Below are 67,916 nucleotides of genomic sequence, written 5' to 3' on the forward strand. Positions count from 1 at the left end.
CGGAGTGTGTGGACATCCCTTTTCCCAGCCCGTTTCTACCTGGGCAGTTTCTCTTCCCACAACGCGCTCATCCTCATGACCCCATGAAGGGCAACTTGTCCTCCAAGCCCGTGGACACAGAGCTATGACCACCTCAGCCCCAAGAGGCTGACCTCCTGCTTTCACCAGCTAGGCCCTCCCTCCCATCTCCCCGGGAAAGGTACGAGAAAGGACACACACGCTGGGAAATGCAGCTCTGAGTTTACTACGGGTGTTTGAAGCGCGGCAAGGTTCAAGCGGGAACGGGGTCGCCTCTGAAGGAAACGGAGCTCAGCAGAATGGAAAGAGGGGGACCCTTGCGTGCACCGGCGCAGCCGCTCATGTTCCCGAGGAGAGAGGAGGGATTCAAGCCTTCAGCAGGGGCGGGGAGGAAACCGGTGCAGTCTCCAGGGCCGCTGCCGCTACTTCCTCAGGGTTCTTCTGATCCAGAACAGGTAGTTGGCAATGCGGGCGTAGACCCCGGGTGGGTGGTTATACCCGAAGGAAACGATGCCTTGTGCCACGTTATTGCACACCAGGGGCCCGCCGGAATCTCCCTGCAGACAGATGGGAGACTGGTTTTAGAGGCTCGTTCCCTGTGGGAACAGGTTTCACCTCGGTCCCTCCCTGCCCAGGCACTGCCAGCGGGGCCGTGTCCCCGCTCCGCTCTGCCGTTCTGCTCCTGCCCCACGCGCCCTCCGTGCTGGAGCAGCCGTCCAGAGCAAAGGAGTCGGGGCTGTACCCCGGGGATTGCGCATGGATCATGGCGTCACGGCATCCGGAGAGCTACAAATCACACGCTTGTCACCTCTCCCGGGAACCGGCTAAGCCTGGGCCAGCAGCAGCCTCCACTACCAGAGAGCCCGCCTGCCCCGCGGCCGAGCCCCTGCGCTGTCGGCAGCCCGTACCTGGCTGGAATCACTGAGCTCGTGGAAGTCGCCAGCACAGATCATGCCAGTGTTGAGACGCGGATAGAAGTAGGTGCATTTCCTGCGGCTGAGGATGGAGACTTTGGTTTCAAAGAGCTTGTTGGTCGCCTGGTCGTTATCGATCCTGCCCCAGCCGGCTACGCTGCACTTGGTGCCTGTGCAGAGGTCGCTGCTGGTCTTGGGCAGTGGAATGGTCTTGACGTAGCCATTGAGAGTGGCCTTTGCTGTCAGCTGGGAGAAAGCAAGGTTTTTGGAGAAGGCTATGAGCAGAACAGTGGAAGGACTCTGTGTGTGCAGAGGTAGGGCAGGTCTAGCAGGACATATGGCACGGCAAGCTCCGGTGAGCTGCTGCGGACAGGGCACGCAGCTCCAAGCCCTGGCCATGGCTCCCTCCACCGTCCCTCCCATTCCTCCCTGCCTCCGGTGCTCACAGGCAGAAGCAGCTGATGGTTTGCAGAAGGAGCAAACAGCAAGAACGTGCTCTGCCCAGACCCCACGAGACCCACGGCCGCACCCTACCCTCCAACCCGCCGCCAGCCGCAGGAGCGCCTTACCTTGAGCAGCATGATGTCGTTAGACCAGGTGTTGGGATTGTAGTCGGGGTGCGGGTAGTATCTGAGAACTCCCCGGACCTGCTGGGTTGTTTCTGGTTCGAGGATGTTGTGAGCCCCTAGGATGACCGTGGTGTTCCTGGCCGTGGGAGCAGAGGGGACAGGGGACAAAACAGGGTGAGTTTCACCTGCTTCTCTCCTTTTGCAGGCAGGTGGAGAGAGCGGCTCAGGGCAAAAGGAAGAAGAACCTACTCCAAAATTACTCCAGTGATGGACCTCATAGGTAAGGGGAGGAAGAAGGGGATGAAGCCCCTGCGTTAAGCACTCACCCCATGCAGTGCGCGGCCGTCATCACCCAGTCAGGGGCCACCAGGAAGCCTCCACAGTAGAAGTCGTCTACCTTCAGGTACGCCATGTAAGGGTGGGAGTGGGGCTGAGCCTCATGGCCCCCTACAATCTGACCCCGTAGAGCACCTGCAAGACACCCCACCGCAGGATGAGCCAGTGGCTGCCGAGGCCGGAGCCCGGACCAGCAGTGTCCCAACAGCGGCACCCCAACTTACTGGCGTTGGCCCATGGGCAGGAAAGCAGGAGCAGCAGGGCCAGCAGCGGCTGGGGCTGAGGCCGGGGCATCTCTTCCCACAGCGGGACGCTCTCTCCAAGATGTGTGGAAGTCCGAGTCTCCTGGTGCCCAAGGGCTGGTTTTATACCCTGGGGCCAGCTGTACCCAGCAGCCAGGAAACCATGTGCAATGGGCTGATTGCGCTAATGGCAGCCGCGCAGCATCTCTGCAGAGCTATCTGCATCTCCGCTGCCCCACGTGCCCCGTGGCTGTGATTGATGGGCGATAGAGCAGCACAGAGAGGCCAGGGCAGAGAGGACGCGGTACGCCGCGGTCCCAAAGCCTCAGGGGTGCGGCCCGGGAGAGGGGGCCTGGGGTGCTGTTGAGGTGTGATTTGGCATTTCTCCCACAGCTTGGCTGCAGGACAAATCCCGTCCATCTGCTTCAAAGCATGGTGGTCTGTCCTGTGCTGTACCTTCAGCAGCCCACGCCATTTGCTCCTGGGGGTGATCCGGTCACTTCACGCTTCGTTGCCAGACTGCAGATGCTTTTCCCCTCCACGCTTTCCCCTCTGCAGCCGGTCTGGCCACGAGCACCTCTGTTCCAATGGGACCAGGGCCTTCACCCACCTCGCTCTGAATTCTCTGCACTCTCCCTTCCCTGGGAGGCTCACAACATCCTCAAACCAGAAACAACCCAGCAGGTCCAGGGAGTTCTCAGATACTACCCGCACCCTGACTACGATCCCAACACCGTGTCTAATGACATCATGCTGCTCAAGGCAAGGCGCTCCTGCGGCCGGCGGCGGGTTGGAGGGTAGAGTCCCTTTCCACCCAAACCATTCTACGATTCTGTGACTCAGGAGTTTGCATTTGTGGCACGCTCACTTCGGAGGGATACTGAGGGATGAGCACCTCCAAAGCTCCCATCCCATCCCGTCCCATCCCACCCCATCCCATCCCATCCCATCCCATCCCATCCCATCCCATCCCATCCCATCCCATCCCATCCCATCCCATCCCGTCCCATCCCATCCCTCCCACGCCTTTCACTGCGGATCAGCCAAAAAAGTCAAAACCTCAAACCTGTCACAAAGGAGGGAAAGGTGGGACACCACGGGGGACAGGGTTAGGGATGGCCCACTGGTGATGTGTTTTGGTGGGATGACTTCCAAGTAATCACCTTTTTTTTTTCCTGAGGGGTGGGGAGGTGCTTTTTATAAAGCCGTTTACTTTCTGCTAAATGTTTTTGCATTAAGGAAACGCAAGTTTCTAAAGAAAAGCCACTTAAAGAAAAAAAATCAACAAAACTTTGCCATTTGAGGTCACTGATGTGGTCTAATGGAGGTGATCCTGACACTTTCTCTTTCATGTTTTTGTTTTCTGGCAAATCCAAAGATGCACTGCAGAGACCCTTTTCCTACAGAGACCCACCAACACCACCCCCCAATTTCAATGAACTGACACCCTGGCACAACAACTGTGCCTGGGACTACTCTGTGAAGTGCCAGCTCTCCAGGGTTTGGTGTCAGCCCAAGTCAGAGGGGCCTTGCTGGCTCTTCCCGGCTCCTCCAGGGCCAGTTGGTGACTGGGATGCGTCACTGGAAAGATCATCGCTTGCTGCTGCAGGGTAGAAATAATCAAAGCTAGGAAATGCAACCAACCGACGGCCAGGAGCGATCAGTCATTTTTAAACCAGCGCAACTCCACCCTTCCTGGAGCAGAAAAACACCTGTGGGCAACTGGGTGCCTTGGCCGATGCTGGGCTGGGGCCACGCGACGGGGACACGGCGGGTGGGGAGGTGGGGAAGGGGCCTTGTGGGACGGAGATGGGGATGCTAGCTGTCCATGAGCCAGCCTGGCCAGCCCCACCAGGCAGAGCTCTTCACGGGGCTTCCCCCCGGGGACGTTTTTAATCGGAATGTCAGAAAAGACAAGTTTTCATCAGAACTGTGCAGCAGCACAGCAGGAAAACCTCAACAGAAATCATTGATATTTTATCTTGCGTTTGTAGCTTGCTGCCTTTCCCCCGCGGCTGCTCGTGGCAGCCTCATCCCAGGATCCGTGAGCGCCCCGCCACAGCCACGGCTTGGGCAGAGGGTTCAGGGGGGGCTGCAGCTGCCGCCCACACCTCCCCTGGTCCTTCGAAGCTCAGCACTCAGCAACCATCAGGCAGCTTTGAGTAGATCGTGGAATTGATCTGAAGGAAAGAGATGAGAAACGTTGCAGGATGGGGGTGTGTCGTCCCCCCCCCCCGCCCCTCTTCGTTTCAAAGAAAGAACATCTGAACTGAAACGGTGGCAAAGGAGAAGTACCAAGATAAAGCTCAGCCTGCGTCTGTGCAGATAGCGGTGGGCAGCCGCTGCAGGACAAGAGCGCTCCGTCGTGCGGGTGCCCACGAGGCAGGGAGCTGGGCGGGCTGGCAGAGGGGCAGAAGCGAGAGAGCGCGGGCAGGGCAGCAGCAAGGGCTGGGACACAGCTGAGGCGGCTTCCCAGAGCCGGTCCCTGTCACGATGCACGGTGACACCGCGGCGTGCCTCACAGGTACTCAGTTCCGTCCGCTACGGAAAGGCCAAACAAGCCACGTGCTGGGATAGAGCAAGGAGCAAAGGTTTGCATCACCGGAACGGCTCTTGACAAAATAATCAGTCCTGCATTTTAGGCAGCACCTGATGTGCTTGTGGAAGGGGCGTTAGGAAGACCCTATGATGCTTTGCTGGTCCAGAGGACCTGGCACCCCATGGGTGAGTGTGTTAAGCTCCGGCCATCAAAAGCATTCGCCTCCCACCTGCCCCACGCTCCCCGCAGCTCTCCCTGACAAAGAGCTCGCTCCTCCAGAGGCGGCTCACGTGCTGCCAGCTGTTTGAGAAGCTACTTAGGGCCTCTGACAAGGCAAGTTCCTCCATCCTCCGGTCTTCTAGGGATGCCCCACCAGTTCTGTCCTGAGCAGACCCATCAGCTGGAGGCTCAGCCTGAAGCAAGAATAAAGCAGGGGTGATGTGCAAGAATCACATTGACCCTTTTGATTCCAGTGTTGCATTTGCACAACCCGTTTCGGGGGTGCGCTCTTTGTGCTGAATGCGCAACCTCGCACTGCTCTTCTCTGGATCGCAGAGAAAGGCCCAGCCTTCCTGCTGATTTCCACTTCTTCAATCTTCGGGTCATCTGCTGACTTTATCAGCATGAGTTTCTTTCCACGTTGCTGATAGAAAAGACCAAAACACCAGCTGAAAGGGTAAATGTGGAGGATGGACCCATCGGCTTTTGATGAGAACCCCTCTTGCTTGCACATGACTTCCTACAGCAGGAAATTCCTTTGCATTTTCTGCTTGTCTGCGCTGCGATCCAGACTGGGATCTCTCCGCTCATCAAGCAGTGGGTGGACCCCTAGGACCACTCCTTGCTTGCCATGCTGAGGTAAGAAATGTCCCCTCATGTCCCCCCTCCCCGGGGCCCTCTCCATGGCTTTGTCCCAGTCTGGAGGGACTCCACACAGGTGGAAGCAGAAAGCAGGGCACGGCTTCTGCTGTCTTCCTGAGTTAAAAGATGCTCTGTCTTCCTCTTCTCTATCCCTCTTCACAGCTGTTTTGGGTGGGGTCCACCCTGCACAGAAATGTGGTTGATGTTGTAACTTCCCTTTTCCCACTTTGGTAGGTACGAGTCTCACTTGTTTTGCACAAGGAGCCCTCCCCACTCGCTGCTCCGCGCTGGGCCTCAGAGGAGCAGCTGGAGAGCACGACTGGCTGCTGAACCTCTCTCCGGCAGCAGGAGCCTCCGGCCAGTCATGACAGGTAAGTCACACAGCGAATTCAGCAGCCGCGGTTGGGAAGAGACTTTATCTCCAGTCAGGTTTTGCAGATGCAGGGTCAATGACAGACACGAGCATCACAAGCACGTCAGGACTCCTGGGGTCCCGTCCCAGTGCAGCCCCTTGCTCCTCCTGCAACGCCAGGCGAGAGGCAGCAGCTTTGCGCCCCTCCTTCCCTGTCTGTGACCTCGACAACGGGAAAATCCTGACCCATCTCTGGCCAGTGCTCGGAGAGATGGAGGGGCGCACGCAGGGCTTTGACCGGCCGGTTTCCTTGGAGCTGGGTGCAGCTGAGCCCTAGCTTCAGGCACGCGGGTGCCCGGACCCGCTGCACGGCCAGGGCAGGACCTGGACGGACGTGTCCTGAGAGACTGGCAGGGGCTGGGCCCACAGGGGAGCCCAGAGGGATGAGAGCACGGAGCTTCCTCCCGGAGAAGGGTGGATGGGGGCGCACGGGGCAGCCGATGGAGAGGCAGTTGCTCTCCGCCAGGCACAGGGGTGGATTTAATGCCACAGAAGGCAAAGGACCCAGCGTCTCAGGTGGTCTGGGTGCTCTTCCTAGCACTTGGCTCGGTTCAGCCTAACAGACGCTACCCATCGAGGTGGGAGGTGTTACCCTATTCGCCACAGCCTGCCCTGACTCAAAGAGGGACCTGACACGTTATTTCATCCATATCCCACCTTCAGAGCTGCAGCAGAGCTGAGAACAGGCAGACCCTTACTGAGAAACCACGGCAGCTGTCAGAAACAATGTCAATGCTCCAGCTCACAACAGGAAACTTTATTAAAAACAGGAAGGCCATGCTCATGTATGGACTTACAAAACACCTCACCCTCTTCTCCCCTTGCTCTTTCAGCGCTGCGGGGCTGGCAGACGGGGCTCTAACGCTCACCTCCACGCTGGGTGGGGCTGCTGGGCTCAGAACCCGTCCTGTGTGGCAGAGCCCCACAGCTGTCATCAGCCCTCAGACAGAGGGTCCGCTCTGCTCCAAACCCCACCTCAGCCCGTGCTCCGCTGCTCACCTACACGCAGAAGATGGATGGTCCAGAGCTGAGCTGGCTGGTGAATCGCTCCCGTTCCCTTCCACTGGGCTCTGCTCAATATCCTGAGCTCAGACTTGACCTGCTCGACACGAAAGCTTCCTGCCTGCAGCTGGCTGCCATGAGGAACGTCAACATCATCCTGCAGCACTATAACTTCACAGGCAAGCTGACCAACCGGCACTCTGGGGATGAAGGCATGGGTTTAATCCGCACAACCTTTGCCATCATCAGCTGCATCATCATCCTGGAGAACCTGATTGTGCTGCTGGCCATCCTGCGCTGTCTGCGAGCCCGCCGCTGGGTCTACTCCTGCATCGCCAGCATCACCGTGAGCGACCTGCTTGCAGGCATTGCCTACCTTTCTAACCTCTGCCTGTCGGGCAAGAAGACCTTCCAGCTTTCACCTCAGCTCTGGTTCCTGCGGGAAGGCATCCTCTTCATTGCACTGGCTGCCTCCACCTTCAGCTTGCTCGTGACCGCCATCGAGCGCTACAGTGCCATGGTAAGGCCGATTGCCGAGAACGAAGCCACCAAGACCCTGCGCTTACGCACCCTGATCATTTCTTGCTGGCTGCTGGCCTTTATCATTGGACTGCTTCCGCTGCTGGGCTGGAACTGCCTGTGCAACTTCAACGCTTGCTCTGTCCTCCTGCCTCTCTACTCCAAGAACTACATCCTCTTCTCCGTAGTCATGTTCAGCATCATCCTCCTGGGGATCATCATCCTCTACATCTCCATTTTCCAGCTGGTCCAGACCAGTTCTAACCAAACCAGTTCTCGGCACAGCCGCAAACGCTCCCTGCGCTTGCTCAAGACTGTGCTGATGATCCTGGGCGCCTTCATCATCTGCTGGAGCCCCCTCTTCATCCTGTTGCTCTTCGATGTCTTCTGTGAGACCCAGACCTGCATGCACCTCCACAGGCTGGACTGGACCTTGGCTCTGGCCATGCTTAACTCGGGCATTAACCCCATCATTTACTCCCTCCGGAGCGTGGAGGTGCGCCGCGCTGTAGGAAGCCTGCTGTGCTGCTGCTGCGTCAGGGTTGGGCTTTGCAAGCCCGGGAACTGCTTGGTCATCACAGACATCAACTCTGGCTCATCCACAGAGAGCTCCCTGCGCCACTGGGAGAGCTTCCGCAACTCCGCAGCGCTGAATGCCCGGCCCAGAGCGCCTCTCTCCAGCAACTCCAGCATGATGAGCAACGTCCCCAGCTTTTGAGAGGAGGCCGCGGGGAGAGCAAGGGGTGCCAGACAGCCCACCAAGACCTCACGCTGCTGCTCCTGACCTGGCAGACCTGTAGCCTACACGCAGCTTGGGCTGAGTAGGCGCAGCCCCACCCTAGCTGTTAACCGTGGCCAGGCTTTCCAGCCCCTTCAGACCAGGATGTTGCTTCTGCGCGGGCGCAGCGTAGGGACAGGCGTTGCTCCTAGGACGGGACAGAAGGACACAGGCACGGTTTGGGATAGATGCTCCGCTGAGATGCTGTGCCTGGGTTGTGAGCGGACCCTGCTCTGCGTGTGTATGTGTATAGATGCTCTACCCGCCCTGATGAGGGTATTTTCCCCCAGGACACAGCGAGGAACTGGGTGGGTTTGCCCAGCCAGGCTGCCCCCCGACCCCTTGGGATCAGGCTGGGCTGGCAGCGCTGCCGTTGCACGTCACGCAGGGCTGAAGGTGATGCCTTAGTCTTCTCCTGCAGTTAGCAGCCTTCTGGAACTGCTGCGACGGGCACAGCTGCAGGTTTGGTGTCTCGCCAGGGAGTAAAGAACAACTGGGTTTGCAAGTGTGTGCAGCTGTGGGGCACCAGGAACCAAGGGCCCACTTGTAGGACAGCACAAACCAGCCACAGGATGGCGGAGGGCTGCAGCAACAGCCCAGTCCCTCGCCAGCGTGCGGAGGCTGGGCACTGTGCCTGTAACAGCGCTCGCAGCCTGGCAGCGAGAAGTAAGAGTCCTGCCGAGCCTCTGGGCACGGGGCTGCACCTGCAGCGGCAGCCCTGGCACCACCACGGGCGGAAGGAGGTGCCCACAGCGAGCGGGCAGTGTGGTGCCATCCCTGGCAGCGCTGCCTGCTCCCACCTGGCCGAACCTCTCAGGCACCACGTGCCTACACGGCAGAGGGTTCGCGGTGCTGTGGCCTCCCAGAGAGGTGAATCGCGCTGCGGCAAATCTGCCAAGTTCTAAGGTCCCCGCGCAGGGGAGGCGCCCGCTCTGTTGGCAGCGGGAGTTTGAGCAGCAGCTTCTAGATGGCTTTGCATTCTGTTGTCTCCCGTGGGGTTTGGCTCACATCTGAACAGAGGGAGCAGGAATTGTTTCCTCTTCCTTTTTCGGGCCAAAAAGAGTGCATCCTTCCAGAAACCTTTTTGAAATCAGCGCTTGCAACAGAACAGATTTGCGAGAATCAGCCTGGAACAGAGTCATCACCCGGCAAGAGTGGGGTGGAGCCTGCCCCAAGTTCTTCTGAAGTTCAGAGCAACTAGGGAAAGGAACGGAGGGGTCTGATCCCGGCATGACTTCTCTGAGTGCTACCACTTTCGGAGAAGGGGAAACTGCGCCAGGACAAGGCAGGCTGGGGCCGGCAGAGGCTTCTGCTGAGCTTGAAGACCTTTGCAGCAGGGCTGGGGCAGTGACGGGGCTCGAGCAGCACCAGCAGCTCCCGAGGAGCCAACAGAACATGCAGAATGTCCTCTGGCACGGGGTGGAGGGGGCACGATGACACCCAGGTGCCAGGCCTGCAGGTTTCATGCAGAAGTTCACTGTAGCCAGGTGTCACCACCGGTACCGAGAGGACTGTGCTGTGCTGCAGAAAACGGCCGTCTCCAAAACAGCCCCGCTCCTGCCTAGCTCTGACAGGGACCCCGCCGGGGCCCAGAAGGCATCGCCAGCTTGTGCCGCAGATTCTCCATCTTCCCTTCCCTAAGCGAGTGGAAAATCAGAGCAGCACCCAAACGCCGCCTCGCACCACGCGAGGAGGCCAAAGCCACCCCAGCACCGGGGAGGAGACTTCAAACCTGCCGGCCCGGCGCCTCGGCAGGAGACGCTGAGCTTCCAGCCCCTTTGTTTTTCGCAATAAACCTAGATGACAAGAACGCCTCTGTTTGATTTGCCACGATTTTATCTCCCTGCAGGTCAGGTGGACGAGGGGCCTCTGCACGGCACAGCGGGCTTGGTACCGCCCAGGGAGGAGGCGAGGCAGCCGGTACGGGACAGGGCTGCGCGCCAGGGCCCCTCGGCTGGCGCAGGGCCTCGCCAGCCGCCCCACACTCCGCGCAGGCCCGGGACAACCGGATTCCGCACCCCCCCCCCGTCCCCTTCCCGAGGCGGCACAACCGGACGCAGCGCGGCGCCCCCTGCACGCAACGGGCTGCCAACGACTACAGCTCCCAGCGTCCCTTGCGGCGGGGAGTGAACTACAGCTCCCGGCAGCGCCCCGCGCGTGTGCGTCGTGCGTGCCTCTCCGCGCTGCGCGTGCCGGTGGAGCAGGCCGCAGCGGCGGGGCAGGGGGCCGCGGCGATGCTGGAGGAGGCGGGCGAGGTGCTGGAGTCGGTGCTGAAGGCCTCATGCCTGCCGCTCAGCTTCCTGCTCTTCGTGCCCGCCGTGCTGCTGCTCCTGGGCCCGCCGCCCGCCGCCGAGGCGGCCCACGAGTTCACCGTTTACCGCATGCAGCAGTACGAGCTGGGCGGGCAGCCCTACGGTGAGAGACCGCGCGGCCCGGCCGGGCTCGGGTCCGCCACCGGCCTGCGCCAGGCCTCGGTCCTCCGGGAGGGCGGATCCTGGCCGCGGCTCCCTTCAGGGCCGATGGGGCCCGGGAGGAGCCCCGGCTCTGGGGAGCAGCCCCGGGTAGGCCGCGAAGCCGCGGGCGGCCTGGGGGAAGGCGACCCAGCTCGGAGGAGGCTGCGGGAGAGGTCGGGCCCTGGGAGGCTGCGGCCAGGCCTGGGTGTGGGCCGCAGGCGGGCCTCGTCCGGCCGGCCGAGTATTACTGCCCGGTCCCGGCACGAGCGGGAGGGTGCCGAGAGCTCTCGCGTGGTGACCTGGAGGGGTCCAGGGACCCTGCTGCGTCCTCGCGGGCTCCTGTCTGTGCTGAGCTCCCTGTGTTCGAAGTAGTCCGGCTGCGGCCGTCGTGTGTGCTGGGGAGTCTGGCCACGAGCTCAGTTTTGTTCTCTTGCCTTTCACTCCTCTACTGACAGGTTGGTTCTTCTGTCTCAGTTAGCAGCGTCTGTTGCCCCAGTGTCTCCTCATTTGAGAGTTGTTTATTTTACAATTCTTCCTTTCTGTTACAATTGCCCTCCAGTTCCTCTGTTCTTTTACTTCCAAGCTGCTGGTTGTGCAACACGTTTCTTTGAGTCAGAAACGCAACCTGTTCAGCGAATCATTGAAGTGTTGTAATCCTGAGCTGTACTCCTTCCCGCTGTGGGGGTGAATCAGGTGGTGTTTCTGAGTCTTCCGTAGATTTTTTTATTCCAGATCAGAGCACGTGCTCTGTCTGTGGGTGACTCTTCCTGCTCTCTGTGTCCGTGAGGCTCAGTCCCTAGATCTTTCAGGTCTTCATAACATCAAACATCAGTAAAAGTTACGAAATGCCAGCTGTGCCTGCACGCTTTGTAAGCACTACAGGTGCTACTGGTGGTTTCTGAATATCTGAAGTTGTTACTGGGTTCTTCCATCACCTTTTCTCAAAATGTGTCCATGTCTTGACACCTCGGTTGTTTGAGAACCTCGCTGGATCTGAGGTGGGCTCTCTCATGAGGGTGTGAAGTTTTCTCATGTGGTGGTAAATCTTTGTTGTCAGGTTTAGTGGGGGCAGCTGGCGTGTGTTTCAGCTGGCTTTGACTTTGCTTGCCTGCGTGTTCTTTCCAACCAAGTGCTCACAACGTGTTTTGAAATAGTTTGTGTACTCTCAAAAAGCCGCACGTTGTGTTTTGAGGTGCTTGCAATTAACTTTTTTACGCTGTTTCTTTCTCTGGAGCATTTTAGCTCAGTGGATTGTGTGTTTCCTTTGTTCTTTGCCAGTCCCTCTGGGTAGCTGATGTTCCTGTTCCGTGTGTGTTCTGAGGCCGGGTGTTCTTCAGGATTAAACCCGTTTGGTGTTTCAGATTCTCATATTCTTTCCAAAAAGCCCCAATAGAGATTGTTGCTGAGCCTTTTCTTGCAGGGGGGAGAAGAGTTTTTTTTGTGAGCAGCAGTCGTACAGCGACCGAAGAACGAACTTGGCCTTCCTCGAATGCTGCTAGAATAGAGTTCTCTGGATTGTAAATGAACCATTATTAAACAGTTCTCTGTAGAGAAACTGCGGAAAATCAACTTGTCTTGCTGTGCTGTCGGAAGATACCCCTGGTATTTCGCTCTGCTTAGGTGTCAGAGGGTTGTCCTGGAGCAGAACTCTGGATCCAGGCTTTGCTGTGTTTACACATCACCGTTTCGGGAACGGTGGAGCGGTTATCCTCATCATGGATTGTTTTTCTCTAATTGGGAGGGGGCTGCTGTTAAATATTTGCTTGTTAAACGGTGTGGGAGCTCCGTGCAGAGAATTTAGATGATGCCTTAACTTCATTTTTGGGTGTATGGCCTTCACTGATACCATGCAGATTTTTCTTGCTTAGGTGATTTGACCTTTGATGAGACCAAACTAAGGTTAGAGTTAAGTTAAGCCAGGTTTAAATCGAACCTTTAGCAACGCTCCTATTTGGCGTAGCCTGGGGCGCCTCCTGGAGAACCTTGCTCCTTCCCTGGCTGCCTGGGGATTTGGTGTGATGAAGTCTTCAATGCAGATGCCAGAGTTACAGAAGAAGAAATTGGATTCGGATCATTACAAATTGCAAGGTGGATTTGAGCGTCTCGATTTGTACGGGATGTCCTTCTGGTCCCCTCGTGGAGAATGCTGGAGCTGCTGGCAAGCCTGCTGTTTTCCCAGAGGGCTGCATTTGCACGTGGGGGATTTCATACGCTGAAACTGAGAGTAGAAGGGAGCGAGCGGTTGGGAGCAGCCTGCTCATTTGTAGTTTGCTCAGCAAAAGAAACATCCCAGTGGGAGCTGGAACAGCCCTTTGGGTGGAAATGGGGTAGCCATGTGTCCTTCACACAGCTTGCACTTCTTGGACAAGGCGGGAGAGATGAGCTTAGCTCTCTGCAGGTCCTGGCTGCTCTGAAGTTCCTCAGACTGTTCTGAGAAGGAGCTAGGCTCCAGCAGAGGGGATATGATGAAATCACGTACAAAACCTCTTGCTGTTCTCTCCTCGCAGGCACCAGGAGCGCGGTGCTTAACACGGAAGCCCGTACTGTAGAAGCAGACGTCCTGAGCCGCCGCTGCGTCATGATGCGGCTGGTGGATTTCTCCTACGAGCAGTACCAGAAGGCTCTCCGCCAGTCAGCTGGTGCTGTGGTGATCATCTTGCCGCGATCTATCTCCTCTGTCCCGCAGGATGTTGTAAGGGTAAAAAAAAAAAAAAAAGCAACATTCCCTTTCTCTTCCAATGGGAGCAGTGCTTGAGAGGGAGAGAGGCTTGGGTTGCTGCAGGGCTGAAAGCTCCTGTTGTAATGCACAGCAAATCTTATTCTAGTTTCAAAACTTAGCTTTCTCTCTCTGCTCTGGTTGTTCTTTTTTTTTTTTTTCTGCCTTCTTGCGTGTTTAGCAGATGCTAAGTTTGCCTCTCACTTAAATCCTCAGCAATTCATGGAGATAGAGCCGGAAATGCTTGCTATGGAAACGATCGTGCCAGTTTACTTTGCAGTGGAAGATGAAGAGCTGCTGTCTATCTACGAACAAACGCGGGCAGCTTCTGCGTCGCAGGGTTCTGCCTCGGCTGCAGAAGGTGAGTTCGAACAAGTCGGAGAAAGATTTAGAGGAAGACGGGCCCCATCCCACCTCTGGGAGCAGTCCACTGTGTCATATGCACCACAAGACACGTTTACGTCACGTTTATTCTGTCTTTGTTAAAGTGCTTTGAGATTTAATGGAAGGAAAACACAGTACGAGAGAGAGCATTACTTGGCTGTATTTGGAAATACAGTTGCACGGAGTTAAGTTCTCAGCTTCACACTGTTGCAAGTAAGATAGAAAGCAAAACTCAGGTTAAATACAGCACTGAAGATTTTCGGTAACAGTAGCGTGTTGGTAGAAGCTGCAGCTTTTTATCTGACGACAGTTCAGTGCTTTCGTGTATTCCCCTGTAAGTAGCTTTACTGTCTTACTGACCTGCTGCTCGTGATTAACTTTAGGACTGCTGGAGAAAAGGTTTTGTTTTAGCCAGCTCAAAATACTAGGATTTCAGGACAGAATGAAAATGCACGGTCACCAGGATTCCATGCCAGCATGTAAACACAAGCGACAAGTGAGAAAGCTTAAATGGTTTAAAGCTGGTCTCTCCAGAGCTCAGTTAGCAGAGAAATAAAGGATGAAACTTCCCCAGGTGTATGGTTTTTGATCTTGTTTTGGTTTTTTTTGTTCTAGTTCTGCTGCACACGGCAACTGCCAATGGTTTCCAGATGGTGACCAGTGGGGCTCAAAGCAAAGCTATCAACGACTGGCTCATACCCAGCGTGGAGGTGAGTCGTACATGGATTCAAACGGGCAGCGCTGATGGGCTGCGTTCTTTTATTGTGACTTTGCCAGACATTTGGACTGACAGGGGAAGTCGGGGGAGTCTCAGCCAGGTAACTGCAGACTCAGCAGGCGAGGAGGAGTCAGGCTGTCTTTGTACAGGTGCACGAGGGGCGATGCAGAGTGACACTGATCTCTTTCCTCTGCAGGGAAGGCTTACGGGGCTGGGTGGAGAAGACCTGCCTACTGTTGTGATAGTTGCCCACTATGATTCTTTTGGAGTGGCTCCAGTGAGTATTCTTTCTTCCTGCAGCTCTCTGTTCCTGTTTTTTTTTTTTCCTGCGGGGCCTCTGCCTCTGTGTTTTTTCTTGGCCTTAAAGACGTGGGGCAGTTACAAGCGGAGCATGGTGGTGTTCTGCCTTGACGGCTGCTCTGGTATGTGAGAATAAGTGCGGGGTTGTCACCTTACTTCTGTCCCACTTCATCCGGCAGTGGCTGTCGCATGGTGCTGACTCCAACGGCAGTGGTATCTCGGTGCTACTGGAACTAGCCAGGCTGTTTTCCCGGCTCTACACCTACAGACGTACCCATGCTGGGTAAGAAACTGCCCTGTGCTTGGTTGAATGTGTGTAGCAGAGATCAGGTGAGAAAGGCTTTTGCTCCAGACCCGCGGATTGTTACAAGCAGTCCTTTACTTATCATAGAATCACAGAAGGGTTTGGGTTGGAAGGGACCTTCAAAGCCCACCCAGTCCAACCCCCCTGCAAGGAGCAGGGACATCTCCAACCAGATCAGGTTGCTCACAGCCCCGGCCAACCTGGCCTTGGATGTTTCCCGGGATGGGGCTTCCACCACTTCTCTGGGCAACCTGGGACAGTGTTCTACAACTCTCATTGTAAAAAAATTTTCCCTAATATCCAATCTAAATCTACCTCCCTCTATTTTAAAACCATTGCCCCTCGTCCTGTCACAACAGGCCCTACTGAACAGCCTCTCCCCATCTTTCCTGCAGCCCCCTTTAGGCACTGGGAGCCGCTCTCAGGTCTCCCCGGAGCCTCCTCTTCTCCAGGCTGAACAGCCCCAGCTCTCTCAGCCTCGGCTCACAGCAGAGCTGCTCCAGCCCTCTCAGCATCTGCGTGGCCTCCTCTGGACCCTCTCCAACTGGTCCATGTCCTTCTGATGCTGAGGGCTTCAGAAACAGACACAGTCTCACCAGGGCAGAGTAGAGGGGGAGAATCACTTCCCTCGACCTGCTGGCCACGCTCCTCTTGATGCAGCCCAGTGCATCAGAGCTCTTCCTGTGCTCTGTTTCGCTTCCCTCCAAGTGTAGCTGCTGGTAATGGCTAAGCTCCTTCCCTTGGTTTCTTTGCCGTAGTTCTGCTCCAGCTTGGGGACAAGTGAAGGGAATGACGTGGGGAGGAGATTCCATCCTCAAGCACTGGGAGCTCCCCTTTACCCCGCAGTGCCCTTGCCGTAGCATATGGCGCGTGGGAAGCGTTTGTTAATGGATGGCTGTTGTGATTTCACCTTCACCTCCAAGGCTGAGTAAAGCAGTTCTGTAGGCATGGAGTGCAGCGTGCTAATGCTTTTCTGTCTCCTTTGATGGGCAGGTATAACTTGCTGTTCTTTGCATCTGGAGGTGGCAAGTTTAATTACCAGGGAACCAAGCGGTGGCTGGAAGACAATTTGGATCACACTGGTGAGTAACGGGCTGGCGTTCCAGCATCTTCTGTGGCAAGGCCTCTGTTAATACCAGTGTGTTAAGTGGCTGGTGTGTCAGCTCTCCTGTAAGAATCTCCTTGCTTTTTGGGGATGGAGATCCCAGCACAAAGCATAGCAATAAAGGTTTGGATTTTTCTGTTCCAGATTCCAGCCTCCTGCAGGACAACGTAGCGTTTGTTCTCTGCCTTGATACTCTGGGCCAAGGCAATAGCCTTCATCTCCATGTCTCAAAGCCTCCCAAGGAGGGGACCTTGCAGCATGCGTTTCTGAGAGAGCTGGAGATGGTAATGAAAAGCGTTTTGGGTAGATGGGAAGTTGGGACTTACTACGGGGAGCTATAGCTCTCCAAGGTCGCTTGATTTGAAGCGCAGACAAATCCTTCTGCCACAGTCCCAAATGAAGCAGAATAGATCTGCTGCATTTTCCACTGCGCTTTCTTATGACTTGTTAGTTGCAAAAGCTGCCCTTTCTGTAGGGACCCTTTTCTGATTTCTGAAGTGACGTTAAAACAGCTTTTTAATGGCTGTCACTGCACCTTACAAGTGGAACACAAGAAAATTTGGTCTAGGTGGACCGGGTGGCGCAAGATGGGACCATGCAGTGGGCAGCGTGACACTGTGGATGGCTTGTCCTTTCCCTCAGGTTGTTGCAAGCCAGTTCCCAGAGGTGAAGTTTTCCATGGTACACAAGAAGATAAACTTGGCTGAGGACATGCTGGCGTGGGAGCACGAGCGTTTTGCAATCCGACGCTTGCCAGCGTTCACCATCTCCCATCTGGAGAGCCACCGGGACAGCCTGCGCAACAGCATCATGGATAGGAGGTGAGAGGCCTTAGGGAGGGCGGCAGTCGAAATCCAGCCTCATGACTGCTTGTGCTGTTCTAATGGATGGGTGAAAAAACAGAGAGCTGGGCTCCGGATTCACTCTCATGCTTGATGCCGTGAAAAAAGGTGGTTTCTGGAGGAAGCTGATCCCGTTGACAAGTCCTCTTTTGCTTTAGAGCGCGAATAGACACTAAGGCACTAACCAGGAATACCAGGATCATTGCTGAGGCTTTGACAAGGGTCATCTACAACCTAACAGACAAGGTAAGAGCTGCCCAGCGAGCAGTGCTAGCCAGACTGGTCCTGCCCAGCCGAGCTTGCTCTCACCAATAGCCTGGGTTTTTTGTTTTGTTTTCCTTTGCAGGGAGCACCTGCAGATCTGCAGATCTTCACGGATCAGATGGTGAGCACAGTGCATTTTTGTAATGTGTGGGGAGAAGAAATCAAGAGTCTGGGAGAGAGCTCTGGTCTCACTACATGGATGGTTGACTCCCTTTCTGTGGTGGTGTTTTTCTGCAGGAGATCCAGCAGGAACAACTAGAATCAGTGATGGACTGGCTGAGCAGTCAGCCCAGGGCTGCCCAGCTGATTGATAAAGACAGCACCTTCCTCAACACCTTAGAATATTATATGGGTCGCTACCTGAAGGATGTCAAACAGCATCACGTAAAGGCAGACAAACGGTAAGAAAAGAGATGAAAGAATCAGCCAGGGCATGCAAACTAGCTTCCTCCTGCAATGAATTTTGTCTCGGAGCTGCAGCTTTTCTGGCTTCTTGGCATGTAGCTGGAAGTGATTGCTCTTTTCTGCTCTCACGACAGTTTTTGGTTCATGTTCTCTGTTCTCCCACAAAAAGCTCTTTATCATTTGTCACAGCACAGTAACGGGTCCCAGCAGCTTCCTCTGTCTGAAGAGCTTGGTTTTTTCACTGTTTTGGTTCTACCCTTCCCACTCTGAGTGCTGCTTCAATCTGAATGCAGGAAAAGACTAAGGTCCCCTGGAAAGCTCTCTTTAGTTGCAAAAAGGCAGCTTCCATCCTGTCTGACCTGCTTGGATTGAAGCAGTTTAATGAACACAGCAAGGCGTCTTCCGCGTGCCTCTTTTGAGACAGCTGAACAGCCTGTGTTCTGAGTTGTGTCTTTAGGCTTCTGATTGTAGGATAAGAAAGACTTGACAGCTAAAATCAGTTCAAAACTAGCATGCAAGGCGCTCATGCGTGCCTGTCTCTGGATGAACTCCTTGGGAACAGAGGTCTGGGCTGTCCTTACTGCATTCTCAAGAAGTGTAATACACCCTAAAGAATTTCTTCTTTTCACAGGGACCCTGAGTTTGTTTTCTATGACCAGCTGAAACAGGTGATGAATGCGTACAGGTATGGAATTCCCTTGAGCGCGTTGATCTGTTGTCTCTCTCCGTGGCAGTACCTGCTGTGGCAAAGTAATATGTCCTTCCTCTCTTGCAGGGTCAAGCCAGCGATCTTTGACCTGCTTCTGGCTGTCTGTATCGCAGCCTACCTTGGTGTTGCTTATCTCGCAGTGCAGGTAAGAGAAGCAGGAGATCAATGTATTGCTTTCCTCACTGATCACGTTAGCTACAGTAACTGCTGCTTACACGGTCTCAGCACCAAAGTTGGAACAATAATGCCACCCTGCTCTGAACGTAGCAATCCAGAATGGCTGGCTGTTGTGATGTGTATGATTTTGAGTATCTCACCTGGCTGTGCTGAAGGCAATCTCTTGCCATTCTAGCACGAAACTATTTTGTAGAGCTCCTTCTCTTGGTCAAGGACATGCACAACTCACTTATTAAGCTATTTTGGCTGTGTAACAGCTTCAGACTAAAACTTCTCAAGGGAACTAAAATCTGCTATAATACTAAGGGTTTGTAGCTTGGTTATTACATCGAAAAGCAATTAATCAAAGCAGAATCAAAAGAGGAATTAAGTGAATTTCTAAGTCACTGATGAAACTGTGAAAGAGAAGATCCAGTTAGAGATTCCCAGTAGCTCACAATCTTTTTTGTTTGCCTTGTTCACTTTTACATTCCTGCAACTGCCAGCAGCAGTGTTTCTGCAGTGACCATACCATGCACGTGTAGAAATCTGAAGCTTTCTCCTCCCCTTCAGAAGGAACAGAATTGCATCCAAAAATGTAAACTCTTTAACAAGCGTTTGCATTTTCACAACGGGGGTGATACAGGCCTGCACAAGCACTTCTGTAAGCCGTCACTTGCTGTACAGCTTCAAGTAACTGGCTTCATTGTACTAATTCCTCCTAATTCACCACGTCTCGCTCTCTTCAGGATGAGAGTGCTGGTGGATGATCTGAAGAAGGTATTGCATGTGCACGTTAGTATAGTTTTAAGCCTTCTAGTAAGTTTTCTCTCTGCGTAGAGCACAGTGATTTTATTAGAATTTACAAGGGCTCGTGGTTACTTGTCTTCCTTCTGTTTCCAGCACTTTGGTCTCCTCTACAAGATGATACAGAGATTGTCCCTCAAAACCAAGCAGCAGTGAAGCAACAAGTCATCACTTATACAACAGCACTGAGCCATCGGTGAGCCCATCAGGAACCTTCTGCCTTCCATTGAATCCTGCTGTTTCCCTTCCTCTGTCTCCTCTTCGCTACTCTGTAGAGGGGAGGAAGGCAGAAACAAAATGAAATTTTAACTCTTGTGCACCTTTTAAGTGCTTTCTTCACCACCTTCCCCTGACTTGCACCATGTCTGTTTTCCTTTGCTATTTGGCGAGGGGCAGGTTCAGAGACTTCAGTAGTTCCTGCAGGTTGCTTAAACACCGAACAACTGATTCTGAGCAGCTTCTGTGAGTGTAAAACCAAGTCCAGCACCTCCATGGACACCTGGAAGCTGAAACTACAGAGTAGAGTAACGTGTTCGCTCTTGCCCAGCAAGCAAGGACTCAGAGAAGTTGTTTAAAATGAAAAAAAAAAAAAGCGCACATGCAGATTAAAGAGAATACTGTTAGCATGTTTTCTTGTGGCACCTCTTCCTGAAGTTCACTGCCTGGCTTTAGGAAGGTGTGCTGAGCAAGCAGTATCTGCAGCAAGCATCTTGCATTTGTTTAGACTGTGCAATAACTCATTCCCTTTTTGGAGGCGCACTGTAAAAAAACAAAACAAAACAAAACAAAAAAACCTTGACTGTTATTGACAGAATGAGGAAAGATTGTTAAAACGGGTTCCTTGCGTTCGGGTTCTTATCAGGGTGGGTTCTCTCCTGTCACTGTTGGAGGATGCATTTTATTTTGTACTTGATTTCTCTTTAAAGTTGATGGTCCTTGAACAGTTCCCGGCTGCGAGCGCTCCGTGCTAAATTCTTGCTCGGTTTTTAAGGGGTGTTCTACAGTGCCAGCTGCTGCAGGATGGTGTTCTGTGCTGTTCCGTGTGTTTAAACGAGCTGGTTATATGAATAGCAACAGCAGCCCAGCTCCTGCTGAATTCTGGTCTGTAATCCCTTCAATCTTCATTCCTCAGTTTTCACTTCCAGATGGGTTTTGGATTTCGGGGTGTTTTTCCATGTTCACCTGCATCTCAGGGTCTCATTTTGCATTTTTCAGCTCTGATCTTTCTGGAAACACTGTTCCTGGCCTGCACATATGAGCAAGTTCCCAAAGTGCTTGTTGCTGTCCTTTCATGTGCTGCCCCCAGTATGTATGAAGGGAGACAGGTCACTTAGCTATTAAAAAAGCAAAACGGAACAAAAAAAATGAAGTTTTGTGAATGTCATTTTAAACCTGGCTGTTTCCAGAACTGTACCTGAGGGAGCGTATCTTGGAACACACGCTTTCTGTTGCTTTTATCCTTGAGCAAACCTTCTTTTTAGTTTGCTGATGCTTCTGGATGGAGGGAGCTACGTAGTTGCCCAAAATAGTTGCCAGTGCTGTGCAGAGATCAGGAGGGCCAGGTAACCAGTTCCTCAAGCATTGTCATCATCTGACATTAAAGTCTTTTTCCTGAATTCCACCATCTAAGGTAAGCAGGATACTTGTCACCACTTTCTGTTGAGAGCTGAATGCCCTTTCTGGGCAGTGCTGCACTTTGTTTACCCCCAAGTTCTTCTGGAAAATCTATCAAGATACTGACTACAAGTCCTAGGCTAGTTACAGTTCTAGATGTTCTGGTTGCATACCACTCAGCAACGTTTGCGTCCTTTCTGTAACTCATTCTATGCAGATGAGGTCTCTTCACAGGCCACGGTGACTACCTTTTTCTAAAAAAATGACTACTTGTATTTAAAATAGCATCTTTTACAGAGGCTGAAAAGCTCTTCTGGGTTTGAATGAATGTGTTACCTTTTTCTGTATGCAAGGAACATTCAAGCTGTGCGTCCTTGTCTGCACCACAGCTGCGCTTATTAGGAAGGGGTTGTTGTGGCCAGTTGCTGTCCTTCTCCTTTGGATGGTGACCAAAGCGCTGATTTCCATCCATTTTTGTTCGTTTCACTGTAGTTTCCTCCTTGGAGTACCCTTGCCCCATGATGTCTGCGTTCTGATACTTTAAATACGTAGCAACTTATTCTTTCAAGGGTCGCTTCTTTTCCAGGAGCCCATGCCGATGTCAGTGGCTCACTGGAACATCAGCAGGTGGCATGGCACCAAGCTCTCCTGAAATACCAACCCTACAGGGAAACTTGCCTTTTTCTTATCCATCGAGTGCTTATTTAAAATACTTCTCTCTGTATGCGTGAAGCGTTCCTGACACTCCTCTGCCAAATGAATTTATCATGACTTCAGAAGTTGCTGGAGTGGCTGGAAGACGAGTCTTGTTTGTTCTTTGCTGACTTTTATGCTCTGCCCTTAGAGACTACGTGTGTTGTGCTACGGGAAGGTGCATGCTCTGAACTGTGTGGGTTCAGAACGTGCACAGTACGGTGGCTATTTGAGGAACTTATCTGTAGATTCGGAATATTTGGAAGTAGTTTCAGAGGCCTCCGGCTGCATCAGACGTTTCTAGTGTGTTACACTCGGAGAGGGGGTGTTCCCTCCGACCCAGCAGATTACTTAGCCAGGCCTAATGAAGCTCTGTTACTTCACTGAGAAAAATAGAAAAAAAAACCCCAAAATTATTAGCAATCCTGCTGCAGCTTGACTTGATGCCTATAAAATTTGCAAGTAGTGGGCAAGAGAGAACAGAACAGGCCCAGAGTGTTCTTCCTCACAGTGGAGACTGTCAGCCTTTCGTCTTCCAGATGAGAAGCTCAAACTTCAGAGTCAAAAACTTCCACCAGTACAACCCAGTGTGGTTGCAGCTATGTCCCTGTCGAGGTTGTAGCGTTAAAGCAAACACTTGTTGTGTCGACAGTCAACTGCTAACGCTCCTGATGCGGTGCCAGAAGCCAGTGGCAGCTGGCTGAAAGAAAGGGGAATAGAGGTAAATGAGGAAAGTTCATAAAGCTGAAGGGCAATTGTCCATCGCCCTCTCCTACACGAGGGTAATTTGCCCTGTAATCTGATTGTGTGTCTGTAGCTGACTGCCGTGGAAAGCAGTTTTTACTGCAGATAAAGGTTTATGCCTTTGAGCAAAGTGCGTGTACACTGAAACTCAAATCTGAGATTGTTCCAGCTGTGAGAAGGTGAAGTTTGACCGAGTGCCCATCCTGGAAGTGAACTGAGTTCCCACATTGCTCTTTCCGTTGGGAAGCTGACAGAGAAGCTTGGAAATAGACCCTGCTATTCTGCTAGATTTTGGGGAAAAAACAAAACAAAACAAGAAAACATGGTGCTGATCCATACTACAGTATTCTGTCACCAACACAACACACAGGCAGAAATCCAGCAGCTGTTCTGGTCAGATAAAAGTTCTCGACAGCGTTGCAGAGGAGCTGTGTGTAGCTGATTCTCGTTGCCCGTATTTTTACCTGTTCCTTTTATCGGTTTTCCTGGCCTGGAAGGAAGAAGCAGGGGAGCACATGTCCACGTATACACAAGTGGCTAGCAGTTGATGCTTCTAGCCATAAAACAGTTTTCTTTGCTAGATGTCTGACTTGACCTGTTGTCAAGTGCTGTCCTGTTGTCCTGGTGCTGTCAAAGTCTGCAGCTCACAGAAATCTGGTTTTCCAACAGGATTTAAGCACTGAAGCTCTTCGTTCTGTCTGTCTGCTCCCACCCCCACAGGAACTAACAGGGATTGTATGTGAGTAGTTTGGACTATTGTAGTTGATCTCCCAAATAAGAGACGTCGGTGCATTTTTACAAGTACTGCTGTGCAATGTGAACTCCGCTCTTGTACTCAGCGCTAAGAGGAAAGATGCTGAAGCCAAAATGGAAGGAGGTGCCCCAGTAGCTGTGGCTGGAGGAGCCACCACAATCTATTTAGACATTTAAAACCACAGATACCTCCAAATTGTTGTGGGGGTTGGGTTTTTTTTTTGGGGGGGGAGGGGGAAGGAGGGGAAGATTGATTGTTTTAAATTGTGCACTCTCATGTTGTTTGTAACACAAGTGAAAACACAGAGCTGGGTTTTACATTTAAGAGCCATTCGGTCTTGATTTACTGATCTGAAATTGTGGAGGTGCTACTCTCTGTCTCAGTAAATTTGGCCTCTGGGTACTCAAGTGTGGGCTCCTGCTTGCTCACTTTGATCTGTTTAGTTTCCATTTGTAGTTACTGGATAGCAACTTCACGTTTATAATCTAGAATGTTTGCAGCTCAGGAAAAAAGAGTTGATTTATCTAGCAATGGTAACTCAATTATTTATCTCTTGTGTGTCCTAAAGAACAAATGTATATTGAAGTGAATATTTAAAAGCTAACAGAAAATTCAATGCAGTTGATTTACATATTTTTTTTCTGATTATAAATGTAATAATATTTAAATATTTTAACGTTTTTCATTTCCTTATTTGTTTGTCCTTTTCCCTTGGAAAAAATAAACTGAGTGAGTAGGCTTGATGAACAGAGTTGTTGGAGAACTGTTTGCTGCTGGAAGCTCAAAAAATTGGAATCTCCTTGCATTATTTGAAGGAATAGACCCCTGTAAGAGCTTACATCATCCCTTCTCTATAGTCAGAAGTAAAATAGTATGATAGAAAAACATTTACAAACCCTGAGCAAGATTTCAGCACTGTGAGGTGAGAAAATTCCCATTGATTTGAAGGGGGGAGTGCTGATTTGAGGCAAGACAGCTTCAATAGGGTGAAAAACGGGCTACCTGAGAACCTGGCAGCAGCTGTGGTAGGGGCTGGCTACCCGATGACTGTCTGAATGCTTAAAAATGTGGCAAGAAGTCTGTTCCCTTCGCTATGAGTCTCAGGAACCGCAGGGACCAGAGCTGTGGAGCAGGGAACTGAGGGGTTGTGCTTCCCTTCTGCCCCCTCCTAACGGCCCAGGGCCTGAGGCCTTCTCCTCGCTGGGCCCCTTCTTGCTGTAGGGACGTGTAAGGCCCGGGCTCCGTGCTTGCCCAGCAGCCTGGCTTCCCCGTGGGCCGGCGGGAGCCCGGGGAGGAGGGAGAGCCGCTGGCACAGCTTCCCGGGTGGGGCTCGGGCCCAAGGGCCCGCTTTTCGGGCAGGGCAGGGGCCCGGCAGCGGCACCCAGCAGTCGCAGTGTGCCCGGCAGTGTGTGTGTGCCTCCTTCGTGGCCCGTGAAACCCGTGTGCTGGTTCAAACTGGTGATTTTTCTTTCTAGAAAAGAAAGAAAGAAATGTCTTCTAAGGCTGAAAACAGAGGCCAGACCTTCACAGGTGACAGAAAACCCTCAGGGAGAAGGCAGTGGAGAGGAGGGCGTATTCCAGGTACTGGAGGGCAGGGATCTGCTCTGGGAACACGTCCTCCTCCTCTTTACACAGCTCTCCCCTCTGCCTCCTCTGCAGCAGAGCAGTTTTGTAGCTGAGCTTGTTACCGAAATCCGGAATAAAACTCCTTAACAGCAATGAGAAGTTAAGAAGCAGGCACTCCTTTATTGCAGCGCTGGGCGCACGGGGGATCGCTCCACCCAGCGTGCGCGCCTGTCTGATTCAATAGCACCCTTAAATACACATTCGATACGCATATTCAATAGATTTTACAAGATATTGTCATGCATAAACATCAACATTCTGATAAATCTTTATAATACGCCTCCTCCCACTCCTGCATGCTAAGTAATTTGAATCGGGGGGTCTTTCTGGCGGTCTCGGGGTCGTCAGAACGCTCCCTCCTTGAAACCTCCATATACAGATCAGAGAACCAGGTCGCCTTGCCCTTAAATCTTCTGGCTTGAAAGCAACGGCTCAGGGCCCCACCTGCATAACTGGTGCCTAACCACCCCGACATACCGGACTAATTAGGATAAGGATATGTTGCCTTTCTAAGAGAAGGGAGTTTTATGTTTCTTCTCTGGCTTGAAAGTGACAGCTCAAGGCCCCAGCTGCATAACTGGTGCCTAGTTCTGCCACTATCCTAACTACCCCTGACATACCAAACTAATAAGGATATTTCATATATAAAACTTAACCCTGTAGTTCTATGGTTAGTAAGAATCACCCTACACCTACATTCTAAATTCACATTAATCCAGTATTTTGCTATTATCAATCATTGATATTGTTATTGATTGTAATTCCACTGGTTAAAGTCCTCCATGCCCAAATTGAGATGGAAAGGGTATGCGGTCTCCTATCTGCGAGCTGGTGTTTGTAACAGGTTTGCAACACTTCGGAGGTTTTGCAACAAGCTGACTGCCGGGGGTGCTGCTGGGCCTTCGTGAGTGCCTGCGGCAAAAATACGGCAGGTTGCGAGTTCACCCCTACTCTGTAATGGCGGAGCTGTGCTTGGCAGAGGAGCCTCCCCGAAGTAAATCCATCCTTCCCCATCTAGGTGAGGACAGGAACGTTACGACCCTTCTGGGTCCCCACCAAATGCTCCAGTGCTGCTGTGTTAGGTGTTCCTTATTTTTTTTTTTGGCAAGGTGTCTCATGATGTGGTACAACCTGGGTGGCCCATCACGGCAGCACCACCTGCGTAGATGGCTCCAGCATTTACCATCACCTCTGCCCGGCTGTCCACAGGAAAAAAATTCCTAAAACTAAAGAATGTTGGATGACTGCTCCCACACCAGAAGTGCTGCTCTTGCTGCTCCTCACCGGCCCTTGCCAGCGTGTCTACGGGCCCACAAACATTATCCAGCGTAGAGACTGCGTAAAAGACAGCACAGCACAGGCTGCAGCTCTTGCCCAGCACACCCTGGCACTAACAACTCCTCCCTTCGCCGTCCCGAGAGACTTCGCAGGCAGCCCTCTTCGCTCCGTCACGTTCATACCCTCTCCGTGGTCGTGGTCCTTCAACTGAGCTCTCAAACGGCCAGAAATCTGACTCCATCCTCAAAAGAACAACCCCACGCTAGCTAAGATGGTGCTGCGCTTGTTCAGCTCCTCATCACCACCTGCAAAAAAAAAAACAAAAAACACCAAAACCCAAAAAATAAAACCTACCCACCAGCTCCGCCATTGACCAGCACACCGGTTACCGCCCAGCTGCAGTACCGGGGTCGGTTCGCCAGGCGGCAGCAGGGAGCGCGGGCGAGCGCCGCAGCATTCTATGATTCTATGATCCATCGCTCGTCGGGCGGCCGGCAGCCCGCAGAAACCCCGCGGAACCGGCAGCGAAACTACCGGTGGTGCCGCACTGCGCGGGCGGCAGCAGGGACTCCGGCAGCCGAGTCTGCCAGAACTACACTTCCCGGCATGCGCTGGCCAGCACGGCGTGGCCGCCCGGCAGCCGAGTGCCGAAGGACTACACCTCCCGGCATGCTCCGGGGAGCCATAATGGCCAACGGGAAGCCTCTTTCCCCAGGACTACAGCTCCCAGCATGCCGCGGGAGGCAGCCTTCCCTGCGGGCACACCGCGCCCCCTGCGCCGAGCGCGGCCCGGGGATCCCCTGCGCGGCTCCGGGCCGTTCCTGCCGCCCGGCTCCGGCTCCAGACAGCCGCTGCCACCGGCTACGTTACGGCGCAGCCCACCGCACGGACCCCGCCGGCCCGGCCGCCCCCCCCGCAGGCACTGCTGTGCTCCTCGGGGCTTTCCCCGGGACCCGCCCGGCCCCTCCGCGGCCACCCGGTGCAGGGTAGCCCCAGCCCCGCCACCAGCACCCCGCCCTTTGCAGGCCGGGGCCGCCGCCATCACCGTCACCGCCCGCCCCCGGCGCTCCTCCAGCCCCAGCCCGCAGCTGGAGCCCGGCGGGACCTGGGGGGCCATGGCCCGACCCCTGCAGCGCGTCCCCTCGTCCCCGTCCCCCCCCCCGGGCTCCTCCCAGCCCCTGGCCCCGGGCAAAGGCAGCACAAACGCAGAGATGAGGGTGAAGGAGACAGCGAGTGTTTATTCAGTCACGCAGGAGCGAGTCTGCTCCGGAGCTCAGGGCCCCTCCGCTGCCCCGGGACACCTCGGCGGTCGTTCCCGGCCCCCTGCTCGACGGGGAACCGGACAGCCGGTCTGCTGGTTCCTGGAGCGCCGGGCCGAGGGGGATGCTGCCAAAAACGCAGAGCGGGATGCTAGAAGAGAAGAGAAGTGGCAGCCAGCAGGACGGGGGGGGTGGCAGGGAATGGGACAGCGAAGGACGGGGACAGGAAGCCCAACAGAGGTGGGCAAAGCAGCAGCAGGGAGAGAGGGAGCAGAAGGAGGGAGAGGGAGCAGGACAGAGACCAACCAAGAAGGATGGGGAGCAGGATGAAGGCGCAGGAAAAACCTCAGTATCACAACAGCGAGGAGGTAAAGAGCAGTGGCAGGATGCCAGTCTAGAAGAAATGGAGAAAGACAAAAACATAACAGGGACAGGGCAGAGCTGGAGGGATGAAACAGGGACAGGGAGGCAGGACAGCAAAGGATGGAGGAGAGGGGCTCACGGGGGAACACCACAAAACAAACTGCATCGCTGCGTGCTAGAGGGCAGAGAGGGAAGAATTTAGAAACTGGGAGAGAGAGCCAGAGGGAAAGACGGATAAAAAGGGGAAAAAATAAAATTAAAAAAAAAAAAAAAGGAATCAGGATCTGCACCAAGAGAGATTGAGAAAACAAAAATGGTAATGAGTAACAGGGCAGACAGGGAGGAATTCAAAAACAGGGGCAGGGAGCTGGAGAGAGAGAGACTAAGAAGGGGAAAAGTCCTGACAGGCCTCCAGAGAGAGTGAGGAATTCAAAACTAGGGACAAGGGCTTGGACAGAGACAGACAGAGAAAGGAAAAAAAAAGAAAAAAAAGAAAAAAAAGAAAAAAAACCAACCTGCAGCAGGCTACTGCTCAGAGGAGAGTTTAAAAATGGGGACAGCGAGATGGACAGAGAGGGAGGCAGAAAGGAAAGAAGCAATGAACTGAGACAGTGAAATAAAAATATAGTGATGGGCTACAGGGCAGAGAGGGAAGGCTTAGAAAAAACAGGTAAGCAACAGGACCGAGGGAGATGGAGAAAGGAAAATGCACCAACGGGCAACAGGACAGAGAGGGGCAAATTCAAAACAAGGGGCAGGGAGCAGGATAGAGACAGAGACAGAAACAGAATCGTCACGTGCCACAGGGCCGGGAAGAAAGACCTTGAAAAGAGGGACAGGGAGCGAGAGACAGCAAAAATACCAAAAGGCCGTAGAAAAATAGTGTCCAGGAGCTGGACCAGGAAAAAATAGCCACGAGCTACAGGGCAGAGAGAGGGAGGATCTAAAAGATGGGGACAGGGAGCTGCTCAGAGCAAGATGGAGAACAGAGGTACAGAGGGAAAGGAAAAAAAAAATAAATCATGGCAGGATGGGAAGGAGTGGGCCAGCGGAGGAGCAGGGACACCCCAGGACACAGAAGAGGGGTGACAGAGCCCTGAGGGCCTGGGACTCACCGCAGCTCTCACTCTCAGCACCGTGAGGAAAATCAGACAGTTCAGACGCTTCTGTCGCCTTCTCCCTTTCTCTTCCTAACTCCGGTCGCTTGGCTGCCCCTCCACCTAAGAGGATACATGGATGCCTCGCGGCTCTTATGAGACACGCAGCCTCGCTCACGTGGACAGGAGGAAAAGAGAGAGACAGTTACGAGTGGGGAGCGGGACAGATGGAACGGGAGAGAAACTGAACAAGACGAATAAAGAAGGAGGGAGAGAGGAAAAAAAAGATGGTAACAAGTTGGAGGGATTGAGGGGGGGGAAGAAAAAAAAAAAAAGAGACAGAGAGATCAGGAGAAAGAGAAGGAGAAAAGAAAACCAGTGATGGACCGCACGATGAGAAAAAAGGCCAGGGAGGTAGACAGAGGGGACAATGGGACAGCGAGCCAGACGGGGACGCAGCGAGGAATGATGGGACAGGAGTGGTGTGGACACATGTGGACAAAAGGTTAGCGGGAGGATGGAGGACAGAGAGCACCAGGGAAAAGGGACAGCAATCAGGGCAGAGAGAGAAAAATAAATAAATAAAACATTAGAAACAGAGAGAGGAGGAGAGTTGCAGGACCGAGGCAGAGAGATGGAGAAAGAAAAAGAGAAAAAAAAAAAACCAACCTGTGAGAGGTAGCAGGCCAGAGGGACAAGGAGAGACAGGAGGAAGGACAGAGGGATACAGACAACTGGTGAGGCATGGGGAGCCAGAAAATGGGATACTGGAAAAGAGAGAGGAACGGGGAGCAGAATGCTGAGAGAGAGAGCAAACGAGTGAGAGAACAACAGCAAGCCAGTGCCTGAGGAAAAAAAAGGACTCAAAGCAGAACAGAGGTGAGGTAATCGGGCCAAGGAGCAGGACAGGAGGAGAGAGACAGTCAGAGAGGGACAGGTAAGACAAAGAGTTGGAGAAAGGAAAGAAAAAAGGGAACAGCACAGACGGTCCAGAGAAAAAGAGAGGGAAGGCAGATAGAAAAATAAGATGAGGGACAAGAGCTGAGGACCAGAGAGAAAAAAAAGGTACAGGGAAAAGGACAGAAATGGAGAAACCCCCCAAAAAACAGAGGCAGAACAAAGTGAAAGACTGACAGGGACAAGGAGCGGGACAGAGAGGTAAGAGGAAACAGCAGCGATGGGCAGCAGGGTAGAGGCAGAGAAAGAAAAGGAGCAAGAGGAGGAAAATGAGAGGAAACAGCGACCAGGACGTGTAAGTGGGGGTGGGACACATCAGATGGGCAGAAGGAAACCGAGAGGGATGGGGAGAAAGAAAGAAATCAACAGGGAGAAAGATGGGTAACACACAGCAGGATGCTAGGGGAGTGGGGGGGGTGGGCACAGAGCAGGACAGGGGGAGAAAGAGGAAAAAAAGTAGGAATGGGAATAAAAGCAGAGTAACCAAGAGAGGGAAGGGAGAAAAAAAAAAAACACTACAGAAATGGAGCTGGACAGAGATGGGGAAAGAAAAAACACGGTCAAGGACACGCTCAGAGGGATAGCGAGGGATGGGGACCGGGACAGTGGGATGTAAGCAGAGAGGGACAGGGAACAGGAGACAAGATTGCAGAGAGAGAGTTCCAGTTCATGTCCAAGAATGACAGAGAGAAAAGAGGGGAAGAGGGGAGCAGGTCAGAGAGCTGGAGAGAAAAAAAAAAAAAAAATACAGACAGGAGGACAGAGCCAAAAAGAGACAAATGGGAAGCGGGGCAGCGGGATGCAGACAGCAGGCAAGAGGACAGAGGGGCTGAGAGGAGTAGGAGGCAGGGAGCAGCACCCACCCGCTGCGGGGATCCTCATCTGCAGGGGCCTGGACAGCTCTGCCTGCAAGCGGGGGGCAGAGTGCTGCACCCTGCGCCCTGGGGCTGGGGGCATCCGGCTCCCACCGCCTGCTCCTGGCCTCCCACCCCGGCTGCGGGGTGGATGGGGGGCCCAGGATGTGGGGGTCCCCAGGACTTTGGCCATGTGGGAGCCGTTCCTCCAGAGCCCCTCTTCACGCACCCTCAGCCGTGGGGGCGAGAGGGAAGAGGACGATGTCCCAAGGGCTCAGCACCCGGCTGTCCCCTCCAGCGACGCTGCTGCAACCCCCAGCCCCTCTGACGTCATCGCTCCCCTTGAGCCTGTACACGGACACGCAGCCGCAAGGACCCCGACACCACCCACCACCACCCCCCCAGAAAAGCCTCAGTCCGGTGCAAAACTGTCCAGAATTTATTGCTTCACGAGCCACCCCTGACCCCACCAGACCAGGGGCTTGAAGGCACCGAGGATGAGGGGACACGTGGGGACCCCAGGAGGCACTTGGGGAAACCAAGGCACGTTACTGCACGTCGCCGGGACGGGTGACAAGTGACTGAGCTGCATTTGGGGCGGGCAGGAGAGGTCCCTCATACAAGCAGGCACTAAGGTTAGGGGCAAGGTGGGCCGGGCAGGAGTTAGTAGATGCTCCTAGTGAGGCTTGAGCAGGGGGACACCGATGTCGCCCCACCCCAGAGGATGCTACTTCATCTCCAGGTCCACCAGCTGTTGGCCTGAGGGGGTGAAGGGTCCCACCAGCCAGGTCAAGGGGGTGTTGAAGGCCACGTGCTCCACCAGCTCATCCATCAGCTGGCGAGCTTTGGTGGCATGGGCACGGGCTTGGGCCAGCACGCTGCCCGTCACGTCCTGGAGGGAGGCGGCGGAGGCGAGGGCTGCCCGTAGCTCCTCGACGTTGTGCCGGACCTGCCCTGCCGTCTCCTGGATGCTGGCGGGGAGACCTTGGAGGCTGGAGACCAAGGGCTGGCAGGAGCTCTGGAGTTGTTGTGTCAAGCCCTGCAGCAGGGCCAGCGTGCCCGACTCCACCGGCTGCTGGGGGACAAAGGGGTGGTGAAGGGGACACCGGCTGACCCCAAAGAGCCCACCCCTCCTCGCCCTCCACCAACCTCTGGTGGCACCAGGTCCTTGCCACCACCCGGTTGCTTCTTGCTCCACTCCAGCCACATCTGCTGCAGCTTCTCCTGCCCTCCCTGCAACTTCTGGTCCATGCCCTGCTTGAGGTGCTCCGCCTGGGACGAGAGGCAGAGCCTGGCGTGTGTGGCCTGCCACAGTTGCGGGGTGGCATCGGGGAGGGGGAGGACACTGGGATGGGTCCTACCAGGTCGAGGGTGCACTGGAGCTGGGCCAGCACGTCCTGGCTGCTGCGGTGGGCGCTCTGCAGCTTGCCCAGCGAGTGCTGGAGGGCTCGGTGCCGCAGTTTGGTCGAGAGGGAGCCCAAACGCACGAAGTAGCTCTGCTGCTGCTTCTGCTGCTCCGTCTCGAAGCCCTCCACAGCCGTGGCCAGCTTGGCTGCGAGAGAGGAGCTGCTGAGGTGGCCCCACCACCTCCAGCCCCACGTAGAGCCAGCACGGCCCTGCCCAGGCTCTCCCCGCCCCTCTCCAAGGGGACCCCCGGCCCACGGCACATCTCCAGGGGGTCGCGATCAGCTCCTTACCCAGCTCCTCATCTGTCATGGGCAGGTAATGGTCGACCAGCTCCTCTGACTTCTCCAGCACGGACCCCATCCCGCTCACCACCATCTGGCCCACGGTCGAGCCCATGACAGTGCCGACGCCGCTGCTCACCGCCAACTTGGTGAGCTCCACACTGCCCTGCACAGCCCCTTTGGTCATGTCCATCACGCCCGTCACCCCGCTGGTCACCACGTCCTTGGCCCCGGCCACGGTGCTGGTCAGGACATCCTTGGCCCCTGTCACCGTGAAGGTCACCAGCTGCTTGGTGTCCGAGAGGAGCTGGTTGGGGGGTGAACAATCCTCTGTTAAGTGGCACTGTTGGGGGACGCTGTTGGTGTTTGCCCACCCCACCCTACTACCTTCTCCGTGGGCTGCTGCAGGATGGGCAGCTTCTCCTCCAGCTTATCCAGCCCCTTGCAGGCGTATTCGTTGGCGGTGGAAACTGGAGACGGGGAAAATCGATGGTTTTTAACCCCCCGCTGCCTTGCAGGGGCTCTGCTAGGGCCACTTTTTGGCATCCTCCAAAATACATGGGGTGCTTCCCCCCCAGCTTCTCCTCCAGCCCACCCAGCCCTTTGCGGGTGTGTTTGGTGGTGGTGGAACCTCGAGATGAGAAAACAGCTTCTTCCTACCCCACTGCCTTGCGGGGGCTCTGCTAGGGCCACTTTTTGGGCACCCCAAAGCCCATGGGGTGCCAGGCCCCCCACCCTTGCCCCAGCCCCACTCACTCTGCGGCTCCAGTTTGGTGAGGATGGGCTGGGCCCCGCTGACCGCCGCCGCCGTCAGCGTCTTCACCCCCTTTTCGGCGGCGTCGCAGACGGACTTGACGTAGGGGTGGCTCTCCTTGGTGGTGGCGTAGGCGGTGGAGACCATGTCGTAGGCAGAGCTGACCAGGGGCAGGCTGGCCACCCGCGTCCCGATGCTCTGGGGGGGGGACAGGGGGCGTGTTAAGGGGGTCAGGATGAGTTGGGGGGCAGAGGGGGGTGATGGAACCCCCAAATCTCATAGGGGACGGGGGGCACTGCGTGTCCCCAGCCCCCTGAGGATGGCTTTGGGGTACTGAGGAGTCTCTAAGGGTGGGATAACCCCAAGCACGGACCCCCCCACGTCCAACCCCCCCCCTCGCCCCCACTGACCTGCTGCTCCTCCGTTTTGGGCTGCGCCGTCCCAGGCTCACTGCTGGCCATGGCTGAGGGGGGCAGAAACGAGGGGGCGGGGGGGTCAGACCCCACCCCCAACGCCCCCCAGGATGGGGGAACTCCGAGTTACCCCCTCCCCAGGCCGGGGCGACCCCCACGCGGTTGGTGTCCCCCTAGGGCGGGGCGGCGGGGGGGGGGGGGCGGGGAGGGCGGGGGACGTAAGGACCGTGCTCACCGCTGGCGATCGGACCGGACGCCCCGCTCCCCGCCCACCCCCCCTGCCCTTTATCGCCCCGGAGCCCGGCCCCCGGCGCACGTGACCGGGACCCGCCCAGCCGGGGGCGGGGGAGCGGGGAGGGGGCGGGGCTGCAGCGACCCCCCCGGCGGCCGGGACCACCCCCGGAACCGGATCCCCTGCCCAGGGACCGGATCCCCCCAGCCCCGGCCCCTAGCCCTAACCCCGGCCCCTAACCCCGGCCCCTAGCCCTAACCCCGGCCCCTAGCCCTAACCCCGGCCCAAAACCCCGGCCCCTAGCCCTAACCCCAGCCCCTAGCCCTAACCCCAGCCCCTAGCCCTAACCCCGGCCCCTAGCCCTAACCCCGGCCCCTAGCCCTAACCATGGCCCCTAGCCCTAACCCCGGCCCCTAGCCCTAACCCCGGCCCAAAACCCCGGCCCCTAGCCCTAACCCCGGCCCAAAACCCCAGCCCCTAGCCCTAACCCCGGCCCCTAGCCCTAACCCCGGCCCAAACCCCTGGTTCCTAGCCCTAACCCCGGCCCCTAGCCCTAACCCCGGCCCCTAGCCCTAACCGCGGCCCCTAGCCCTAACCCCGGCCCAAAACCCCGGCCCCTAGCCCTAACCCCGGCCCCTAGCCCTAACCCCGGCCCAAAACCCCGGCCCCTAGCCCTAACCCCGGCCCAAAACCCCGGCCCCTAGCCCTAACCCCGGCCCCTAGCCCTAACCCCGGCCCCCAGCCCTAACCCCGGCCCAAAACCCCGGCCCCTAGCCCTAACCGCGGCCCCTAGCCCTAACCCCGGCCCAAAACCCCAGCCCCTAGCCCTAACCCCGGCCCCTAGCCCTAACCCCGGCCCAAAACCCCGGCCCCTAGCCCTAACCCCGGCCCAAAACCCCGGCCCCTAGCCCTAACGCTGGCCCCTAGCCCTAACCCCGGCCCCTAGCCCTAACGCCGGCCCAAAACCCCGGCCCCTAGCCCTAACCCTGGCCCCTAGCCCTAACCCCGGCCCAAAACCCCGGCCCCTAGCCCTAACCCCGGCCCCCAGCCCTAACCCCGGCCCCCAGCCCTAACCCCGGCCCCCAGCCCTAACCCCGGCCCCCAGCCCTAACCCCGGCCCCTAGCCCTAACCCCGGCCCCCAGCCCTAACCCCGGCCCAAAACCCCGGCCCCTAGCCCTAACCGCGGCCCCTAGCCCTAACCCCGGCCCAAAACCCCGGCCCCTAGCCCTAACCCCGGCCCCTAGCCCTAACCCCGGCCCAAAACCCCGGCCCCCAGCCCTAACCCCGGCCCCCAGCCCTAACCCCGGCCCCCAGCCCTAACCCCGGCCCCTAGCCCTAACCCCGGCCCCCAGCCCTAACCCCGGCCCAAAACCCCGGCCCCTAGCCCTAACCGCGGCCCCTAGCCCTAACCCCGGCCCAAAACCCCGGCCCCTAGCCCTAACCCCGGCCCCTAGCCCTAACGCCGGCCCAAAACCCCGGCCCCTAGCCCTAACCCTGGCTCAAAACCCAGGCCCCTAGCCCAAAACCCCGGCCCCTAGCCCTAACCCCGGCGCAAAACCCCAGCCCCTAGCCCAAAACCCCGGCCCCTAGCCCTAACCCCGGCGCAAAACCCCAGCCCCTAGCCCTAACCCCGGCTCAAAACCCAGGCCCCTAGCCCAAAACCCCGGCCCCTAGCCCTAACCCCGGCCCAAAACCCCGGCCCCTAGCCCTAACCCCGGCCCAAAACCCCGGCCCCTAGCCCTAACCCCGGCCCAAAACCCTAACCCCGGCCCAAAACCCTAACCGCCCAAAACCCTAACCCTAATGGTCGCTACCCCTAACGACCCTAACCCCTAACGACCCTAACACAACAGCACCGTTACGCAGCCTCACGTGGATCGACACAGACATTTCCCATGGCACGCCCCACCTCTGACGAAACAGTTTGATCTGCTCACCCGGTCGGTGCCAATGCCAGAGTCAAACACCGCAGCTATCCTTCGCTGTGGCACCTAAGGTAGCGAGAGACAAAATTACTATTAGACTCGTGATAAATAACCGACCCCACCCACCTCCAGGCCGTCACCCGGCTCGCCTCAGATGCTCGTGTGGCTCTGCACAGGGCCCGCGCAGAACCTGCGACACAAAGTAAAAACGCTATGCTGAGTCACCACATAAAACATGGCTGGTAAACAACAACCTGGCTCCTGACCTCCTCACCTTCCGAATCCGCTCCTCAGGGTGGACCGCCCTCCCTCAAAGCCTGCAAAGGAGACCTACGAGAAACCCAAACACAAAGACACACGCTGACATATTGCCCAAACGCTCGGTCGGCTGCGACTATGCCCGACTCCGTCCCCTTTACCCGAGGGACCTGCCCGCCTAAGATCCGTCTGTTCCGGTTCCAATGTTCGAGCTGGTACGGCATCTGCAAACCAAAACTGAAGATTACTAAATATTTCAATCCCTACACAACACCTGAAAATAATAACCTCTGCTTCGACGCACCGGTCGCCTCTCACCTCGCCTGAGTCTGCTCTACCGCCCTTGCAATTAAAAGGAAAAAAAGCAATACCTCAGTTCAGTCCTATACCCGCTCATCGCTCGTCGCATCTAATACCGCAGGCTCACCTGGCATCTTAAACGCTCGCCTCTCCTCCACCGCCCCTCGGTGCGCAGCTCAGCCCGCTGCATCTGTAGAAACGTGAACCTAGTCGACCGCATGCAGAGCGATACCTTAGCAGATTCAAAAAAGTCTTTTTTCAAATTTAACAATATCCCCGCCCTACGACCCAACCGCAGGCTGCCATTACAAGGCCTACAGAAATCAAATATTAGACTCTGTCCCTACAAACCTTCACACCTTCGAGATCCCGTCTGCTCCACTCCGACTGAGGCTGCCCCTCCCAGGCGGCTCCGGTCATCCCATCGCCACCTGCAAAAGGCTACAAAAGCGGCTCTTCCCACGCCTGCTCATTGCCACAGAACTATACCACCTTTGCTTCCGCCACCCGGGTGTATAGCCGTGTTCATCGCAGACCATTATCGCTACTCCACCTCACCCTCGCTCTATGGGTCCAAGCGCGGCAGCTCCGAGCCAAACACGCACAAACACACACGCAGACGCTAGCCAGAATGCCGAACTATACGCCTCAAATAACAAGAAACGCTCTTGGCCCAAAGGATGACGCCAAGACGGAAGATGACTAAGACCTGAGGGTACAAGACAGCAATGACGCGAGGTACTCTGTCAGAGAAAGAACAAAGCGTCGTGGCCCGGGACAAGACTTTACTCCCCGATCTGAGGAGACATATGTGCGAGAAGCCTGGCTTCGACATCTAGAGAACCTCAGGATGCAGGGAAGAAGTCCCAGTCCCTGAAAAAGAACTGCTGGAGAGCAGAGCCGCTCACACAGCCAAGAACAACGCCAGAAGAGAGGATCATCTGCCGACTTCTGACAGGTGAGAACAATCCGCACCCAAACATCGTTACGCCATAAAAGAAGGGCCCTATCGGGACCGTGCCGACGAGAACCCACGTTTGGGACCCAAAGGCTGGTGCCCGAGGCGTCCGCCGTACGCCTCGAGTGAAAGGAGAATGCCGAGATCCGAGGAATGTCTAGAATGCGAAAGATGGACCGCGCAAACAGAACGACGACCGACGGTGGCTGGAACTGCCCTGCTCGGCACACTATCATCTTGCAGAATGGTAACCCACCCCCTTTACCTGCTGAAAGGGACCGTTCCTGGACAGGCCTTCCGCTCCACGCTACTATTAAAATCCCTTCCTGAAATCGCTAGCCTGGACCCCTCCCTTCTCCTGCCCCTTTCGAGCGCCCGTGCCCAAACTTAACTTTCAGAGGGCCGGGAGTCTGAATCCATCAACGATGAAAAAAACCGCGGTTGTTCCGCTGTATTACGCCTGCGGTGGCTGGGACGCTCTTAGTCATCTGCAAAAAGACAAGCAGACACCGATCCTCACAAAACAGCGCTGCATCCATAGACACGAGTGTTTCCTACAAGGAGCCCCACCACAGACAAAGCGATGTATACCGCTCACGCGCTCCATGGCCCATTCCACAGTCAAACGCTGTGGCTGTCCTTCAACTGAGGCACCTGAGATAGTGAGAGACACGAGATTATCGTTGCTATTAGAAGAAATCACCGGCCCCACCCTCCTCCTCTCCACCACGGGGCAGCTCACCTCAAACACTCACGCTGCTCCGCAGGTGGCCCGCACACAACCTGCGACACCGAGGAGAAACATCACGCTGAGTCACTGTGTTAAAACAGACTCTTACGTCTTGGCCCGCAACCTCCTCACCTTCTCACGTTGCTCTTCGGTACAGGGCACTGTCGCTCTGAGTGGTACCTACAAAAAAAAAAAAAAACACAAAAAAAACCCAGAAACCAAAACAAAAACAAACCACGAGCAGAAAGACACACGCTGAGACACTGCCCGAGATCTCAGTCTGCCAGCACCCAGGCCCGTCTCCTGCTCCTTTACCTCAACACCTCACCCGCCTAGGATCCATCACTCGCTATGGTCACCTCGAGGCAGGCACAGCACCTGCAAACTCCAAACAACGTGGTCTGATTAAAATACCACCAGCCGCTTGACACCTTAAAAATAACCGCTACCTTGGCCCAAGGGTCGCCGCTCCCCTCGCCCGAGTCCGGTCCAGTGCCCGTCGCTCATAGTACTCGTCTCCACAGACCCGCAGATTAAAAATAAAAATAGCGATACCTCAGTTTAGGCCTGTAGTCACTCATCGCCCGTTCCCTCCGATACCGTGCAACTGCTCCCCTTCTTACCGCTCCGCGCTCCTCCGTCTCCCTTCGGTGCGTGGCTCTGCCCTCTGCACCTGTAGAAACAACATCAGATGATTCAACTGCACACACAGCAATACCTTAACAAATGTTAAGACATCTTATTGTAAATTTAGAATTGCCATCTAGAACCCAACTGCAGGCTGCCATTAAAAGACATTAAGAAACCACACATCGAGCCCTGCGCATAAAAGCCCTCACAACTTCAAGGTTCCATCTTCACCACTAGCGCTCCAGCTGCCCCTCCCGCACGCCACCGGTCATCCCCTGGCACCCGCAAGTTATTGGACTCGCTGTCCTCGCCTGCTGCAAACAACCTGCTGAACTTCACGTTTGTTGGATACCTGGAGAGCCAGGGGCACTTAGTGAACAATCCAGACCGAATGGAATTGTTTTGTTTTTGAGTAGCAGGCCTCAAGGACATCGATAAGGCCACTTGTAAGAAAGTACTGAAGCTGCCTGTAAGAAAAACTGGGGAATGGAGAGGTCCAGCAGAAGTGAAAATGACCGGTCGAGGTTATGTTTGTGTTTTGACAAGACGAAGGACCACGATGGGTTCCAAGTCGATGGGTGAAACCTTGGAAGGAAGACCTGGGACAGCAGGATGCATCATCATCATCCTCCTGATGCTGGTAACTGGGTGTGTCGGTGAGACTGCAGACTTACATCGTATTGACCCCAGACCAAACGTGTGGCTGACATTTGCCAACATTACAAACCAATCATCGTTTTGTGTGTCAATGGCTACTCCTGCTGATCCTTTTTGTACGTGTCTGATTGGTACTCCCTATTGGAATCCGGATGACTGGAAAGGATGGGTCAATAATCACACTGTTTTGAATGAGACTGTGGTGAATCAAACATGCCACGCAAAGATGGAGTGCGCCAGCCTCCGCCCTGGACAGAGACCGGTGTGTTGTTCTGGGAATAGCAATCAAATTGGAATAGCTGCAGCATTGGTGATTAGGCATTTAAATCACAGTTTGCCTTGAGATCCACAAGAGTTACATCTAATGGGATCCTTAAATGGTTCAGGGTCTTGTTTTATGCTGGGAGGTCCCCTTTTTACAGAAAAGGGGGTAAATACAGCATGGAACAGGAACCAATGGACTGATGTAACTAGTAAAATGACTGACACCCAAGGAAAACCTGTGTATACTTATCAAAACAGCTCAGGAGATTATTGTAATGGAGCAGTGGGAGCAGAAATCAAAGGTTCAAAGATGCCTCTTTGGGTGAATGACACGGCCAAGGCCATACCCCTGGGATACTTCTTAATTTGTGGGGATCGGGCCTGGTCGGGAGTGCCAAAAGGGGCTATAGGAGGACCGTGTTATTTTGGAAAACTGATAATGTTTGCTCCATCTATGAAAGTATTGCGAAATCGTACTCGAGCAAGGAGATCACTAAAAGTATTAGCTCCCAACTGTGACGGCAATTTAACCCTGTTGGGTACAGCTGAGCGGATAGCATTATCTATATTTGTTCCTTGGGTGGCATCTGCAAAAGCTTTAGCTAGCTTAAATAGATTAGCTTGTTGGGCACAAAAGCAAATGAATTTAACCTCTAGCATGTTATCGGGATTGTTAGAAGACATGGATAGTATGCGTCATGCTATTTTGCAGAATCGGGCAGCCGTTGATTTTTTGTTATTAGCGCATGGACATGGATGTGAAGATTTTGAAGGTATGTGTTGCATGAATATTTCTGATCACTCTAAATCAATACACTATCAGTTGGCAGAGTTACGCCGGAACATGCACGCAATACAAGTGGAAAATGGACTTTCGGACTGGCTGAAATCTTTGGGAGTCACAGGTTGGCTAAAAGATTTGATAGTACATGGGCTGGTAATATTAGTGGCTTTGCTGTTGGCACTAATGATATTGGGGTGTATTTTAAAATGCTTTGTGAAAGTTATGGAACGTATGATGACTGGGGTCTGGATTGTTCAAAAACAAAAAGGGGGATTTGTTGGATACCTGGAGAGCCAGGGGCACTTAGTGAACAATCCAGACCGAATTGAATTGTTGTGTTTTTGAGTAGCAGGCCTCAAGGACATCGATAAGGCCGCTTGTGAGAAAGTACTGAAGCTGCCTGTAAGAAAAATACTGAAGCCACCTGTGAGAAAATAATGAGGCCGTCTGTGAGAAAGTAATGAAGCTCCCTGTGAGAAAGTAAACGAAGCAACCTTGAGAAGAAGGAAAACAGCTGGCATACGCGACTGGGGGCTGAACGTGAAGCAGGGTGCAGGTGGAGAGAGCCATGCGCGTGAACATAGAGACTTAACAAATCATACTTTAGCTAGGAGCGCGTGCATGATATAGTTAACCAATTAGTAGAGAGCTTGCGCATGATACGGAATTAGAAGGGCTATATTAACCGGGATGTATCAACAATAAATCGGCATTTGCTTGATCATATTGGTTGTCAGCAGTGTCCGTTACTTCCGCGTCAACACACGTTACCGCACAACCTTTGCCTCAATCCTCAAGGCGTATCGCTATGTTCATTGGAGACCTTACTCTCCACTCTACAGCTCCAGGCAGGGCAGATCCGAGCCAAACACCCACATCCTCAGACTGACAACACACAGCACGCTGTAAACTACAAGGCTGAATCAAGAGAAGTATCACAGCTGGAAAGATGACGCCCAGATGGAAAAACGACATCTGGATGGAAAAATTCCTCGGAGAGGAAGATGACCGGCGAGACCGAGATGGCTACGAGAGGACGCTCTCCAGCACCGCCAGAGTAGAACGTCAGGGCCAGGGACAGGACCTTACTCTACGAACAGAGAATACAGTTGTGCAACAAGCCTGGATTCTAGACCTAAAAACATCAGGAAGCAAGGAAGCAATCCTGCTCTGAAGAATCGACGGCTAGAGAGCAGAGCCGCTGCCAAGAATGATGCCGTCAAAGAGGACCGTCCCTAATCTTCCGAGACGCGAGAACGACCGGCGCCCGAAGCTTGCGACACCGTAAAAGAAGGGCCCGATCGGGACCGTGCCGGTGAGTACCGGCGTCAAAGACCCTCGGGATGGCTCCCGCTATGCTCCTTAAGCAAAAATAAAAATGCATTGACGCCCAAGGAAGGTCAAATACACAAAAGACAAACCACACGAGGGACAAAACAACAGACACGGGCTGGAACTGCCCTGCCCAGGCAAGTATTATCCTGAGGAATAAGTAGCCTCATTTACCTCCCCAATGCAGTCTCTCCTCAAACACCCCCTCTACCCACCTGTATTCTCCAAAACCCCTTTCTGTCATTGCTAACCTCTTCTCCTCCCACCCTGCACCCCTCTCCGACACCCGTTCCTCCGCTTAGCTTTCACAGGGCCGGGGGTCCGACTGCATCCTCAACAAGAAAACCCTGCGGTGGCTCTGATGAATTATTCCTTCGTTGCCGGGTCCCTCTTCGTCACCTGCATAAGATAAAGCCAGCATGAACCTTCAGAAACAGGTGTGAGTCCGCGTCACCTTGGAGAACATAGATGTTACTGACGACATGTCCCAGCTCAGACAAACCGCCATCTGCCGCTCACCTGCGCGGTGAGCAATTCCAGACTCGGACCTTGTGGCCATCCTTCCTCATTGCACCTAAGATTACAGACACAAAGTTAACGTGGCACTTGCGAGAAAGCTCCTACCCCACCCTCTGCCTGTCCGCCACCCAGCTCGCTTCCAGCATGGGTGCAGCTCTGCGGGCCGCCCGCACGGAATCTGCGACGTGAAGGAGAAACACTATGCCGGGTAGCCGTGTTACATGACATAAATGTTGAAAATTAAATATCAGTATGAGGTGATTCTTGCTAACTGTAGAACTGTAGTCACATAGGTTAAATCTTCATAAAATTCGTTTGTTCCTAAAGGGAGTGGGACCCTAGAGATCTTATAATACGCATTTGTTAGAAGCTAGCCTAGCATATCTTTAATACAATGGTAAGTCCCAAACACCCCCAAACACCACCTGCAGAAATAGGCCCTGAGCCATCATTTTGGAGCCAGGAAAATCAAGGAGCATCGCGACCTGTTCTCAAGACCAGAGATGGAGATTTCAAGGAGGAGTTTGACCAGCGAATTCGAGGAGGGGGCGTTTTGACGACCACCGAGACCACTAAAAGACCCTTGACTCAAAAGACTGGGCATGCGCGAGTGGGTGGGGAAATGATGTAATGGTTTCTCAGAAAATTTATGTTTATGCATATTATTTCTTGGAATTTAATGAATATGTATAATTAATGTGTATTTAACCCGTGCTGTTGATCAAATGGGTGCGCACGCTAGGTGGAGCGATCCCCCGTGCGCCCAGCGCTGCAATAAAGGAGTGCCTGCTTCCTCACTTCTCATTGCTGTTAAGGAGTTTTATTCCGGATTTCGGTAACAGCTTTGGCGACCCAGATGGGACCTTGCGAGTGAGACTTGATGAGATTGAGTGTTGATCAAACTCCGGCCGGCACCGAGGGATTCTTGGGGAGACCCATCGCTCTCGACTCACAAAGCTCCTCGCAACGTTCCCTGGAGAAAAGGGTAAGGCACTTCTTCTTTGAAATCTGTCTGCTCTGGATAGCCTGCCCGTAAGGCGCGGCGAAAGCTTCGCAGAGCTGGCGCTCAGAGGGTACCCGTCTGTTCTGGAAGCCTAGGCGTCTGCCCGTAAGTCATAAGCGAAAGCTATTGCTGGGTTGGACATTTGCGTATTTGGGACAATTGTCATTTGCATTGGTTTGGTTTTTATATATGGGACAATTGTCATTTGCATTTATCTGGTATTTGGCATTTAGTCTAAATTGTTTAAGAGTAAGAGCATGGGAAGTATTGGTAAGGTTTGTACGCAGCTTGGAAAGGGGCCCCAGCGTGTTTTAGAAGTGATTTACAAGCTGGTAATTGTTGCTTCAGTGCGTTTTTTTGTTTTGGTTTTTTTTAAGTCTGTATGCATGTGTTGTGGTGTACGGGACTTGAATAATATACAGTATTGCATTTGAGGTTTTAAACTTTTCTTGGTGATGGGATTGAATTTGTCTGTAGAACAGTATTATTGTCTTTATGGTACCAAAAACTCCTTTGTAAAATACGGGAAAACACATAACTTCTATGTCTACCTCAATGGGAGGGGAAACATTAATGAAGTCTCTAGTGGGATGTGTTCTTAAATATTGGGAGGATATAAGGGGAGACCCAATGACTAGGAAAAATTGATACAATATTTTACAGTTGATGTTATCTTGTAGAAGGGAAAGAAAGTGAGATGTGGTCCCCAATGTTGATTTGTTCTTTGCTTTGAGAAATCACCCCGAGTGGCAGAAAGATTGCGGATATGTCCCCAAGGATCTGATGGCTTTGGCATTAGAGGAAAAAAAAAAAAAAAAAAAAAAAAAAAAAATGAAAAAAGGTTGAAAAGATCTTGTTTGGCTTGTAGCATAAAAAGTGGTGTTTAAATTGTGGAACTGAAGAGGAAGACATAAACTCACGTGTTAAACTCACGTGTTAAACTCACGTGTTAAACTCACGTGTTGTCTCTAAGTGTTGATGCAGGTTTAACAAATGAAACAGTAGAAAAAGGGGCCAGAACACCGAACCGCTGGTGGGAGCTGTAGAGCGGGGCAGTTGGATGATGAGGGATTCAGTCCTACTGCAGGGAGAACTGGAAGCCGACAAGACCAGACAGACCAAGGAGCGGCTTGAGCCCTGCCCCGCACTTCGACAAGTGGTAGGGGAACAAACCGGGGATGAGGTCGGGGTGTGGTAGAGGAATGGATAAAATAACCGCAATAGGAGAGAGATTGGGAAAATCAGTGTGCAAAGTGTGAAGCATGGTGGCACTGGAAAAATGAATGTCCTTATTCTGAAAAAGAAACAAAAAACTGGCAGCACAGCAGATGCCTGTGTCAGAGGTGCAAAGAGGACTGGGGGAGAATTCCCCAGCAGAACCCCTGGTTACAATCCAGCTGGGGACCCAAACCATGGATTTTCTATTTTGATACTGGAGGTTTAAGTACTTGTAGAAGAAAATTGAGTAAAAAGCACATAGACAAAATTGGTGCCACAGGGAAAGCTGAACAGAAATTTTTCTTTCAATCCTTAACTTTAAGCTGGGTAAGCAATGGGAACTGGCCAATTTTTATATATACCAGAGTGTCCTGTTGCCTTACTGGGGAGAGATTTATTGAGCAAATTGCAAGCAAAAGTTAATTTTTAAAACTGTGAAATGCAATTAAATATACCCTAATCAAAAGCCACAGAGTCAAGAATTTTTGTGTTACAGACAACTTCAGAGCCATATGAAATCCCTCAAGAAGTGGACAATGCGGTAACCCTTTGGTGTGGGCTGGCGAAGTTCCCGGACATTCAAAAGCAGCAGAACCGGTAAAGATTCTTCTAATGGAAAGCACCAAACCGGTAAGACAAAACCAGTACCCTTTAAAATTAGAAGCTAGAAGAGGCCTTGAGAAAATAATTGAAATTTAAAAAAAAAAAATATCGATTATTAGTTGAATGTGAACCAGAATTCAATACTCCCATTTTACCTGTGAAAAAAGCCAAAAAGTGAGGAATATAGGTTAGAACAAGATTTTAACAGCAATAAATTAGTCCAAGATATTCACCCCTTAGTGGCAAACCCATATACCTTGTTGACAGCTTTAAAAGAAAATCACAAGTGGTTCACAGTATTGGACTTGAAGGATGCCTTTTTCTGTATTCCCCTTGACAAAAATAGTCAGGCATATTTTGCCTTTGAACTGGAAAATCCCACAACTGGGCAGAAGACTCAGCTCAGCTGGGCAGTGCTACCTCAAGGATTTAAAAATAGCCCAACGATCCTTGGAAATCAATTGGCTAAGGAATTAGAAACATGCAAAATAATTTATCCTGAAAGACTGGTGTTGCAATATGTAGATGACATTTTAATAGCCACAGAAACCAGAGAAGAATATTTCAACTTGACTACTAACCTGCTAAATTTCTTGGGCCAAAGTGATAACAGATTTTCCAAGAAGAAAGCACAGATTGGAAAAGAGACTGTCATGCATTTGGGATTTGAAATCACACAGGGACAAAGACAACTTGGAAATGAGAGAAAAGAGGCAATTTGCCAAATGCCGGAGCCAAAAGGAGCTAAGGAGCTGCAAACATTTCTGGGAATGGCTGGCTGGTGTCACCTGTGGATTAAAGGAATCGAAGGAGGGACCCCTTGTGTGGGACCTGGAGCTCGAAAGGCATTCCAGAATGTGAAGGCAGCTCTGACGTCCACTCCTGCTCCAGGGTTGCCCGATTTAACCAAACCCTTTGAACTGTTTGTTCGTGAAAGACAGCACTCAGCTCTCAGAAGAATCCTTTCTCAGAAAAATGGAGAATGAAGAAGACCGGTTGGTTATTTCTCCAAACAATTGGACAATGTTAGCCAAGGATGACCAGGTTGTCTACGAGCTGTAGCAGCAACTGTCCTCCTGATTTAAGAAGCTCGTAAGCTGACAACTGGACAGCCAAGAACAGTTTATGTACCGCATACGGTGCTTTCTGTTCTGGAACAGAAAGGAGGACACTGGTTATCACCAAGCAGGATGCTCAAACATCACATTGTCCTGTTGGAACAAGATGATGTCAAATTGAAAACAACTACAACAATAAATCCTGCCATCTTTTTAAATTCAATAGAAGAAGAAGTTCTAAGTCATGACTGCCTACAGACCAAACAAGTTTATTCCAGCAGAAGTAACAGAAGAGTGAACATATACCCAACCCAGAATTCAAGATATGCACTGATGGAAGCAGCTTCGTGAGAAACAGAAGAAGATTGGCTGGATATGCAATAACAACAACAAACTGTTATTGACGCAAAGCCGCTCTCAGTGAACACCTGAGCACAAAAGGCGGAATTGATAACTAGCCCTCACAAAAGCCCGAAAATGGACAGAAGAGAAAAAGTTAATATCTGGACTGATTTAAAGTGTTCTTTTGGAGCAGTACATGCCCATGGAGCCACGTGGAAAGAAAGAGGAACGCTGACAGCACAAGGAACTGTGGGATATTTGGAAAGCAATGGACACATAGTGAACAATCCAGACACAATGGGACTGTTTCAGAGGCCTCTGCAGGCAGTAGGCCCTCCATGTAGTAGATGGGAATATGAGCAAGTGTATCAATGTATGCAAATGTAGCGAAGTGAGCTATGCGGATGGGAATATGGGCGAATGTATCGAAATGAACAGGACCTGAGCACAATGGACAAAGCAAGTATACATGCTGAGAAGCAACGGTACAATAGACAAAGTAAGAAATACATGACTATATCCAGTATACATCTTTAACCAATCAAATTAGGACTTTAGGAGTACGGACAGCACATACTAACCAATCAATGAATGACTTGCTATGTCTATATAATCTGAGCTATCTAGGTAATAAAGTGGCATTTGCTTGATCATATTGGTCGTCAGCAGTGTCCGTGACTTCCGCGTCAACAAGGAACATCCATTAAACACCAAGAAGAAATTCTGCACTTGCTCCAAGTGGTGCAGAAACCCAAAGAAGTTGCAGTAATGCATTGCAAAGCCCACCAATTTGGGAATTCCCCAGTGCATATTGGAAATAAATTAGTCAATCAAAAGGCAAAGGAGAGAGCAGAAAAAGGCATCATGACAATAATACCAGGTAAAGAAATGAAATTTGAACAACAAACCCCAAATTACAGTAAGGTTGATTTGGAATTAGACAAAAAGTGTGAAATTTCTTTAAAGAATAACCCTAGAAATATTAAATAACCACCCCCAGGAACCACATATACGGGAAACTTGCCTGAAAATTATTGGCAGATTGATTTTCCGGAATTGCCACAACAAAATGGATATACATATCTATTGGTATTAGTAGATATGGCCAAAAGTTTTTTTTCCCTGTCGCACCGATAGGCAAGAGAAGTGGCAAAAAAAAAAAATCTGTTAAAAGAAATATCATGGTTTAGAATCCCCAAAAGAATGTAATCAAACAGAGGTCCTCATTTTGTAGCTGAAATTATTCAAATATTGAGCAAAATTCTGGGAATTAAATTGAATTTACACACTCTTTTTGGCTATAATCTAATAGATAAGTAAATTTGTCAGAAAATATCTTTAAAATGGCCTCATGCTCTTCCTTAAGCACTTCTGAGAATCACGATTCAATCCAGATCTAGGACTAAAATTAGTCCATATGTTAATGTATGGAAAATCTTATCAGACTCCAACCCTTGTTCAAAATGGGACTGTTCCTGGGGATAATGAAATGGAATTGTATTTGATATCCCTTGGAAGAACTCTGAATGCTTTAAAAGGGTATGGAACTGCCATGGAGCCTCTTTCTTTAGATTCCCCAGTTCACTATTTTTAACCAGGAGATTATGTGTACCTGAAAACTTGGGAATCAGAATCTCTTCAATAAAAATTGAAAGAACCATATCAGGTGATTCGAACACCATGCAGCCCCTAAATTTGAAGATATTGATTCTTGGATTCATTATTTGAGAGACAAGAAGCACCGCCTCCAAAACAGAAACAACGGATTTCTAAAGAAACATGTCATTTAAAGTTAACAGTCTCTCATCTGTACTGAATTAGACAAAATCATACCAAAATAATGAAATCTATCAACGGAATTTTAGTAGTAATGTTAATAATACTTTTTGACTTACTGATTATGGAGATTAGTTATAAGTAAAAGAGACATTTAAAAAATAAAATAAGTCTCAAAGGGGGGAGACATTACATGACATAAACGTTGAAAATTAAATATCAGTATGAGGTGATTCTTGCTAACTGTAGAACTGTAGTCACATAGGTTAAATCTTCATAAAATTCGTTTGTTCCTAAAGGGAGTGGGACCCTAGAGATCTTATAATACGCATTTGTTAGAAGCTAGCCTAGCATATCTTTAATACAATGGTAAGTCCCAAACACCAACTGCAGAAATAGGCCCTGAGCCATCATTTTGGAGCCAGGAAAATCAAGGAGCATCGCGACCTGTTCTCAAGACCAGAGATGGAGATTTCAAGGAGGAGTTTGACCAGCAAATTCGAGGAGGGGGCGTTTTGACGACCACCGAGACCACCAGAAGACCCTCGACTCAAAAGACTGAGCATGCACAAGTGGGTGGGGAAATATTATAATGATGTCTCGGAAAGTTAATGTTTATGTACAATATTTCTCAGAAATCTAGTGAATATGTATAACAAGTGTGTATTTAACCTGCGCTGTTAATCAAACAGTTGTGCATGCTAGGTGGAGCGATCCCCCGTGCGCCCAGCGCTGCAATAAAGGAGTGCCTGCTTCCTCGCTTCTCATTGCTGTTAAGGAGTTTTATTCCGGATTTCGGTAACAGCCGTGTAAAACTTGTCTCTCGAATGTCGGCCCTCGACCGCCTGACCTTGTCAGATAGCTCAACAACAGGCATAGCCACCCCTCAGAGCGTGCGGGCGGCACCTACAAAAACCCTAAATGAACAGACACATGCTGAGATAATGCCCGAAACCCCAGTCTACAGGCATCTAGGTCCATCTCCTCATCCTTTACCCGGACGGCTCGCCCACCTAGCATCCCTTGGTTCCGCTTGCCTCGTTGAGGCTGGCACACCGTCTGCAAAGCCCGAACAAAGATTGCTTAAAACCACATTGGCAGTGCAACAGTTGAAAAATAACCTCTGCTTCAGCCCTCCGACTGCAACTCGCCTTCACCGAGATTGCTCTGGAGCCCATCTCACACAGTGCTCATCAAAACAGAGATTAAAATGTGAAAAAAAAAAAGTAATATCTCAGTTTAATGCTACAGCCACACTGCACTCGTTTGCTCTATTACTGCACACCAACTCACCTTCTTATCGTTCACCTCTCCTCCGTTGTGCTTTAGTGCTCGGCTTGACCCTCTGCATCTGTAGAAACATTAACGGCAAATAAGTCACCTGCCTGCAGAGCAATAGCTTAGTGATCCCACAGAGATGACCAGAAAAGGTGATAAGCTGTCCTACACGCTGAAAAACATTAAGCCTTACACCCCTCTTCCTTTTTGAAATTCCACATATGGGTGCATACAAGATGCTCACCTTGACCCCCGGCAGGTAATCTCACTTTCAATCCTACTAAGGTGTGATATCAAGTACTCACACAGACTGCAGCAAAACTGGTGAAAGATACTACAGTCTCATCTTCAATGAAGTAGGAAGCTCCAGCAAGACACATGGCATCTAGAGTTAAAAATAAAACAAAAATCATTAAGCCATTTAGCTATCATTTAACACTTAATACAAACACATCAATACATTTTTTTTTAAATCATCCAGCTGCATACAGGTGCCCTTTTCACTACACATGCAGCTAAAACTTGACTGATTGTAGAAGTCCTACCTGAAACACACATCTCTACCACTCCAAATGTCAAAACACAGCTGCTTAAACAGCTTTGCAAGCTCAAAAGCTGCAAGTCATTGAAGAAAAAGCAGACCACTCACCCCCTAGAAAGCCAGGAACACCATGACCTCCCTCAGCCAGGGCTGGGCCTCGTGTAGCCCAGGCCCCGCCCATCTCCATTCCCACAATCCCCTGGGAAAGAGGCGGGACCAGCTGGCAAAAGGGATAAAAGCAGCCAGAGGCATGACAGGGAGTCTTCTGGTCTGCCTTAAGTTTATATCTCAGGGGGTAATGAATGGAGGAAATAGCCCTTAAGGAAAGGACAGTGCTGGCTCGTTTGCTGTAGCTCCATCTATTAAATTGGGAACCTGACCAGGTATGGGAAAAAAACTACACTACTACTATGTGTAGTTAGAAAGTCAACAGCTGTTGTACTGAGATACCAAAGACAAGAGATGTTGTACTTTAGTCCTGCTCAAGACCTGACTATGCAGTCTCTCTCTCACTATCCCCACTCTCTGTCTAAATAGGGAGAAATAATATAATAAAAAAGGCTTAGCACTTGCGATGAGAACAGGGAGACATCCTTAAAAAAAACATTGTGGGCCAGGCTGAACTTGCAGACAACTATTTGGTTGTTATTAAAACCAAAGCAGGATGATATAAAAGAGAAGAAGATAACTTGCCCCATCCCTTCCTCTTCTTGGGCTTAACTTAATTTCAATTATGTCTATCTCCTCTCCTCCTCACCACCCCCCCCACCCCCCGCCCACCAAAAGGCATAAAAACAGGGAAGGGGGGTTAGGGACACTGCCTCACATGAAGTGTTAAGTAACTCCTTTCTCCCCACAAGAAACAACAGCTCGCATTCCTCCCCTGTTCCAGTCTGGGGTCCCCTCTACTGCCACAGTCCATTCTGACCTGCTCTGGCGTAGGTCCTTTTTCCATGGGATGCATTCCATCCATAACACCTGCCCCAACACAGGCCTTGCAAACACCACAGCCTCAGCTGAGCATATGTCTGCCCTGGCATGGGATCTGCCACGGGCTATAGGTGGATCTCTGCCCTTCTGTGGGCCTCAGTGGCCTACAGAGATAGAGCTGGCTTTGCAATGGTCTTCACCGTGGCTTGCAGGGAAACCTTGGCCAGCAGCAACAGTACTCAAACCGCTGCTCATAGAATGATTGAATCAAAGGATAGCAGGGGTGGGAAATGACAATGTAAAGGCAAAATAATCCAAAATCGCTGCAAAGAACAGGAATGTATTAAATGAGAAAGGATTACTCACTGGCTGTTCCCAGGGCATCTACAGCACCACAGACTTTGGGGCTCCAGGCTTTCCCTGACGAACGGCGCTTCGACGTTTACCACCAACTGCATGTGGGCGCCCACTGAAAAAAAACCCAGAAAAATTCACGAACGTCAGACGATTGCTCCCACACCAAAAGTGCCAGCCACTCAAGCTCTTGCTGCTCCTCACCGGCCATTGGCAGCGCATCTACAGCACCACAGACACTGGGGCTCCAGGCTTTCCCTCACGAACAGGGCTTCGACGTTTACCACCATCTGCACCTGGGCGCCCACTGAAAAAAAAACCCCGAAAAATCACAAACATCAGACGATTGCTCCCACACCAAAAGTGCCAGCCACTCAAGCTCCTGCTGCTCCTCCACGGCCATTCGCAGCACATCTACAGCACCAGAGACATTGGGGCTCCGAGATTTTTTGGTGTGGGATCAATCGTCCAACGTTCGCACATTTCAGGGCAAATTTTTTACTGGCTGCCCCTGTGCAGTTTATGTTAAACTCCGAAGCGCTGTTCATCCAGGAAAGCCCAGAGCCCCGATGTCTGTGGTGCTGTAGTTGCAGCATGAATGGCCGGTGAGGAGCAGCAAGAGCTTGAGTTGCTGGCACTTTTGGTGTGGGAGCAATCGTCCGACGTCTGAGGACAGGCTGAGAGAGTTGGGGCTGTTCAGCCTGGGGAAAAGAAGGCTCTGGGGAGACCTGATAGCGGTCTTCCAGTACCTCAAGGGGGCCTACAAGAAAGATGGGGAGAGGCTGTTTAGTAGGGCCTGTTGCAATAGGATGAGAGGTAATGGTTTTAAAATAGTGGGGCGTAGATTTAGATTAGAAATTAGGAAAAAATTTTTTATGATGCGAGTTATAGAACACTGGAACAGGTTTCCCAGAAAGGCGGTGGGGGCCCCATTCGTGGAAACGTTCAAGGCCAGGCTGGATGAGGCTCTGAGCAACCTGATCCAGTCAGGGATGTCCCTGCTCCTTGCAGGGGGGTTGGACTAGATGACCGTTGAAGGTCCCTTCCAACCCTAACCGTTCTATGATTCTATAATCACTTAGAGCTTGCCGCCCAGTGACCAAAAATCTTTAAAATCATGACTGTTGGACGATAGATCCCACTGCAGAATTGGCAGCTCTGAAAGCTCTTGCTGCTCCTTACCGGCTCTTGCCAACGCATCTACAGGCCTGCAAACACAGGGCTCTGGGCTTTCATAGACCACCAGGACCGAATGTTTACCATCACCTAGAGCTGGCCGCCCAGTGAGAAAAAAATCTTCAAAATCACAAAGGTCGGATGACAAATCCCACACCAGAACTGCCAGCTCTGAAAGATCTTGCTGCTCCTCACAGGGTCTTCCCACTTCATTTACATGCCTAGAAACAATGAGGATTCAGTCTTTCCTAGACCACTAGGACCACAATGTTTATTATCACCTAGAGCTGGCTGCCGAGACAGCAGAAAAAAAATCTTTAAAATCACAAACATCCGACGATGGCTCCAACACCAGAAGTGGCAGCTCTAACAGATCTTGCTGCTCCTCGCCGCCTCTTCCACCGCATCTCCAGGCCGAGAAACATTGGTACTCTGGGATTTTGTAGACCATAAGGACTCTGCCGTTTGCCACCACCTCAACACGGCAGCCCTCTGAGAATAAACCTTAAAAATCCCAAACACAATACAATACGAGATACAGTTTTTGGGGATAAAATGGCAAGATGGGCGTTGTCAGATTCCAATAGATATAGTCAACAAAATAACAGCTAAGGCTGCACCGACTGACAAAAAGGAAACGCAAGCTTTCCTGGGCGTTGTGGGTTTCTGGAGGATGCATATTCCAAATTATAGTATGATTGTAAGCCCTCTGTATAAAGTCACCTGAAAGAAGAATGATTTTAAATGAGGCCCTGAACAACAGCAGGCTTTTGAACAAATTAAACAAGAAATTGTTCATGGCTCTTGGGCCAGTCCGGACAGGGCAAGAGGTAAGAAATGTGCTCTACACCGCAGCCGGGGAGAACGGCCCTACCTGGAGTCACTGGCAGAAAGCACCAGGGGAAACCCGTGGTCGACCCCTTGGGTTTTGGAGCCGGGGATATAAAGGATCTGAAGCCTGCTATACTCCAACCAAAAAAGAAATCCTGTCAGCATACGAAGGAGTTCGAGCTGCTTCAGAAGTGATTGGTACTGAAGCACAGCTCCTCTTGGCACCCCGACTGCCAGTGCTGGGCTGGATGTTCAAAGGAAGGGTCCCCTCTGCGCATCATGCAACGGATGCTACATGGAGCAAGTGGGTTGCACTGCTCACACAGTGGGCCCGAATAGGAAACCCCAATCGCCCAGGCATATTGGAAGTAATTACAGACTGGCCAGAAGGCAAAGATTTTGGAAAGCCACCAGAGGAAGACGTAACGCGTGCTGAAGAGGCCTCACCATATAACAACCTCCCAGAAAATGAGCGGCAGTGTGCCCTATTTACTGATGGGTCCTGTCGTATTGTAGGAAAACATGGGAAGTGGAAAGCTGCTGTGTGGAGTCCTACACGACGAGTTGCAGAAGCTGCTGAAGGCCAAGGTGAATCGAGCCAGTTTGCGGAGGTGAAGGCCATCCAGCTGGCTTTAAACATTGCTGAACGGGAAAAATGGCCTGTGCTCTATCTCTACACCGAATCATGGATGGTGGCAAACGCTCTGTGGGGATGGTTAAAGCAATGGAAGCAGAGCAACTGGCAGTGTAGGGGCAAACCTATCTGGGCTGCCACTCTGTGGCAAGATATTGCTGCCCTGTTAGAGCATCTGGTTGTAAAAGTACGTCACGTAGATGCCCACGTACCCAAGAGTCGGGCCACTGAAGAACATCAAAACAACCAGTGAGTGGATCAAGCTGCTAAAATTGAAGTGGCTCAGGTGGATCTGGACTGGCAGCAGAAGGGTGAACTACTTTTAGCTCGGTGGGCCCATGATACCTCAGGCCATCAGGGAAGAGACGCAACATACAAATGGGCTCGTGATCGAGGGGTGGATTTAACCATGGACACTATTGCACAGGTTATCCTTGAATGTGAAATATGTGCTGCAATCAAACAAGCCAAGCGGTTAAAGCCTCTGTGGTATGGAGGATGATGGCTGAAGTATAAATATGGAGAGGCCTGGCAAATTGATTATATTACACTCCCACAAACTCACCAAGGCAAGCGCTATGTACTTACAACGGTGGAAGCAACCACTGGATGGCTGGAAACATATCCTGTGTCCCATGCCACTGCCCGAAACACCTTTCTTATGGTGACATGGCACTCCAGAAAGAATTGAATCAGACAATGGTACCCACTTCTGAAACAACCTCATAGACACCTGGGCCAAAGAGCACAGCATCGAGTGGGTATACCACATCCCCTATCATGCACCAGCCCCTGGAAAAATTGAAAGGTCTAATGGGCTGCTGAAAACGACACTGAAAGCAATGGGTGGTGGAACCTTCAAAAATTGGGATAAACATTTAGCAAAAGCCACTTGGCTAGTCAACCATCGGGGGTCCACCAATCGAGCTGGCCCTGCCCAATCTGAACTTCTACATACTGTAGAAGGGGATAAAGTCCCTGTGGTGCATGTAAGGAATATACTGGGGAAGACAGTCTGGGTCATTTCTCCCTTGGGCAGAGGCAAACCCATGCATGGGATTGCTTTTGCTCAAGGACCTGGGTGTACTTGGTGGGTAATGCAGGAGGATGGGAAAGTCCAATGTGTACCTCAAGGAGATCTAATTTTAGATGAAAAGAGCCAATAATTTGAAGTGCTTGATGTCGGTTACTATACAGTACTGTATGTCGTTATCTAGCTATTATATGTCCCTCCTTGCTTCTACCTGCTCCACGCCCTGAGAGACTTATGTTGTGTCAAAAGTATTATAGTAAAATCATCTATACCAACAAAGAATGAACTTTAATAAAACAGGAACAATTGCAGCAGTGATGCAATCAGAACTGGCTCTTGCTACTAGCACCTACCAACAGATCTTCAGCCTGCAGACTATGAACTTGCTAAGTCACTCGCACCAGATAGACTACCTGAGGAAACACTGTGTTTTCTGTCCTACGCTGAGAGACTGTTATGACAGATGGAGCCCGAAGTTATGGACTGGATAAACTCAACAGACCTTTTGAAGGGATGGTGCGACGGACCAAGGAGTTGGTACATCTGTGTGTATGCATACAAGTAGATCAAAGGAAGAAACAGTTGATGATTGATTGGAAAGTGTAGGATCTGGGCATGATGTAGATGGTATGGAATAAGGGGTGGATAATGTCCTGGTTCTGGCTAGGGTAGAGTTAGTATTCACCTGAGCTGAGTGGAGAACTGAAGCTGGCAGCCCCTATGGCTGGGATAGTTAACTAATTAGCTAACTGCTGGGGTTCATTTACCCAAATTAGCCAAAGGTCTATTCCATCCCATCTGACATCATGCTCAGTATGTAAGTGAGGAGGGTGGTGAAAGGAGCCTTCTGCTACTTGGAAGAAACTAGGTGTGGAGATTTGTTGTAAGCCATTATACTATATTTGTATTGCATCACTGTTTTGTTTTCTTCTGTCATTACCGTTAAATTTACTTTTTGTTCAATCTCAACCCACGTGTTTGGTTTTTTTCCTGGTTTTCTTTTGTTTACCAAATCTCCCCCTGTTCTCTTGGAGGGTGGGGGGGGAGTGAGAGAGAGACTGCGTAGTCTGGTCCCGATCGGGGCTGAACTACAACAATTCTTTAAGTGCATACATATATAGTTGTGATTAACTTATTGTCCCCTATATCAATCCCCCCTTTTTATCACACTAAGTAAATTCTTTTACTTAAACAGTTTCCCTGAATGATATGAAGCATCATACATGGTTTTGTTTAGTGACGGGGGGGCCTAAGGTGGTAGCTTCTGTAGGAAACTGCTAGAAGTCGCTCCCCTTTGTTCAGTGGACTCGGCCGGGCCTAGAGCGGACCCGCTGCTGGCCAAGGCCGAGCCAATTGGTAGCAGAATGTCCCGTGATAACGCCTCTGTGATAACGTATTTAAATAGGGGAAAACAGAAAAAAAAAAAGGGAGAGATGTGAAGCAGCTGAGCGGGGGGGCAGAGGCACAGAGGGGGAGGCGCAGGCCTTATGGGCCTTGCAGGCCTCACCCTCTGGCCTCTCGCCAGGCGGCTGACTGGGCCCGAATTGGTCTGGCCCAGCTGCAAGAAGTGGAGAGGAGATGAGAAGTGAATAAGATGTAAAAAGGATCCTGAGAGACATCTGCCAGCCTGTTGTGAGGAACGGCTGCAGATGCCCAGGTCAGTTCAGAAGGAGTGGGAGGAGTAATGTGGCTCCTGGCCAAGATTCCCCTGCAGCCTGTGGTGACGACCATGGTGGAGCAGGTTGTCCCCCTGCAGCCCATGGAGGTCCACAGAGGAGCAGAGATCCACTTGGAGCCCGTGAAGGACCCCGTACTGGGGGAGGTGGATGCCTGAAGGCAGCTGTGGCCTGTGGAGGGCCCGCTGGGACAGCTGTTCTAGAGGGACTGCACCCCGTGGAAGAGATGACCCATGCCGGAGCAGTTTCAGGAAGGACTGTGGCGTACGGGTGGGACCCCACGCTGGAGCAGGGAAGGAATGTGAGGAGTTCTTCCCCCAACCATGAAGCAGCAGCGTAAAACAACGCTGAACTGACCGCAATCCCCATTCCCTCTTCCCCCTCCTGTGCCACTCGGGAGGGGAAGGTAGTAGAGATAATGTTAAGCTTGGGAAGAGGGAGGGGTGGAGGGAGGTTATCTTGTTCTCTGTCTCATTATCTTGCTGTTTGTAGTAATAAATGAATAGTTTTCCCCAAGAGGAGTCTGTTTTGCCCGTGATGGTAACTTTAAGGATTTCTCCCCGTCCTTATCTCAAACCTCGAGCCGTTTTTCCTTACGTTATCTCCCCCTGTTCTCTCGGAGGGTGGGAGGAGTGAGAGAGAGACTGCGTAGTCTGGTCCTGATCGGGGCTGAACTACGACAGTGTTACTTTCTTAAACATTCTCCAAACCCATAGGTACAGCACAATAGTTAATATTAATAAAACTCCTAAGCTAATCAATAAGATCACAACGGGGCGCACCATAGTATTAAGGATCCCTGTTGCCTCTGTCCCAGCCCCACTCATGCCCTGAGTACATTTCCATTTTGTGCATAACCACAGTGGCCAAGTTTAAGCCCGACCGTTTAAAAGGTGGTCCCATGCTTCCTGTAAACCCAAGGGAGGCGTGAGACCACGGCCATTTGGTGTCCTTTTGATTACAAGTTAGTGGTAAGATGCAGGAAAATATTGTAAGCCCAATCACAATTCCAATTAAACAATTGGTCATTTTAGGATTTAGTTGGTCTAGTGGATTAGTACAGCTACTTCTGTAGATAATGTACTGCCTTTGGTGACCTGCTAAAATGGGTTTTATATTTCCTATAATAAAATGACAAATAAGATATAAACTGCACCGATGACAGATTTGGGCGAGATTAGTTACTGGCCGGTCCCGGTTTCTTTGTCCGGTATCGTTTGCTGTGGTGTCCCTCCGGTTCACTACTGCACTGTTCCTGCCCTTATCCATTCGAACGAGTTTAAGTCTCAAGTCTTCGTTGTTGTCTGGAGTTACTTTCCACAAGGTTGCAGAGGCTCTCTTGATCCGAGTATGGTGTATCCAGGAGTTCTGTCCCTTTACCTTAATTGCCGTGTAGGTGGTGAGGAGGACTTGAAAAGGTCCGGCCCACTGTGGTTCCAGAGTTTTTTCTGTAAGAGACTTTAACATATACATAGTCCCCTGGTTGTATATCGTGAACAGGCCCATCCAGACCCCTACTACATGTTCCCATTGCATGTTTTTCAATTCTTTTTAATTGTTTGTTTAGTGCCACCATATAGGAGGTCATTATTTCTTCACCAATTTGTGAAGACGTTCCCTTTTGTACCCCATAGGGTCGTCCATATAGAATTTCGAATGGACTAAGCCCTTCTCTTGCTCTTGGTCTGGTTCGTATTCGTATAAGAGCTAATGGTAAAGTTAGATTAGTTTCCTGACCCAACTTGACAATCTGTTGTTTGATTAGGTGATTCATTTTCTCCACCTGGCCACTTGATTGTGGTCAGTAAGAGGTATGTAATTGCCACTCTATCCCTAGATGGTGGCTAATTTCTTGTACTATTCTGGACACAAAATGTGGTCCTCTATCCGAGGACATTACTGCTGGGACTCCAAACCTAGGTACTATTTCCTGGAGCAGTATTTTGGTTACTTCCCAGGCTTTAGCAGTTCCGCACGGGAAAGCTTCTGGCCAGCCTGAAAAGGTATCCGTAAGTACTAATAAGTATCGATACCCCCCTTTTCTAGGGAGTTCTGAGAAACCAATCTGCCAACGTTGTCCCGGACCATTCCCCTTTCTGATTTTTTCAAGTTTCGGCCCTTTTACAACTTTAGGATTAGTCTGGAGACAAAGATCACATTGTTGAGTTACTTGTCTAACGGTAGTGTCTAAATTTCGCGCTATTACGTTCCTGATGAGATCTTTATATAGGGCTTCTGCCCCCCCCTCCCCCCAGTGTCTTTTTCTATGTTCTTCTCGGACTACTGACCATATCATGTAGGAGGGAATTACTACCCTCCCGTGTGAGGGGTAGTAATTGGCCCACCCTTCCTCATTATATGATCCCTTTAGATCATTAATAAGTTTGCCGACTTCTTTTGTGTATTCTGGTTTACCTTCTAGAAATACCTGTCCATCAGGTATTAGCGCACCCTCTACCTTGATTGTTTCTCTAGCTGCTTGTTTTGCTTCCCTATCTGCCAGCTCATTTCCTCTTTCCAATTCTGTGCTCACTTTCTGGTGTGCTTTAATATGCATAATTGCCACCTTTTTGGGAAGCTGGACTGCATTCAGGATTTTCAAAATCCCTTCTGCGTGTTTGATGGTTTTTCCATGAGAATTTAGCAGTCCTCTTTCCTTCCATATTGCTCCATGGGCATGTACCACCCCAAAGGCATATTTAGGGTCAGTCCAAATGTTTACAGTTCTTCCCTGGGCTCTCTCCAGGGCTCAGGTAAGGGCTATGATCTCGGCCTTTTGGGCTGAGACGTCGGCTGATAGTGGCCTGGACTCTATCACCTTTTCAAAAGTGGTAACAGCATATCCGGAATGTCGCCTTCCATTTAACATATAGCTGCTTCCATCGGTGAACCAATGTTCGGCTCCATCGACAGGGACATCCTTAAGATCCATTCGACTAGAATACATGGTTTCAATTGTTTCCACGCAGTCATGACTCACCAGCTCCCCGATGTTCCCATCAAGGAATGAGGCCGGATTGATGATGTTTGTGGTCATGATTTCAACATCATCCTGTTCAACCATTATAGCTTGATATTTCAGGAACCTTTGTGGGGAAAGCCAATGCCCTCCTTTTGCTTCAAGGACCGCAGATACAGTCTGGGAAACTAGGACAGTCATTTTCTGGCCTAGAGTGAACTTTCAGGCTTCTTGAATGTTTAGAATGACAGCTGCTACTGCTCTCAGACAGCTGGGCCACTGTCGTAGTTCAGCCCCGATCGGGACCAGACTACACAGTCTCTCTCTCGCTCCCCCCACCCTCCGAGAGAATAGGAGGAGATGATATAAGAAAAACGGCTCGAGGTTTGAGATAAGGACAGGGAGAAATTTTTAAAGTTACCGTTACAGGCAAAACAGACTCGACTTGGGGAAAAACACTCACTTATTTCTAAAACTAGCAGGAGAATGAGACAGGGAACAAGATAACCTCCCCCCACCCCTTCCTCTTCCCGGGCTTAACATTATCTCTACTACCTTCCCCTCCCGAGCGGCACGGAGGGGGGGGTTGGGGCTGGTTGGGGGGGGAATGGGGGTCACAGTCAGTTCATCACGCGTTGTTTTACGCCTCTGTGTCATCGTCAGGGGAAGAACTCCTTGCATTCTTCCTCTGCTCCAGCGTGGGGTCCCTCCCACAGGCCACAGTCCTCCGTGAAACTGCTCCGGCGTGGGTCATCTCTTCCACGGGGTGCAGTCCCTCTAGAACAGCTGTCCCAGCGGGCCCTCCATGGGCCACAGCCTCCTTCAGGCCTCTACCTGTTCCGGCGTGGGGTCCTCCACAGGCTGCAGGTGGATCTCTGCCCCTCCGTGGACCTCCATGGGCTGCAGGGGGACAACCTGCTCCACCATGGTCGTCACCACGAGTTGCAGAGGAATCTTGGCCAGGAGCCGCATTACTCCTCCCCCTCCTCCTTCACTGACCTTGGCGTCTGCAGCCGTTCCTCACAACAGGCTGGCAGACGCCTCTCAGGATCCTTTTTACATCTTATTCACTTCAACTGCTCCTCTCCACTTCTTGCAGCCAGGCCGGGCCGAGTTGGGCCCAGTCGGCTGCCCGGCGGGAGGCCAGAGGGTGAGGCCTGCAAGGCCCACAAGGCTCGCGCTTCCCCCTCTCTGCCCCCCGCTCAGCTGCTTCACATCTCTCCCTTTTTATTTTCTGTTTCCCCCTTCTTAAATATGTTATCGCTGAGGCATTATCACAGAACATTCTGCTACCAATTGGCTCGGCCTTGGCCAGCAGCGGGTCCGCTCTAGGCCCGGCCAAGTCCACTGAACAAAGGGGAGCGACTTCTAGCAGTTTCCTACAGAAGCTGCCACCTTAGGCCCCCCCCCACTAACAAAACCAGAACAGCCACCCTTTCGCAGCAGCATCCAGCTGTTTGGAGAAGTATGCTACCGCCCGTCTGTATGGTCCCAAATCTTGTGCCAATATTCCTAGTGCCATTCCTTGTTTTTCGTGGGAAAATAGAAAAAATGGCTTACTCACATCAGGAAGTCCCAATGCTGATGCCGACATCAGGGCTTTCTTCAGCTGATGGAAGGCTCAATCTGACTCAGCATCCCACTGGAGACACTTTTGGTTAGCTGCTATCGGGGAATACAGTGGCTTAACAAGCAAACCATAATCACATATCCAAAGTTGGCACCACCCGTCATTCCTAAGAATGTCCATAGTTCCTTTATAGTTTGTGGTCGGGGGCTTTGGCATATGGCCTCTTTCCGGGCTTGTCCTAGGATCCGTTGTCCGGCACTGATCTCGTACCCCAGGTACGTGACCTGGGGTTTTAACAACGCCTGTACCTTTTTCTTAGAAACCCGATATCCCTGTAGTCCCAGGAAATTTAACAAACTCACGGTCCAAATGACACAGGATTCTTTGGTTCTGGTTGCAATAAGAAGGTCGTCTACATATTGTAACACCTTCCCTTCTTCTGATGGTGGTTCCCATGATTCCAAGTCGTTTGCTAGCTGATTCCTCAAAACTGTGGGGCACGAGAAGTGCCTGCTCCGGAGGCTTCTTGCGAGCAGCGCTAAAAGCACGCGAACATCGCGTTTCTGTGCTTTCCTGAACAGCTTGCGCTGGGACAGTTACAGCCGTGTTTTGCAAGCTGTCCGGGGTTCTGAGGCACTAAAAGTGCGGATGTGTGGCCACTGTGCAACACGAGAACCGGCTGCTCTGAAAGCCCTTCCTGCTCTTCCCGTACGCTTTCTAGCAGCTCTACTGACACACACACGTCAGCCTCTTCACTGTCCTACACAGCTAGCACGCTGGCAGTTACTGTCAGCTTGGAACCAGCCGCGCAGAAGGCAGTCGCCCTCCAACCGGCGAACAGTGCACGTTCGCGGCCACACGCGAGCTGGCCGCACTCGGAGCTTTCGCGGCTCTTCTCTCGCTCTTTCCCGCAGAGCTCCGGCGATGCACAACTCGAACCGCGAAAGCCGCAATGAGCTTTGTGCAAGCTGCGCAGAAGAAACAAGGCACTAAACCGGCAAATGTCCAGCTAATCTCCCACGTGAAAAGGGTCAGCAAGGAAAGCTCTTGCTGCTCTTCACTTGCTCTTGCTAACAGCCCAGAAGCATTGCGACTCTTCTCTGGATGATTTGCCCACCAACACTTCACATCAGCTCAAGCCGGCTGCCCGGAGGAAAAGCGGCTAGGAAAGATCGCAGAAAACACGGTTGTTGCCGCACGAGAAGTGCCTGCTCCGGAGGCTTCTTGCGAGCAGCGCTAAAAGCACGCGAACATCGCGTTTCTGTGCTTTCCTGAACAGCTTGCGCTGGGACAGTTACAGCCGTGTTTTGCAAGCTGTCCGGGGTTCTGAGGCACTAAAAGTGCGGATGTGTGGCCACTGTGCAACACGAGAACCGGCTGCTCTGAAAGCCCTTCCTGCTCTTCCCGTACGCTTTCTAGCAGCTCTACGGACACACACACGTCAGCCTCTTCACTGTCCTACACAGCTAGCACGCTGGCAGTTACCGTCAGCTTGGAACCAGCCGCGCAGAAGGCAGTCGCCCTCCAACCGGCGAACAGTGCACATTCGCGGCCACACGCGAGCTGGCCGCACTCGGAGCTTTCGCGGCTCTTCTCTCGCTCTTTCCCGCAGAGCTCCGGCGATGCACAACTCGAACCGCGAAAGCCGCAATGAGCTTTGTGCAAGCTGCGCAGAAGAAACAAGGCACTAAACCGGCAAATGTCCAGCTAATCTCCCACGTGAAAAGGGTCAGCAAGGAAAGCTCTTGCTGCTCTTCACTCGCTCTTGCTAACAGCCCAGAAGCATTGCGACTCTTCTCTGGATGATTTGCCCACCAACACTTCACATCAGCTAAAGCCGGCTGCCCGGAGGAAAAGCGGCTAGGAAAGATCGCAGAAAACACGGTTGTTGCCGCACGAGAAGTGCCTGCTCCGGAGGCTTCTTGCGAACAGCGCTAAAAGCACGCGAACATCGCGTTTCTGTGCTTTCCTGAACAGCTTGCGCTGGGACAGTTACAGCCGTGTTTTGCAAGCTGTCCGGGGTTCTGAGGCACTAAAAGTGCGGATGTGTGGCCACTGTGCAACACGAGAACCGGCTGCTCTGAAAGCCTTTCCTCCTCTTCCCGTACGCTTTCTAGCAGCTCTACGGACACACACACGTCAGCCTCTTCACTGTCCTACACAGCTAGCACGCTGGCAGTTACTGTCAGCTTGGAACCAGCCGCGCAGAAGGCAGTCGCCCTCCAACCGGCGAACAGTGCACATTCGCGGCCACACGCGAGCTGGCCGCACTCGGAGCTTTCGCGGCTCTTCTCTCGCTCTTTCCCGCAGAGCTCCGGCGATGCACAACTCGAACCGCGAAAGCCGCAATGAGCTTTGTGCAAGCTGCGCAGAAGAAACAAGGCACTAAACCGGCAAATGTCCAGCTAATCTCCCACGTGAAAAGGGTCAGCGAGGAAAGCTCTTGCTGCTCTTCACTCGCTCTTGCTAACAGCCCAGAAGCATTGCGACTCTTCTCTGGATGATTTGCCCACCAACACTTCACATCAGCTAAAGCCGGCTGCCCGGAGGAAAAGCGGCTAGGAAAGATCGCAGAAAACACGGTTGTTGCTGCACGAGAAGTGCCTGCTCCGGAGGCTTCTTGCGAACAGCGCTAAAAGCACGCGAACATCGCGTTTCTGTGCTTTCCTGAACAGCTTGCGCTGGGACAGTTACAGCCGTATTTTGCAAGCTGTCCGGGGTTCTGAGGCACTAAAAGTGCGGATGTGTGGCCACTGTGCAACACGAGAACCGGCTGCTCTGAAAGCCCTTCCTGCTCTTCCCGTACGCTTTCTAGCAGCTCTACGGACACACACACGTCAGCCTCTTCACTGTCCTACACAGCTAGCACGCTGGCAGTTACTGTCAGCTTGGAACCAGCCGCGCAGAAGGCAGTCGCCCTCCAACCGGCGAACAGTGCACATTCGCGGCCACACGCGAGCTGGCCGCACTCGGAGCTTTCGCGGCTCTTCTCTCGCTCTTTCCCGCAGAGCTCCGGCGATGCACAACTCGAACCGCGAAAGCCGCAATGAGCTTTGTGCAAGCTGCGCAGAAGAAACAAGGCACTAAACCGGCAAATGTCTAGCTAATCTCCCACGTGAAAAGGGTCAGCGAGGAAAGCTCTTGCTGCTCTTCACTCGCTCTTGCTAACAGCCCAGAAGCATTGCGACTCTTCTCTGGATGATTTGCCCACCAACACTTCACATCAGCTAAAGCCGGCTGCCCGGAGGAAAAGCGGCTAGGAAAGATCGCAGAAAACACGGTTGTTGCTGCACGAGAAGTGCCTGCTCCGGAGGCTTCTTGCGAGCAGCGCTAAAAGCACGCGAACATCGCGTTTCTGTGCTTTCCTGAACAGCTTGCGCTGGGACAGTTACAGCCGTGTTTTGCAAGCTGTCCGGGGTTCTGAGGCACTAAAAGTGCGGATGTGTGGCCACTGTGCAACAAGAGAACCGGCTGCTCTGAAAGCCCTTCCTGCTCTTCCCGTACGCTTTCTAGCAGCTCTACGGACACACACACGTCAGCCTCTTCACTGTCCTACACAGCTAGCACGCTGGCAGTTACCGTCAACTTGGAACCAGCCGCGCAGAAGGCAGTCGCCCTCCAACCGGCGAACAGTGCACATTCGCGGCTACACGCGAGCTGGCTGCACTCGGAGCTTTCGCGGCTCTTCTCTCGCTCTTTCCCGCAGAGCTCCGGCGATGCACAACTCGAACCGCGAAAGCCGCAATGAGCTTTGTGCAAGCTGCGCAGAAGAAACAAGGCACTAAACCGGCAAATGTCCAGCTAATCTCCAACGTGAAAAGGGTCAGCAAGGAAAGCTCTTGCTGCTCTTCACTCGCTCTTGCTAACAGCCCAGAAGCATTGCGACTCTTCTCTGGATGATTTGCCCACCAACACTTCACATCAGCTCAAGCCGGCTGCCCGGAGGAAAAGCGGCTAGGAAAGATCGCAGAAAACACGGTTGTTGCTGCACGAGAAGTGCCTGCTCCGGAGGCTTCTTGCGAACAGCGCTAAAAGCACGCGAACATCGCGTTTCTGTGCTTTCCTGAACAGCTTGCGCTGGGACAGTTACAGCCGTGTTTTGCAAGCTGTCCGGGGTTCTGAGGCACTAAAAGTGCGGATGTGTGGCCACTGTGCAACACGAGAACCGGCTGCTCTGAAAGCCCTTCCTGCTCTTCCCGTACGCTTTCTAGCAGCTCTACTGACACACACACGTCAGCCTCTTCACTGTCCTACACAGCTAGCACGCTGGCAGTTACTGTCAGCTTGGAACCAGCCGCGCAGAAGGCAGTCGCCCTCCAACCGGCGAACAGTGCACATTCGCGGCCACACGCGAGCTGGCCGCACTCGGAGCTTTCGCGGCTCTTCTCTCGCTCTTTCCCGCAGAGCTCCGGCGATGCACAACTCGAACCGCGAAAGCCGCAATGAGCTTTGTGCAAGCTGCGCAGAAGAAACAAGGCACTAAACCGGCAAATGTCCAGCTAATCTCCCACGTGAAAAGGGTCAGCAAGGAAAGCTCTTGCTGCTCTTCACTCGCTCTTGCTAACAGCCCAGAAGCATTGCGACTCTTCTCTGGATGATTTGCCCACCAACACTTCACATCAGCTAAAGCCGGCTGCCCGGAGGAAAAGCGGCTAGGAAAAATCGCAGAAAACACGGTTGTTGCCGCACGAGAAGTGCCTGCTCCGGAGGCTTCTTGCGAACAGCGCTAAAAGCACGCGAACATCGCGTTTCTGTGCTTTCCTGAACAGCTTGCGCTGGGACAGTTACAGCCGTGTTTTGCAAGCTGTCCGGGGTTCTGAGGCACTAAAAGTGCGGATGTGTGGCCACTGTGCAACACGAGAACCGGCTGCTCTGAAAGCCCTTCCTGCTCTTCCCGTACGCTTTCTAGCAGCTCTACGGACACACACACGTCAGCCTCTTCACTGTCCTACACAGCTAGCACGCTGGCAGTTACTGTCAGCTTGGAACCAGCCGCGCAGAAGGCAGTCGCCCTCCAACCGGCGAACAGTGCACATTCGCGGCCACACGCGAGCTGGCCGCACTCGGAGCTTTCGCGGCTCTTCTCTCGCTCTTTCCCGCAGAGCTCCGGCGATGCACAACTCGAACCGCGAAAGCCGCAATGAGCTTTGTGCAAGCTGCGCAGAAGAAACAAGGCACTAAACCGGCAAATGTCCAGATAATCTCCCACGTGAAAAGGGTCAGCGAGGAAAGCTCTTGCTGCTCTTCACTCGCTCTTGCTAACAGCCCAGAAGCATTGCGACTCTTCTCTGGATGATTTGCCCACCAACACTTCACATCAGCTAAAGCCGGCTGCCCGGAGGAAAAGCGGCTAGGAAAGATCGCAGAAAACACGGTTGTTGCCGCACGAGAAGTGCCTGCTCCGGAGGCTTCTTGCGAACAGCGCTAAAAGCACGCGAACATCGCGTTTCTGTGCTTTCCTGAACAGCTTGCGCTGGGACAGTTACAGCCGTGTTTTGCAAGCTGTCCGGGGTTCTGAGGCACTAAAAGTGCGGATGTGTGGCCACTGTGCAACACGAGAACCGGCTGCTCTGAAAGCCCTTCCTGCTCTTCCCGTACGCTTTCTAGCAGCTCTACGGACACACACACGTCAGCCTCTTCACTGTCCTACACAGCTAGCACGCTGGCAGTTACTGTCAGCTTGGAACCAGCCGCGCAGAAGGCAGTCGCCCTCCAACCGGCGAACAGTGCACATTCGCGGCCACACGCGAGCTGGCTGCACTCGGAGCCTTCGGGGCTCTTCTCTCGCTCTTTCCCGCAGAGCTCCGGCGATGCACAACTCGAACCGCGAAAGCCGCAATGAGCTTTGTGCAAGCTGCGCAGAAGAAACAAGGCACTAAACCGGCAAATGTCCAGCTAATCTCCCACGTGAAAAGGGTCAGCAAGGAAAGCTCTTGCTGCTCTTCACTCGCTCTTGCTAACAGCCCAGAAGCATTGCGACTCTTCTCTGGATGATTTGCCCACCAGCACTTCACATCAGCTAAAGCCGGCTGCCCGGAGGAAAAGCGGCTAGGAAAGATCGCAGAAAACACGGTTGTTGCCGCACGAGAAGTGCCTGCTCCGGAGGCTTCTTGCGAGCAGCGCTAAAAGCACGCGAACATCGCGTTTCTGTGCTTTCCTGAACAGCTTGCGCTGGGACAGTTACAGCCGTGTTTTGCAAGCTGTCCGGGGTTCTGAGGCACTAAAAGTGCGGATGTGTGGCCACTGTGCAACACGAGAACCGGCTGCTCTGAAAGCCCTTCCTGCTCTTCCCGTACGCTTTCTAGCAGCTCTACGGACACACACACGTCAGCCTCTTCACTGTCCTACACAGCTAGCACGCTGGCAGTTACCGTCAGCTTGGAAGCAGCCGCGCAGAAGGCAGTCGCCCTCCAACCGGCGAACAGTGCACATTCGCGGCTACACGCGAGCTGGCCGCACTCGGAGCTTTCGCGGCTCTTCTCTCGCTCTTTCCCGCAGAGCTCCGGCGATGCACAACTCGAACCGCGAAAGCCAAAATGAGCTTTGTGCAAGCTGCGCAGAAGAAACAAGGCACTAAACCGGCAAATGTCCAGCTAATCTCCCACGTGAAAAGGGTCAGCAAGGAAAGCTCTTGCTGCTCTTCACTCGCTCTTGCTAACAGCCCAGAAGCATTGCGACTCTTCTCTGGATGATTTGCCCACCAACACTTCACATCAGCTAAAGCCGGCTGCCCGGAGGAAAAGCGGCTAGGAAAGATCGCAGAAAACACGGTTGTTGCTGCACGAGAAGTGCCTGCTCCGGAGGCTTCTTGCGAACAGCGCTAAAAGCACGCGAACATCGCGTTTCTGTGCTTTCCTGAACAGCTTGCGCTGGGACAGTTACAGCCGTGTTTTGCAA

The 67,916-nt window shown here is 52.3% G+C and overlaps 5 protein-coding genes and 1 long non-coding RNA gene across 14 annotated transcripts; 3 read left to right on the forward strand and 3 right to left on the reverse strand.

Annotated features, from left to right (window-relative positions):
• Positions 1-228: 228 nt before the first annotated feature.
• LOC104473489 (mast cell protease 1A) lies at positions 229-2,239 on the reverse strand. Its single transcript, XM_086767274.1, has 5 exons — positions 2,062-2,239; positions 1,828-1,972; positions 1,502-1,637; positions 927-1,178; positions 229-575 (listed from the first exon to the last, which is right to left on the reverse strand). Exons 1-5 carry the CDS (start codon positions 2,129-2,131, stop codon positions 441-443), a joined length of 738 nt encoding a protein of 245 aa, XP_086623400.1. The 5' UTR covers positions 2,132-2,239; the 3' UTR covers positions 229-440.
• A 3,533-nt stretch (positions 2,240-5,772) lies between these two features.
• Positions 5,773-10,000, forward strand: S1PR4 (sphingosine-1-phosphate receptor 4). Its single transcript, XM_086767612.1, has 2 exons — positions 5,773-5,850; positions 6,725-10,000. The coding sequence occupies exon 2, from the start codon at positions 6,904-6,906 to the stop codon at positions 8,128-8,130; it is 1,227 nt and encodes a 408-aa protein (XP_086623738.1). The 5' UTR covers positions 5,773-5,850; positions 6,725-6,903; the 3' UTR covers positions 8,131-10,000.
• A 367-nt stretch (positions 10,001-10,367) lies between these two features.
• NCLN (nicalin) lies at positions 10,368-23,905 on the forward strand. Of its 8 annotated transcripts, XR_015261150.1 has the most exons (17): positions 10,368-10,605; positions 13,151-13,341; positions 13,576-13,720; positions 14,359-14,453; positions 14,658-14,738; positions 14,941-15,044; positions 16,059-16,147; positions 16,315-16,454; positions 16,813-16,991; positions 17,171-17,258; positions 17,359-17,397; positions 17,514-17,677; positions 18,313-18,366; positions 18,457-18,535; positions 19,056-19,326; positions 19,450-19,549; positions 19,750-20,449. XR_015261150.1 is itself a non-coding variant. In XM_086767244.1 (16 exons), the coding sequence occupies exons 1-15, from the start codon at positions 10,425-10,427 to the stop codon at positions 19,507-19,509; spliced, it is 1,689 nt and encodes a 562-aa protein (XP_086623370.1). In that variant the 5' UTR covers positions 10,369-10,424; the 3' UTR covers positions 19,510-19,549; positions 20,569-23,905. The 8 variants fall into 8 exon arrangements, 6 of the variants coding, with proteins under 6 accessions (XP_086623370.1, XP_086623372.1, XP_086623371.1 ...); XR_015261149.1 differs by having other exon boundaries at positions 19,450-20,449; XM_086767244.1 differs by lacking the exons at positions 19,056-19,326; positions 19,750-20,449 and adding an exon at positions 20,569-23,905 and having other exon boundaries at positions 10,369-10,605.
• Positions 23,906-27,274: 3,369 nt separating this feature from the next.
• Positions 27,275-28,957, reverse strand: LOC147597570 (uncharacterized). Its single transcript, XR_015261173.1, has 2 exons — positions 28,800-28,957; positions 27,275-27,472 (listed from the first exon to the last, which is right to left on the reverse strand). It is a non-coding gene; the product is annotated as an uncharacterized LOC147597570 (long non-coding RNA).
• A 2,056-nt stretch (positions 28,958-31,013) lies between these two features.
• Positions 31,014-33,642, reverse strand: LOC104476853 (perilipin-3-like). 2 transcript variants are annotated; one of them, XM_086767549.1, is made up of 7 exons: positions 33,445-33,642; positions 33,037-33,232; positions 32,668-32,750; positions 32,290-32,587; positions 31,954-32,144; positions 31,742-31,864; positions 31,014-31,664 (listed from the first exon to the last, which is right to left on the reverse strand). In XM_086767549.1, exons 1-7 carry the CDS (start codon positions 33,493-33,495, stop codon positions 31,320-31,322), a joined length of 1,287 nt encoding a protein of 428 aa, XP_086623675.1. In that variant the 5' UTR covers positions 33,496-33,642; the 3' UTR covers positions 31,014-31,319. The 2 variants fall into 2 exon arrangements, with proteins under 2 accessions (XP_086623675.1, XP_086623674.1); XM_086767548.1 differs by having other exon boundaries at positions 31,014-31,667.
• A 5,398-nt stretch (positions 33,643-39,040) lies between these two features.
• Positions 39,041-41,139, forward strand: LOC147597571 (uncharacterized). Its single transcript, XM_086767683.1, has 3 exons — positions 39,041-39,137; positions 39,561-40,429; positions 41,029-41,139. Exons 1-3 carry the CDS (start codon positions 39,041-39,043, stop codon positions 41,137-41,139), a joined length of 1,077 nt encoding a protein of 358 aa, XP_086623809.1.
• Positions 41,140-67,916: the final 26,777 nt, after the last annotated feature.

The sequence above is a fragment of the Chlamydotis macqueenii genome, chromosome 26 (genome assembly GCF_036417535.1).
Source record: "Chlamydotis macqueenii isolate bChlMac1 chromosome 26, bChlMac1.mat, whole genome shotgun sequence".
In the NCBI taxonomy this organism is placed as follows: Eukaryota; Metazoa; Chordata; class Aves; order Otidiformes; family Otididae; genus Chlamydotis; species Chlamydotis macqueenii.

Coding starts and splice junctions, on each gene's coding strand:
- LOC104473489 (XM_086767274.1), bottom strand. CDS start 2,131: ATGCCCCGGCCTCAGCCCCAGCCGCTGCTGGCCCTGCTGCTCCTGCTT. Junction 1,638..1,827: donor ACGGCCGCGCACTGCATGGG/GTGAGTGCTTAA, acceptor TCCCACGGCCAG/GAACACCACGGTCATCCTAG. Junction 1,179..1,501: donor ACGACATCATGCTGCTCAAG/GTAAGGCGCTCC, acceptor GCTTTCTCCCAG/CTGACAGCAAAGGCCACTCT.
- S1PR4 (XM_086767612.1), top strand. CDS start 6,904: ATGGATGGTCCAGAGCTGAGCTGGCTGGTGAATCGCTCCCGTTCCCTT.
- NCLN (XM_086767244.1), top strand. CDS start 10,425: ATGCTGGAGGAGGCGGGCGAGGTGCTGGAGTCGGTGCTGAAGGCCTCA. Junction 14,454..14,657: donor GGCTCATACCCAGCGTGGAG/GTGAGTCGTACA, acceptor TTTCCTCTGCAG/GGAAGGCTTACGGGGCTGGG. Junction 18,536..19,449: donor TTGCTTATCTCGCAGTGCAG/GTAAGAGAAGCA, acceptor TTCTGTTTCCAG/CACTTTGGTCTCCTCTACAA.
- LOC104476853 (XM_086767548.1), bottom strand. CDS start 33,495: ATGGCCAGCAGTGAGCCTGGGACGGCGCAGCCCAAAACGGAGGAGCAG. Junction 33,233..33,444: donor CCAAAACGGAGGAGCAGCAG/GTCAGTGGGGGC, acceptor TCCCCCCCCCAG/AGCATCGGGACGCGGGTGGC. Junction 31,865..31,953: donor TCCAGTGCACCCTCGACCTG/GTAGGACCCATC, acceptor CTCTCGTCCCAG/GCGGAGCACCTCAAGCAGGG.
- LOC147597571 (XM_086767683.1), top strand. CDS start 39,041: ATGGGTTCCAAGTCGATGGGTGAAACCTTGGAAGGAAGACCTGGGACA. Junction 39,138..39,560: donor GCTGGTAACTGGGTGTGTCG/GTGAGACTGCAG, acceptor CCCTTTTTACAG/AAAAGGGGGTAAATACAGCA. Junction 40,430..41,028: donor TGGAACGTATGATGACTGGG/GTCTGGATTGTT, acceptor TCCACTCTACAG/CTCCAGGCAGGGCAGATCCG.